Source organism: Cyprinodon tularosa, unplaced genomic scaffold (genome assembly GCF_016077235.1).
Source record: "Cyprinodon tularosa strain WSP-4 unplaced genomic scaffold, ASM1607723v1 ctg618, whole genome shotgun sequence".
Classification (NCBI taxonomy): Eukaryota; Metazoa; Chordata; class Actinopteri; order Cyprinodontiformes; family Cyprinodontidae; genus Cyprinodon; species Cyprinodon tularosa.
The window spans coordinates 353,093-407,500 of record NW_024039361.1 but is presented as its reverse complement, the minus strand read 5'-3'; the positions used below and the strand labels follow the sequence as shown (position 1 = coordinate 407,500).

At 51.3% G+C, this 54,408-nt stretch overlaps 3 protein-coding genes across 5 annotated transcripts; 2 read left to right on the top strand and 1 right to left on the bottom strand.

Annotated features, from left to right (window-relative positions):
- The first annotated feature begins 6,378 nt into the window (after window positions 1-6,378).
- Window positions 6,379-15,757, top strand: si:ch73-95l15.5. The gene is made up of 10 exons (XM_038307698.1): window positions 6,379-6,726; window positions 6,795-7,795; window positions 8,746-8,895; window positions 11,875-11,952; window positions 12,224-12,328; window positions 12,407-12,553; window positions 12,632-12,778; window positions 13,185-13,304; window positions 13,645-13,836; window positions 15,462-15,757. The coding sequence occupies exons 1-10, from the start codon at window positions 6,555-6,557 to the stop codon at window positions 15,552-15,554; spliced, it is 2,205 nt and encodes a 734-aa protein (XP_038163626.1). The 5' UTR covers window positions 6,379-6,554; the 3' UTR covers window positions 15,555-15,757.
- A 1,599-nt stretch (window positions 15,758-17,356) lies between these two features.
- LOC119798301 (protein Bouncer-like) lies at window positions 17,357-18,593 on the top strand. The gene is made up of 3 exons (XM_038307697.1): window positions 17,357-17,690; window positions 18,162-18,281; window positions 18,371-18,593. The coding sequence occupies exons 1-3, from the start codon at window positions 17,639-17,641 to the stop codon at window positions 18,568-18,570; spliced, it is 372 nt and encodes a 123-aa protein (XP_038163625.1). The 5' UTR covers window positions 17,357-17,638; the 3' UTR covers window positions 18,571-18,593.
- A 6,918-nt stretch (window positions 18,594-25,511) lies between these two features.
- Window positions 25,512-49,115, bottom strand: fli1rs (Fli-1 proto-oncogene, ETS transcription factor-related sequence). 3 transcript variants are annotated; one of them, XM_038307688.1, is made up of 10 exons: window positions 48,946-49,114; window positions 39,356-39,561; window positions 38,433-38,602; window positions 32,813-33,016; window positions 32,216-32,302; window positions 29,610-29,681; window positions 29,419-29,481; window positions 27,719-27,766; window positions 26,608-26,694; window positions 25,512-26,403 (listed from the first exon to the last, which is right to left on the bottom strand). In XM_038307688.1, the coding sequence occupies exons 1-10, from the start codon at window positions 48,961-48,963 to the stop codon at window positions 25,880-25,882; spliced, it is 1,479 nt and encodes a 492-aa protein (XP_038163616.1). In that variant the 5' UTR covers window positions 48,964-49,114; the 3' UTR covers window positions 25,512-25,879. The 3 variants fall into 3 exon arrangements, with proteins under 3 accessions (XP_038163616.1, XP_038163617.1, XP_038163618.1); XM_038307689.1 differs by lacking the exon at window positions 48,946-49,114 and adding an exon at window positions 48,519-48,777; XM_038307690.1 differs by lacking the exon at window positions 26,608-26,694 and having other exon boundaries at window positions 25,880-26,403; window positions 48,946-49,115.
- Between the last annotated feature and the right edge of the window lie 5,293 nt (window positions 49,116-54,408).

The following is a 54,408-nucleotide window of genomic DNA, read 5'->3' as shown; positions in this document are numbered from 1 at the left end:
GGGGGGGGAGGGGGGGGGGGGGGGGGGGGGGGGGGGGGGGGGGGGGGGGGGAGGGGGGGGGGGGGGGGGGGGGGGGGGGGGGGGAGGGGGGGGGGGGGGGGGGGGGGGGGGGGGGGGGGGGGGAGGGGGGGGGGGGGGGGGGGGGGGGGAGGGGGGGGGGGGGGGGGGGGGGGGGGGGGGGGGGGGGGGGGGGGGGGGAGGGGGGGGGGGGGGGGGGGGGGGGGGGGGGGGAGGGGGGGGGGGGGGGGGGGGGGGGGGGGGGGGGGGGGGGGGGGGGGGGGGAGGGGGGGGGGAGGGGGGGGGGGGGGGGGGAGGGGGGGGGGGGGGGGGGGGGGGGGGGAGGGGGGGGGGGGGGGGAGGGGGGGGGGGGGGGGGGAGGGGGGGGGGGGGGGGGGGGGGAGGGGGGGGGGGGGGGGGGGGGGGGGAGGGGGGGGGGGGGGGGGGGAGGGGGGGGGGGGGGGGGGGGGGGGGGGGGGGGGGGGGGGGGGGGGGGGGGGGGGGGGGGGGGGGGGGGGGGAGGGGGGGGGGGGGGGGGGGGGGGGGGGAGGGGGGGGGGGGGAGGGGGGGGGGGGGGGGGGGGGAGGGGGGGGGGGGGGGGGGGGGAGGGGGGGGGGGGGGGAGGGGGGGGGGGGGGGGGGGGGGAGGGGGGGGGGGGGGGGGGGGGGGGGGGGAGGGGGGGGGGGGGGGGGGGGGGGGGGGGGGGAGGGGGGGGGGGGGGGGGGGGGGGGGGGGGGGGGGGGGGGGGGAGGGGGGGGGGGGGGGGGGGGGGGGGGGGAGGGGGGGGGGGGGGGGGGGGAGGGGGGGGGGGGGGGGGGGGGGGGGGGGGGGGGGGGGGGGGGGGGAGGGGGGGGGGGGGGGGGGGGGGAGGGGGGGGGGGGGGGGGGGGGGGGGGGGGGGGGGGGGGGGGGGGGGGGGGGGGGGGGGGGGGGGGAGGGGGGGGGGGGAGGGGGAGGTGGAGGGGAGGGGGGGGAGCAGGAGGCGGAGAGCAGGAGGGGGGGAGGAGGAGGCGGAGAGGGAGGAGGCGGGGGAGCAGGAGGGGGGGAGGGGAGGTGGGGGGGAAGGAGGTGGGAGCAGGGGGGGGGAGGAGGAGGTGGAGAGGGAGGCGGGGAGGAGGAGGTGGAGAGCGGGGGCGGGGAGGGGAGGTGGAGAGCGGGGGCGGGGGGGAGGAGGCGGGAGGAGGGGTGGGGAGGAGGAGGTGGAGAGCAGGAGGTGGGGAGGAGGAGGTGGAGGCAGGAGGTGGGGAGGAGGAGGGGGGGAGGAGGAGGTGGGGCAGGAGGTGGAGCGGAGGGGGGACAGGAGGTGGGGGGAGGTGGGGGCAGGAGGGGGGAGCGGAGGGGGGGCAGGAGGTGGAGGTGGAGGTGGAGGAGGAGGTGGGGGAGGGGAGGTGGAGAGGAGGAGGTGGAGAGGGGAGGTGGAGAGCAGGGGTGGGGAGCAGGAGGGGGGGGGGGGGGGGGGAGGGGGGGGGGGGGGGGGGGGGGGGGGGGGGAGGGGGGGGGGGGGGGGGGGGGGGGGGGGGAGGGGGGGGGGGGGGGGGGGAGGGGGGGGGGGGGGGGGGGGGGGGGGGGGGGAGGGGGGGGGGGGGGGGGGGGGGGGGGGGAGGGGGGGGGGGGGGGGGGGGGGGGGGGGGGGGGGGGGGGAGGGGGGGGGGGGGGGGGGGGGGGGGGGGGGGGGGAGGGGGGGGGGGGGGGGGGGGGGGAGGGGGGGGGGGGGGGGGGGGGGGGGGGGGGGGGAGGGGGGGGGGGGGGGGGGGGGGGGGGGGGGAGGGGGGGGGGGGGGGGGGGGGGGGGGGGGGGGGGGGGGGGGGGGGAGGGGGGGGGGGGGGGGGGGGGGAGGGGGGGGGGGGGGGGGGGGGGGGGGGGGGGGGGGGGGGGGGGGGGGGGGGGGGGGGGAGGGGGGGGGGGGGGGGGGTGGAGAGCAGGAGGTGGAGAGATGGGGTGGGGAGGAGGAGGTGGGGGGAGGAGAGGAGAGGAGGGGTGGAAGGAGGGGGGGGGATGAGGAGGTGGGGAGCAGGGGGTGGGGGCAGGAGGTGGGGGGGGAGGGGGGGGGGGAAGGGGGGGGGAGAGGAGGGGGGAGGAGGAGGCGGGGGGAGGAGGGGGGAGAGGAGGAGGCGGGGAGGGGGAGGGGGGGAGGAGGCGGGGGGAGGGGGCGGGGGGAGGGGGAGGGGGAGCAGGAGGCGGGGGAGCAGGAGGGGGGGCAGGAGGCGGGGAGCAGGAGGGGGAGAGGAGGCGGAGGGGGGAGGGGGAGAGCAGGAGGTGGAGAGCAGGAGGTGGGGAGGAGGAGGTGGGGAGGAGGAGGGGGGAGAGCAGGAGGTGGGGGGAGGAAGGGGAGGAAAGGAGGCGGGGAGCAGGGGGGGGGAGAGATGGAGGTGGGGAGGAGGGGGGGGGACAGGAGGGGAGGATGGAGGTGGGGGGGGGGGGGGGGGGGGGGGGGGGGGGGGGGGGGGGGGGAGGGGGGGGGGGGGGGGGGGGGAGGGGGGGGGGGGGGAGGGGGGGGGGGGGGGGGGGAGGGGGGGGGGGGGGGGGGGGGGGGGGGGGGGGGGGGGGGAGGGGGGGGGGGGGGGGGGGGGGGGGGGGGGGGGGGGGGGAGGGGGGGGGGGGGGGGGGGGGGGGGGGAGGGGGGGGGGGGGGGGGGAGGGGGGGGGGGGGGGGGGGGGGGGGGGGGGGGAGGGGGGGGGGGGGGGGGGGGGGGGGGGGGGGGGGGAGGGGGGGGGGGGGGGGGGGGGGGGGGGAGGGGGGGGGGGGGGGGGAGGGGGGGGGGGGGGGGGGGGGGGGGGGGGGGGGGGGGGGGGGAGGGGGGGGGGGGGGGGGGGGGGGGGGGGGGGGGGGGGGGGGGGGGGGGGGGAGGGGGGGGGGGGGGGGGGGGGGGGGGGGGGGGGGGGGGGGGGGGGGGGGGGGGGGGGGGGGGGGGGGGGGGGGGGGGGGGGGGGGGGGGGGGGGGGGGGGAGGGGGGGGGGGGGGGGGGGGGGGGGGGGGGGGGGGGGGGGGGGGGGGGGGGGGGAGGGGGGGGGGGGGGGGGGGGGGGGGGGAGGGGGGGGGGGGGGGGGAGGGGGGGGGGGGGGGGGGGGGGGGGGGGGGGGGGGGGGGGGGGGGGGGGGGGGGGGGGGGGGGGGGAGGGGGGGGGGGGGGGGGGGGGGGGGGGGGGGGGGGGGGGGGGGGGGGGGAGGGGGGGGGGGGGGGGGGGGGGGGGGGGGGGGGGGGAGGGGGGGGGGGGGGGGGGGGGGGGAGGGGGGGGGGGGGGGGGGGGGAGGGGGGGGGGGGGGGGGGGGGGGGGGGGGGGGGGGGAGGGGGGGGGGGGGGGGGGGGGGGGGGGGGGGGGGGGGGGGGGGGGAGGGGGGGGGGGGGGGGGGGGGGGGGGGGGGGGGGGGGGGGGGGGGGGGGGGGGGGGGGAGGGGGGGGGGGGGGGGGGGGGGGGGGGGGGGGGGGGGGGGAGGGGGGGGGGGGGGGGGGGGGGGGAGGGGGGGGGGGGGGGGGGGGGGGGGGGGGGGGGGGGGAGGGGGGGGGGGGGGGGGGGGAGGGGGGGGGGGGGGGGAGGGGGGGGGGGGGGGGGGGGGGGGGGGGGGGGGGGGGGGGGGGAGGGGGGGGGGGGGGGGGGGGGGGGGGGGGGGGGGGGGGGGGAGGGGGGGGGGGGGGGGGGGGGGGGGGGGGGGGGGGAGGGGGGGGGGGGGGGGGAGGGGGGGGGGGGGGGGAGGGGGGGGGGGGGGGGGGGGGGGGGGGGGGGGAGGGGGGGGGGGGGGGGGGGGGGGGGGGGGGGGGGAGGGGGGGGGGGGGGGGGGGGGGGGAGGGGGGGGGGGGGGGGGGGGGGGGGGGGGGGGGGGGGGGGGGGGGGGGGGGGGGGGGGGGGGGGGGGGGGAGGGGGGGGGGGGGGGGGGGGGGGGGGGGGGGGGGGGGGGGGGGGGGGGGGGGGAGGGGGGGGGGGGGGGGGGGGGGGGGGGGGGGGGGGGAGGGGGGGGGGGGGGGGGGGGGGGGGGGGGGGGGGGGGGGGGGGGGGGGGGAGGGGGGGGGGGGGAGGGGGGGGGGGGGGGGGGGGGGGGGGGGGGGGGGGGGAGGGGGGGGGGGGGGGGGGGGGGGGGGGGGGGGGGAGGGGGGGGGGGGGGGGGGGGGGGGGGGGGGGGGAGGGGGGGGGAGGGGGGGGGGGGGGGGGGGGGGGGGGAGGGGGGGGGGGGGGGGGGGGGGGGGGGGGGGGGGGAGGGGGGGGGGGGGAGGGGGGGGGGGGGGAGGGGGGGGGGGGGGGAGGGGGGGGGGGGGGGGGGGGGGGGGGGGGGAGGGGGGGGGGGGGGGGGGGGGGGGGGGGGGGGGGGGGGGGGGGGGGGGGGGGGGGGGGGGGGGGGGGGGGGGGGGGGGGGGGGGGGGGGGGGGGGGGGGGAGGGGGGGGGGGGGGGGGGGGAGGGGGGGGGGGGGGGGGGGGGGGGGGGGGGGGGGGGGGGGGGAGGGGGGGGGGGGGGGGGGGGAGGGGGGGGGGGGGGGGGGGGGGGGGGGGGGGGGGGGGGGGGGGGGGGGGGGGAGGGGGGGGGGGGGGGGGGGGGGGGGGGGGGGGGGGGGGGGGGGGGGGGGGGGGGGAGGGGGGGGGGGGGGGGGGGGGGGGGGGGGGGGGGGGGGGGGGGGGGGGGGGGGGGAGGGGGGGGGGGGGGGGGGGGGGGGGGGGGGGGGGGGGGGGGGGAGGGGGGGGGGGGGGGGGGGGGGGGGGAGGGGGGGGGGGGGGGGGGGGGGGGGGGGGGGGGGGAGGGGGGGGGGGGGGGGGGGGGGGGGGGGGGGGGGGGGGGGGGGGGGGGGGGGGGGATGGAGGTGGGGAGGAGGAGGTGGAGAGCAGGAGGTGGGGAGGAGGAGGTGGGGAGGAGGAGGTGGAGAGCAGGAGGTGGAGAGCAGGAGGTGGGGAGCAGGAGGTGGAGAGCAGGAGGTGGGGAGCAGGAGGTGGAGAGCAGGAGGTGGGGAGCAGGAGGCGGGGAGGAGGAGGCGGAGAGGAGGAGGCGGAGAGCAGGAGGCGGGGAGGAGGAGGTGGAGAGCAGGAGGTGGAGAGCAGGAGGTGGGGAGCAGGAGGTGGAGAGCAGGAGGTGGAGAGCAGGAGGTGGGGAGCAGGAGGTGGGGAGCAGGAGGTGGAGAGATGGAGGTGGGGAGGAGGAGGTGGGGAGGAGGAGGTGGAGAGGAGGAGGTGGAGAGCAGGAGGTGGGGAGCAGGAGGCGGGGAGCAGGAGGTGGAGAGATGGAGGTGGGGAGGAGGAGGTGGAGAGATGGAGGTGGGGAGGAGGAGGTGGAGAGGAGGAGGTGGGGAGGAGGAGGTGGAGAGCAGGAGGTTGGGAGCAGGAGGTGGAGAGCAGGAGGTAGAGAGCAGGAGGCGGGGAGCAGGAGGTGGAGAGCAGGAGGCGGGGAGCAGGAGGCGGGGAGCAGGAGGCGGAGAGCAGGAGGCGGGGAGCAGGAGGCGGGGAGCAGGAGGCGGGGAGCAGGAGGTGGGGAGATGGAGGCGGGGAGCAGGAGGTGGAGAGCAGGAGGTGGGGAGGAGGAGGTGGGGAGGAGGAGGTGGAGAGCAGGAGGCGGGGAGCAGGAGGTGGGGAGGAGGAGGTGGAGAGCAGGAGGTGGAGAGCAGGAGGTGATGGCTCCATCACTGAGCAAACATGGTCCCAGATATTCCTGCTTAGCTGAGATGGAAACATTCTCTGAGGCGGGTTCCTCAGTCCTGGTCCTGGAGGTCCTGAGTCCTAAACCAGGAGAACCGGACTGGATGCTGAGGAGGCCTTTCAGACGTAGAACTAGAGACTCATCTAGAAGCTGATGGATACCAGATCTCCAGGGCTGGAATGGAGGAGCCCTGCTGCTCAGGTGCCTAGTCCTGGTCCTGGTCCTGGTCCTGGTCTGCGCCTGCGGTGGGGATTATGGCACTGATTGACTGATCTGGTAAACTCTGCCTGCATCCACAGAGAGGTCTCCTCCATCCAGAGAGGTCTCCTCCATCCAGAGAGAGGTCTCCTCCATCCAGAGAGGTCTCCTCCATCCAGAGAGAGGTCTCCTCCATCCAGAGAGGTCTCCTCCATCCACAGAGAGGTCTCCTCCATCCAGAGAGGTCTCCTCCATCCAGAGAGGTCTCCTCCATCCAGAGAGAGGTCTCCTCCATCCAGAGAGGTCTCCTCCATCCAGAGAGGTCTCCTCCATCCAGAGAGGTCTCCTCCATCCAGAGAGGTCTCCTCCATCCACAGAGAGGTCTCCTCCATCCAGAGAGGTCTCCTCCATCCACAGAGAGGTCTCCTCCATCCAGAGAGGTCTCCTCCATCCAGAGAGGTCTCCTCCATCCAGAGAGGTCTCCTCCATCCACAGAGAGGTCTCCTCCATCCAGAGAGGTCTCCTCCATCCAGAGAGGTCTCCTCCATCCAGAGAGGTCTCCTCCATCCAGAGAGAGGTCTCCTCCATCCAGAGAGGTCTCCTCCATCCAGAGAGGTCTCCTCCATCCAGAGAGGTCTCCTCCATCCAGAGAGAGGTCTCCTCCATCCAGAGAGGTCTCCTCCATCCAGAGAGAGGTCTCCTCCATCCAGAGAGGTCTCCTCCATCAGCCGGACCTCCACAGCTCATCATGTCCAGCAAAGGGAAGAAGCAACTTTGCCAAATATGTGGCGGGAATCTTCAGGGGAATCAGCGGCGATGGCTGTTTGCCTCCCAGAGCAGGAGGACCGGTCAGCCCGGGACCCCCACGGAGTCCGTTAGAAGTGGAAGCCTGTCCCTGTCCACCCGCAGCAGTCCTTGGGGTGAGTTCAGAGAACATCTGCAGACCTTCATGCTGCGTTCATGGAGTAAAGCTGTGGTTCCTTCACAGGCAGCACATCATCGCTGGGCTCCTCAACGTCTCTGTCCCAAATATCTGTGAGCTCCCCGTCCAAAGCGGTGGACATACTGGCCGTGCTGACCCACATACTGGGACATCCGGTCCCCAGGGACAGCAGAACAGGAGAGTTTGTCTGTGGAAAATGTGTTTCTGCTCTGGAGCGAGTGTTTAAGTTCGACTCGGTCATCGCCCGGGTCCGGGTCCTTTCCTCTGAGCGTCTTCAGAAGCTGACCCAGGAAAGGGACAAGATCAGACAGTGGGTCCGCCAGAACTACCGACAGAGACACCCACAGGACCCCCGGAACAAGAGCAGCACCAGCGAGGACGATGGCGAGGCGGAGAAGGAGGGCTACAGGGAGGTGCTGAAAGACAACATGGCTCTGTCAGAGTACGAGTGCTGGTCCGACAAGTGGGACACGTGTCCCTATTTCATCAGGACGGGGAAAAGATGCAGGAGGGGTAAAGGATGTGAGGGCTGCGATTCCTTACGGGTCTCCGATTCCGACTATGAGTCGGTGTGTGGGATTCCTCGCCACCTGCCTTTCCAGGCCGTCTCTCCACTGGAGCTGACCCGAGACAAATCCCAGAGCATGCCCCTCCACTGGCAGAGGGTCCCCAACTCCAGCCCCGCCTCCCTGACCGGCTCCAGCCTCTCGCTGAGGGCGCCTTCACACACAGAGTCCGTCCAGTCTCTGGACTCTGTGGACAGCCACGACCCGTTCGGCTCAGCGGGTGATACGGCCGTTAGCTTTGTGCTAACGGAGCTGAGACGAATGGAAGGGAAGCCGCTCTGCTCCCCCTCAGGCAGCAGGATCCCAGTTCTGGGCAGGAAGGACAGGAAGACCTCAGGAAGAGATGAAGGGCTGATGTCTCCCAGAGTCAGTCGAGTTCTGAACTTTGGGGACTTGGAGAACGGGGGAAGTGACCTGGATGAGGAGGATGCAGATGTCCTGACAGAGCTGAAGGGCGAGTTCCTCCCGCTTCATCGAGAGGTGAGCATCCGCCGAGGTTCTGTGGTTCCCAGATAACTGATCTCTGAAGGTTCTGTGGTTCCCAGATAACTGATCTCTGAAGGTTCTGTGGTTCCCAGATAACTGATCTCTGAAGGTTCTGTGGTTCCCAGATAACTGATCTCTGAAGGTTCTGTGGTTCCCAGATAACTGATCTCTGAAGGTTCTGTGGTTCCCAGATAACTGATCTCTGAAGGTTCTGTGGTTCCCAGATAACTGATCTCTGAAGGTTCTGTGGTTCCCAGATAACGGATCTCTGAAGGTTCTGTGGTTCCCAGATAACGGATCTCTGAAGGTTCTGTGGTTCCCAGATAACTGATCTCTGAAGGTTCTGTGGTTCCCAGATAACTGATCTCTGAAGGTTCCAACCATGTCCTGCTAAATGTCTTTAAACCCTGGAGGCGTCTCCAGACTCTCCTTTAGCTTCTTTCCATCTGCCTCCAGTGAAGGACCAGGTCAGGGTATTAAGCTCCAGTTTGAATGGCCTGCATGGTTCAGATGTTTATCAGCATTAAAACGCCTGATAATCAACCATCATTATAAATTATTTAAATTAATTGATTAAATTAACTGATAATATGATAAAAAAACTTTTTTTAATTGTTTTAACTTGAGCAATTAACTCTTTGAGCATTAACATTATTAAAATAAAATCATATCTTAATTCAGTCGTTATAAACTGCAGCTCCTCTTAGTAGCTCCTTAAAATCACATTTAAACTTGATGAATTGGAAACTAAAAGACTGACTGACTGAGTTTATTTTTCATCACAGTTAGGGCACCTCTGGGGACCACAGTTTGGGCACCTCTGGGGACACCGTTAGGGCACCTCTGGGGACCACAGTTTGGGCACCTCTGGGGACACCGTTAGGGCACCTCTGGGGGCCACAGTTAGGGCACCCTGGTTAAAGACGGTGGTTTGTTCGTTTCAGAATGGAACTGGCAGGCTTCAAAGTGCTGTGAGGCAGCTACGAACCCAACTGGAGCAGGCTACTACTCGGATCAGGACACTGGAGGCGGAGCTAAGAAGAGATGGACCAACCAGACCAGCTAAAGAGGAGGCATCAGAGGACCTGACCTTGGTGAGAAGTGACCTCTAACACAATGAACCTTCATACTACAAGGGAACCAGATGCCTGAGTTTATCCTTATTTGGGTTCCTAGATCTAGGATGCACTGGTTAGCATTGTCCGGCACAGTTAGCACAGGTTAGCACTGGTTAGCATTGTCCGGTACAGTTAGCACTGGTTAGCATTGTCCGGTACAGTTAGCACAGGTTAGCATTGTCCGGTATGTGGGGGTCTGAGCGGCTCCCACAGAGAAATAATCTTTGAAGGCAGGATGGTAATCTGGATGAACTGACTGCACAGACCATGTTTTCAGGAGGACTTTCTCACTTCAACATAGATTCTAACTACTTTCTACCCGCTGATCACAGCTAATATAGCAAAGCTGCTCTCTGGCATCGAACACAGGAGCAGCAGAAGCATCTGGACTCACTTTACTGGACGGCTGACCTTAGTGAGGATCAGAGATGAAGCAGCAGGAGCTTCTCTGATGGCGTTTGGTCTGAAGGAAGCATCAGACTTTATGATTGTTGGAATTAACCTATGAAACATAATATTATAGCTAAAAATGATTTAATGTCTTCATGATGAAATTTCCACCTCTAGTCAAGATGACATCATCAGGAAGTGAGTTTAGGACTTTAGTTTTATCCAGGACTAAAGTAGAGTTGGAACAAAGCATTCCACCTCTAAATGCAGGACATCAGAGTCTAAATTTCTACATTTTCCGGGGGATGATGCCCCCTGGTTCCTCCTACGGCGTGCAGAGCCTATAGATGTGAGGCGCCAAGATGGACGCCCTGTGGAATATTTCCAGCGTAAAGCCTGCCTCCACCCTTGGTAAAGCAAAGGTAGATATTTTGCTGTCTCATCGCTCTAGATCTATTTCTATCCTGATCATAGATCTTTTTCCACCCATGTTTGCGTCTCCAACATCAAAACCTTTTTATCCAACCAGTCAAACGGGTTTATGGCACGCCCACACGCCCAGGCGGCTCCGCCTGCAGCGGTTAGCTGTTTACTGCTGAGGGCGTGTCCAGCAGGTTGACATGCATGCAGCTCTGTGGAATCCAGCCCCACCGGTGGAGTTTGCCCCCAGCAGGGGCAGATCATCGTCAGGCCTCTCAGCTGTCAGAACCAGGATGAAGGCGGTGAAACGGAAAACACGCCGTAGCAGCTACAGCAGGTTCAGACCTGCTGTAAAGTTGGTTTATATGATTTTATTGCAGGAAGGTGGTTTAAAAGATGCTGGATGAATGAGTCACGCCTTCAGGTGTTAGCACAGCTAAACGATGAAGAGCTGGAAGTCTTCCTCTCCAGGGGATGATGGAGCAATAATCCAGAACCTGGAGCCTGGAACATCTACTGGATCAGACCCAGAACCTCAGCTGTTTCACACCAGCGCTGATCCACATTAGATTAAAGGTCCACTGAACCTCCTGGTTGATCACTGCTGGCCTGACCCGACCTTTGACCTTTCCAGGTCCAGCACACCCAGCAGGAGCAGCTAAAACACACCTGCTGCTTCATTTCTGATGATTCTACCAGTTTAGTTCTGAAGCTGAAGCATCTTTGCTGCTTTAGCTGCGCGGTGGTAAAGTGGGTTTGATGCGCGGTGGGCGGAGCTACCCTATCCTTTCTCTGCCTGGAACAATGGCGGCTATATTAGCTGTGATCAGCGGGTAGAAAGTAGTTAGAATCTATGTTGAAGTGAGAAAGTCCTCCTGAAAACATGGTCTGTGCAGTCAGTTCATCCAGATTACCATCCTGCCTTCAAAGATTATTTCTCTGTGGGAGCCGCTCAGACCCCCACATACCGGCGCTGCGCTGTCACTGGGAATCCCCAGCAGCAGCTGCCTCTGGCCCGCTCGCCTCTCCAGGGTTTTCCCCTCCTGTTGGTGGCGGCTGGAAGTAGATGTTAGCGTTTTTCAGGTCTGTGCTACAAACTGCAGGCAGCAGGATAATAAAAGCCTACATATTCTGCCGGCAGGTTTCTACATTTGAAGTTAATTTAGGCGTTAATAAACGGTTTCAGAGGAGTGATCATAGCGCTCTGCATCAGCAGTGCTGCGTCTGACTCCCTGCCAGCTCCCAGATCAGCTGCTCTCATTGGTTCATGTCCAGCAGCTAAAGGTCCATGTTTCCAGCAGCTGCTGCTGGTGAAGCGCCTCAGATGCTCAGCAGCGCCTCCTGCTGCTCTGATGCTGCAGGAGGCGCTGCTGCACCTTGATGCATCAACCATTGACTGAACATTAAAACTAGATGCTTCTGCTGCCTGCGGTCTGGATGAAGCATCAGAGACATTTTCAATGTTTTGCAGATTTTCAGTTAATTATAGAATGTAAGAATAAATTATTTCATACAAAAAAAGAAAGTTAAAATCAATCTTCTGGACTTTGTTTCCAAGTTTGAAGACGTTTCTCTTCCATCCAGGAAGATTTTTCAATCCAAATGTCAGAAACAGCGTTTAGTTCCAGGTTTTATCCAGCAGCCCAACAAAGCCTGGTTTTAGTTTAGAAAACATGCAAATAGAAACGGATGAACGGGTCCCCCCCTTTGGAATGGGGGTCATTTGGCTTCTTTTTCTAGCCTGCAATGCCCCATACCTGTCTATGTCTCTGAAAGGGGGGCATTAGAGGGAATTGTTGGCCTGCAATGCCCCATAGGTCCTGAGTTTCGATTGGCTGCTGGTTTTCTGTGGAACCTTCAGGACAGAAGCTGCTGAAGGAGAATCACCGGCTTTAGATTTATTTAGATATGAAGTCATCTTTTGTTTTTACATTTAAGTTTCACTAAAGAAAGACATGAAAGTCAAGTTTAGTTTCAAGACTTTTTATTTCTGTTGCTTCTGAAGGAGCTTTGAGGTTCAGGTGAGTCTCCTGCACGGTCCCCCCTCCCCCACCTGGTCCTGCAGAGGTTCTGTCTACGACCCGTTTTTCCCTTTTTCTTTCTTTCTTTATTAGTTTCTGTTAATCCCTTCTTTTCTTTCTGCAGCTGAACCAGGAGGACGGCGGCGACTCGGTGCTGCAGATCCTTGGCCACGCCCTTCACAGCCGGGAGCGTCTGATCCAGGTGAGGTGGATCCTGTGCTGCGGCGGTGCGGGCCGACATCATCAGCACTGTTAATAATTGACAGATGGGCCGTAAATAAAGCAGGAAACCGTTTAGTTTGGTCCACTTAACATCCTGTGAGGTTCTGCCACTGGGTCCGGTGGTCCTGATCCAGTAGAACCTCCCCTCCTGGTTCTGGCAGCTTTAGGTCCTTTAGGGTCCAGTTTCCATCTGAGACGTTTTATTTCCTGCTGACAGCAGATGTTGGACCTCACTGTTTCCTGCCTTCTAGGAGTTCTTGGTTCTGATCCGAGGAGCGAGTTTGCAGGAGGGAACGGCAGCTGAACTGGAGAAGAAGCTGGTAGAGACCCTGAAGGAAATCCTGTCTGACAGCAAGGTGGGTCTGAAGTGGTTCTGCTGCCATCAGCGGCTAGTTTGGACCTGCAGGGCTGAATGTGCAGGTTCTGCTCTGCAGGCGGCTCTGGAGGCTCTGAGGTCCGAGCTGACAGAACAGAAGCTCCTGGAGGAGGAGATGGAGGCGCTGAGAAGAGCTGGACGGGAGCGTGAGAAGGACCTGGACGCCCTGAGCGCCGTGCTGCAGTTCAACCAGGATCTCATCAACGTGAGAGCGGCTCCAGAACCAGACGGCTTCTCAGAACCTCACGTCCAGGCTGAGCAGAGGTTCTGCTTTGGTTTGCAGGAGCTGCGAGTGGCTCTGAGGGAGAAGGAGGATCTGCTGAAGGAGGCGCAGAAGGAACGGGAGCTTTGGAGGCAGAGGGACGGCGCCGTCGCTGCCGTCTTGAAGGAGAAGGAAGTTCTGATCCAGAACCTTCAGCAGGAGCTGGAAGTGAGTCCAAAACAGAACCGGCTGAGTTGATTCTAGCTTGGCCTGTCAGCTCTCTGAGGTTCAGCCAGGTCTGGACTTTGACTAGGCCACTGCAGCTTTTGGTTCTCTGCTGGGTTTGGATCATGGTTCTGCTGATGATCCAGTATTGAGTGGAGCTCATGGTCCAGCATCATCAGCAGGGCCTGGTTCTGTCCTGCAGATCCAGACCAAACCAGCCGCTGACGAGTCGCTAACCTGCAAAGCTTAACGTTTAAACCAGCAAAGCAGCGACGTGAAGCTCTGGGCCGCGATCAGTTTAACCCTTTCAGCGCCTGGTCCTGAAAGGGTTAAACCATGAGTGAATAAATCTAGAAGCTGATCTGCTGCTCTTTGGTTCTGAAACCTCTCCTGCTTTCTGATTGGTCAGTTGTCTCCAGGAAGTGAAGGCCAGCCTGCAGCTTTGAGAAGCACAGAAAACAGCGCCACCTTGTGTCAGCAGGTCACCCAGCTGACTGCAGCTCTGCAGGAGAGCCAGGAGCAGCTGCAGGTGAGGCAGGAGCAGATGGAGACTGGAGGTGGAAACAGGAAGTAACTCCAGAAAGAAAATGAATCCAAGATCTTAAAGGAGTTTGATGGAGATTAATGAGCTGAAGAAGAAAACTAATAAAACATTTTAAATTAACATTAAACTAGACTAGAAACTAGAAAATGAAACCTAGACACTCCTCTCCTCTCCTCCTCCTCCTCCTCCTCTCCTCGTCTCTCCTCTCCTCTCCTCTCTTCTCCTCTCCTCGTCTCTTCTCGTCTCTCCTCTCCTCTCCTCTCCTCGTCTCTTCTCGTCTCTCCTCTCCTCTCCTCCTCCTCCTCCTCCTCCTCCTCTCCTCCAGGCTCAGCAGCAGAGCCACGCCCAGACGCTCTCCTCTGTGACGGCTCAGCTCACAGACGCTCAGCAGCAGCTGAGGGAGAAGGAGAAGGAGAAGAAGGAGGCCCACAGAGAGCGGCGGTTCCACCAAGAGGATGGCGAGCGGCGGGAGAGGAGGCTGAGGGAGAGTCTGCAGAAGAGGGACCTCCTGATCCAGGTAGGTCCACTGACCTCCATCCAGACCAGAGGAACTGTCTATACGCTGGATCAGGTCCGGGTATCATTACCCACAATTCATAGCTCCTCTGACTGACTGGGTTTTATAGTCTGGTTTTCTGCTGCAGGCCGACATGCTGCTGATAAACAAACCTCAGCCTGCCCCGCCCTCTACTGGCTGAACTGTGAACTGCAGCAGATATTTCATCCCCAATGAAAAACAAAAACATGCATCTAAAATATTAGATTGAACCCTAGTTGATCTATAACACCTAGATCTAAATATTCCAGCCTGCAGCTGAGGGGTCCCTCTGCGATCAGTAGGTGGCGCCGTGGTGGAGGACACTGCTGCTGTCTGTGAGCAAGGAGGAGAACAGAAGGTTCCTGTTGAAGGAGCTGCTCCTTCAGAGATCAACCTGTTCCTCAGAGCAGTGGAGTCAGAGTGCCGTCTGACCTGGGCCACAGAGAACAGAACCTGGCTCTGACCAGCTGGTCCAGATGTGGGTCACCTGCTGGTTCTGAGGTCCACAGTCAATGCAGTGACCACCAGAACCTTCTGGAGGACTGTGAGTCCCTCTGCTGACCAGCTGCAGGGAGCTGCTGGTTCCATCTCCCAGCAGGACTCGGTACCGACCCGGTACCAAAAGCAGGTCCGGTAGCCATGGGCGGGTCTGGGTTTGATTGACCATCAGAACCAACAGATGACCCAAGAAAAAGAAGCTGGGCCTTATTGGACCTGAGCAGAACCGAGCCCAGACCCGGTTCAGAGAGCAGCGATTAATGAATGAATGAATGAATGAATGAATGAAGGAATGAATGAAGGAATGAACTAATTAATTAATGAATGAGGATTCATTTCAGACAATCTGACAAACAACAATGAATGAATCAACCAAAGAGGAATGAAGAAGTTAAACTTATTATTCACCCCCCCCCCCCCATTACATTTGAATTAACTTAAAGTAAAATAACCTTCCTGTTAAACTTGATTTTTATCCAATATTCAAACACACACAGAAAAATGTATATACATATATACACTATCATCTATATCTATATAGATATATCTATATAGATAGCCCTAGCCGCCGTTAGCCTCGGAGCTCTGCTGGTTGCTGTGGTCCTCAACTTCAGAATTAATAAATCAGTAAATGTTCCGTTTAGTGAATCTTAAAGTTTAATCTTCTCGCCTCAAATGATCTTAAACTTCCTTTTATTGAACAACAGAAACAGAACTTTGATCTTAATCCTCTGAGCTCTGTGAGCGCTAACCTGGAAGCTGCTGCTGCTGCAGTGCATGCTGGGACAGCTGTCAGTCTGGAGGACGGACAGGTCTGCTCTGATGCATGCTGGGTAAAGAGGGAGGGGCCAGAACAACATCCAGGGACTGTGTCTGTTCTAGTGAACTGAAACGGTGCTGCTGACGTTTCAGCAGGACACGAGAACGACCAAACACACAGATTAAAAAACAGCCTCTGATCAGCGTCAGGCTCTGTGGCTGATGATGAAGATGGTAGTGATGATGATGAAGATGATGATGATGATGATGATGGTGATGATGTTTTTATCTTTTCCAAACTGCTGATTTTTATTTTTCATGTTTCAAACTTTTTCTCTTCTTGGCAGCAAATCCTGGCGGATGCAGAGGATCGGGACGGCCTGTACCAGAACCTGCAGCACAAACCAGAACCCCTGACGGCCGTCAAACACACGCTGTGACGGAGCAGGAGGCGCGTTTGGACCCCATGGGTTCTGCTCCTCAGCTGTGGACCCGGTCGGGTCGTTGCAGAACTGGGTCTTTGGTTCTGGTTCCTCTAATCATCAGAATGTAGTTATAGTGATTGATTGGCTGGAAGGGATTTTATCTCAGGAAGGGGGGCGGGGTGTTGGGTGGGGGGGCAATTGGGTCTCAGTTAAAAAAACAAAAAACTTCACGTTTTAAAGGTTTTGATTTTTTTCTTCATTTTCAGTTTTTAAAGACTCTTTGTCTGGACTGGGATCCAACACTGGGAAACTGGGGCCTCATACTGGGAAACTGGGGCCCCGTACTGGGAAACTGGTAAACTGTTTTTAGCTGAAGAGAATAAAAGTCTCAGAATAAAGACTTTGATGGTTTCTGTTGGATGATTATTTTCTTCGGCCATCTTGGAGCTGCTGGAGTCCATCCATCATCTAAGGTCGGGGGGGGGTCTTTGGATCATAAAGATTTAAGTTTTATTTTATTTTCTGAATAAACTCTTTGGGATAAAAACTTGAATCAAAACTAAAATGAACAGAAACGGTGATTAAATGTGGAGTAAAAATATAACTGGACTTTGTGTTTATTGGGATGAAATTATTATAAATTAATAAACATAAAATATTAAACACTTTATGTTGTTTTCTTTCATTTTCCAAAAAAGGAAATAATTTAAAAATAATCTGGGATGTTCTGGAGTTTGTCTCTAATGGGCTGAATGTCTTATTTTAATAATAACTTAATAATTGAACTTTATTGATGAGGAATTCCTCTCTGCTTTTAACCCCTCCTCTTGGGGAGCAGAGGGCTGCCATGGTGCGGCGCCCACAGAGCAGCGAGGGGTTAATCAGAATCAGACATACTTTAATAATCCAGATGGAGATGACAGTAAAGGCTCCTCAGGGAAAAGGACATTCCTGTAGAACGGGTCTGTTTTTATCCTGCCAGGTTTATCCAGCAGCCCAACTAAGCCTGGTTTTAGTTAAACCTGCAAATAGAAACGGATGAACGGGTCCCCCCCTTTGGAATGGGGGTCATTTGGCTTCTTTGTTAGCCTGCAATGCCCCATACCTGTCTATGTCTCTGAATGGGGGGTCGTTAGAGGGAATTGTTGGCCTGGCTGAATGGGTGAGATGTTTTGGCCCCCCTGGATGGGGATGGGAAGAGAAACGTCTTCAAACTTGGGAACAAAGTCCAGTGGATTATTTTTAAAGTTTTTTTGGACTCTGACCCGGATGACTCTCCATCAACCACTGGATTGGTTCCAGTTTGAAGACGTTCAGCTTCCCATCCAATGGAAAGGTGTCCATCCATCCAGTTCTGCCCTCCAGTCCTCCCAGCATGGCCCGACGCGCCGCTCTGGTCCATCCAGCACCTGCTCCAGCAGACTCAGACCAGGCGGCCCCCGGAGCGCCGGTTTGACCCCAGGAAAGGAAAAGTTTGATCTTTTATATTTTTTTCTTTGGTTGCTTGAAATGTTTGGATGTTGCCTCTAAGGGAGACTTTCTGGTTGCTCTGGTTGCCTCCGTCTGCTAAAGCTGCGACTTTAAAGAATGACCCCAGAGGGTTCCTGAGGTCACGCTTTGGAGGTTTTCCTGTATTTCATCTATAAATAATATTTGACGCTCTGCAGAAATGAAAGCTGCTCACTGGAAGAATTTCTTTCTTTAACGAGGCTCAGAGAGAGAAAGGTTTCACTCAGAGCTTCCAAGTCACGAGTCTGCAGGTCACCTGACTGTCCTCCTGCTAAACTCAACGTCTTTCATTAAGGGATGAGTCCTGATTCAATAAATGTTCTCTGGGCTCCTCGGAGCGCAGAACATAGAAGTAGCATTTGGTTGAAATAAAGACGGTTAATTGAATATTCAGCAGGAAGCAGAGCTGCTGCAGCTGCTGATCTCAGAGCAGAACATCAGGAGATGAACCTTCAGATCCGTGCTGGACTCAGCTGATCGGTTCACTGCTGGTTCTCTGGGTTCGATACGCTGACAGCTGCTGGGACACGGAGAGGTGAGGATCCGGAGGAACAAGAACCCCCCCCCCGGTGATCCAGGAGCTACCAGCCATGAATAAACTTCTCTACCTTCTGCTCCTGATCTGCTGCCCTCCAGCTGTGGGTAAGAAGACACTAGAAGTTCCTCTGATTGATCTGCTGTTAGAGAGATTCTAACTGTCTGAAAAGGACAATATTATCATTATAGTTTGATATCAAACAGATTTAATCTCATTGTTCTTAGATTCCTGCAGCATGAAGATCATCCTGTTAAAAAGCTGAATCTGTCTCAGATGTTTCAGCTGCATTCTGGTTGTTCTGGTTCTGTAAAGTCTGTAAGAACGACGTCTACGGCTCAAAGCAGCTTAGCTGCAAAGAGAGGCGTCTGACTTTCATTCAAAGGAGCCAAAATCGGGTTTTTAATCCCAAACGGCTCCGACTGCTGATCAGCAGGTCAGCCGCCTAGAAAAGCTTCAGATTCAAACCGACAACCTGTGCCCAGGAACCTCCTGCACCAAACATGGCGTCTGTCATGGTGCGGGTTCTGACTGGTTTTACTGAACCCTCTGACTAAGATGCGCCTCCTGTCCTCCAGCCTCCCTCTTCTGCTACACCTGCGTGTTTCCGGCCGTCTCTCCTCTGGACTGCATCCGGTTCCCTCTGCGCTGCCCCCCCGGGCAGCTCTGCCTGTCCAGCAGGGCGGTGGGACAGAAAGGTGAGGGCGTGGCAGGGTGAGGAGGGGAGCGGGGGAGGCTGGCTGGGTGGGAGGACTAAGCTGCTGTCTCTGCCCCCCCCCCCCCTCAGGTGACTTCCAGGTGGTTCTGTATGAGAAGAGCTGCGTCCTGCCGTCCCTGTGTGGCGTCAGGGGGGAGAGGTTCGCTCTGGGCCTGAACTTTACCTTCACCAACCAATGCTGCCGCACTCACCTGTGCAACACAGCTGCCGCCCCCCCATCGCCCCCCCTCTGGACGGCCCTGCTGCTCCCCCTGCTGGCGCTGCGCTGAACACTCAACATCACTCAGTTTTTATCAAACATCGATTCAAACATCGATTCCTCATCAAACCGTTTTATAAAACATGCAAATAAATCTACAATAAAATAATCATATTGTGTCATAAAGGCTCATTAAAATAACAGTTTTCCATCATTAATATTATAAATGTATCCTATATAACCTGCATCTTCTACATCACTACAGTCACTGTTTATTATTATTATTATTAATCTACTTTTATTTGACTCCACAGAACGTCCCAATAAATCCACCATAAACATCTAAACATTCTACTGCCTGCCATAGATCCTTCCTCTGAAATATTATTGGTTTCATTGTTTGGCTGCAATACCTCAGAGATCCGCTGGGTGGCGCCCTCCCCTCCTCTGGTCCAGCAGGTGTCCCTACATGGACCGGGAGGTCCAGTTGGACCGTCTCTGTCCTCAGAAGGTCAGTTACCTGCTCAGGCGTGCTGGAAGCTGTTTCAAGCGAGGGGGGCTGATGGCTCGGTTGGAAAACACGTGACGTCATTATGTTGAGGGCTGTGGCTGACGTTTTTAACGTAATATTGTAGGCCTACATTTGTCGCCAAAAACTGCCATTTAAAATGCATCGGAACAAAGCATGAACATTTTAAACTTTATTTCTTCTCTTTTAATCATTCAAAACAAACAACAGCTCCCAATCAACAGGATCAGGAATACTTGAATGAAACATGGCCTAAATATAGCCTAAACTGAGCATTGAACGTCTTGAAAGTCCATTCGACTACGGATATGGGGAATGATTTCATATCTGAAACAAAAAACACACAAAAAAAAACAAACTAATTTCATATTTTGTCACTAAATAGCTTAATACAGACATAAAATTTAGTGATATGCAGCCTTATTCTAGCGTATAGGGGAATTAAAACCATTTCTTACCTCGAAATAGTCAGAAATACGTTTCTGCTGCCTATTGCTAGCCATGCCTGAACGAATGTGAGGTGGCGGAAGCTTCCGGGGGAGTAGCCTAGTTTTTTATGAAATATTAAAATAATGAATCATTAGTTTATATCTTATACACAGCCCATCATTTTAATCCCATATCAAACACAGTCTTTTAAAAAATAAATACATAAATAATTTCATGTTTTTAAGTACAATATTATGTTACCCCACAGCCCCCCACCATGGGGGGCTGATGCTATGACGAGGGAGGCTGCAGCCCCCGCAGCACCCCCCTTCCCGTGCCACTGTACCTGCTGCTCTCAGGGGCCTCTCAGACGGTCCGAACCTGGAACCGGACCTGGAACCGAATCTGGAACCGGACCTGGAACTGAACCTGGAACTGAACCTTGAACCTGGAACCAGACCTGGAACCGAACCTGGAACTGAACCTTGAACCTGGAACCAAACCTGGAATCGGACCTGGAACCGAACCTGGAGCCGAACCTGGAACCAGACCTGGAACCGGACCTGGAACTGGACCTGGAACCTGGAACCGGACCTGGAACCGAACCTGGAGCCGAACCTGGAACCAGACCTGGAACCGAACCTGGAACTGAACCTTGAACCTGGAACCAGACCTGGAACCGAACCTGGAACTGAACCTTGAACCTGGAACCAAACCTGGAATCGGACCTGGAACCGAACCTGGAGCCGAACCTGGAACCAGACCTGGAACCGGACCTGGAACTGGACCTGGAACCTGGAACCGGACCTGGAACCGAACCTGGAGCCGAACCTGGAACCAGACCTGGAACCGAACCTGGAACTGAACCTTGAACCTGGAACCAGACCTGGAACCGAACCTGGAACTGAACCTTGAACCTGGAACCAGACCTGGAATCGGACCTGGAACCGAACCTGGAGCCGAACCTGGAACCAGACCTGGAACCGGACCTGGAACTGGACCTGGAACCTGGAACCAAACCTGGAACTGGACCTGGAACTGGACCTGGAACCTGGAACCAAACCTGGAACCGGACCTGGAACCGAACCTGGAGCCGAACCTGGAACCAGACCTGGAACCGAACCTGGAACTGAACCTTGAACCTGGAACCAAACCTGGAACCGGACCTGGAACCGAACCTGGAGCCGAACCTGGAACCAGACCTGGAACCTGGAACTGAACCTGGAACCGAACCTGGGACCGAATCTGGAACTGGACCTGGAGTGGAACCTGGAACCGGACCTGGAACCGAACCTGGAACCAAACCTGGAAACGAACCTGGAATCGGACCTGGGACCGAACCTGGAACCTGGAAACAGATCTGGAACCTGGAACCAGACCTGGAACCGGACCTGGGACCTGGAACCAGGCCTGGAACCGGACCTGGAACCTGGAACCAGACCTTGAACCGGACCTGGAACCTGGAACCAGACCTGGAACCTGGAACTGAACCTGGAACCGAACCTGGGACCGAATCTGGAACTGGACCTGGAGTGGAACCTGGAACCGGACCTGGAACCGAACCTGGAACCAAACCTGGAAACGAACCTAGAGCCGAACCTGGAACGGAGCCTGGAAACAAACCTGGAACCAAACCTGGAACCGAACCTGGAACCAAACCTGGAATCGGACCTGGAACCGAACCTGGAGCCGAACCTGGAACCAGACCTGGAACCGGACCTGGAACTGGACCTGGAACCTGGAACCGGACCTGGAACCGAACCTGGAGCCGAACCTGGAACCAGACCTGGAACCGAACCTGGAACTGAACCTTGAACCTGGAACCAGACCTGGAACCGAACCTGGAACTGAACCTTGAACCTGGAACCAGACCTGGAATCGGACCTGGAACCGAACCTGGAGCCGAACCTGGAACCAGACCTGGAACCGGACCTGGAACTGGACCTGGAACCTGGAACCAAACCTGGAACTGGACCTGGAACTGGACCTGGAACCTGGAACCAAACCTGGAACCGGACCTGGAACCGAACCTGGAGCCGAACCTGGAACCAGACCTGGAACCGAACCTGGAACTGAACCTTGAACCTGGAACCAAACCTGGAACCGGACCTGGAACCGAACCTGGAGCCGAACCTGGAACCAGACCTGGAACCTGGAACTGAACCTGGAACCGAACCTGGGACCGAATCTGGAACTGGACCTGGAGTGGAACCTGGAACCGGACCTGGAACCGAACCTGGAACCAAACCTGGAAACGAACCTGGAATCGGACCTGGGACCGAACCTGGAACCTGGAAACAGATCTGGAACCTGGAACCAGACCTGGAACCGGACCTGGGACCTGGAACCAGGCCTGGAACCGGACCTGGAACCTGGAACCAGACCTTGAACCGGACCTGGAACCTGGAACCAGACCTGGAACCTGGAACTGAACCTGGAACCGAACCTGGGACCGAATCTGGAACTGGACCTGGAGTGGAACCTGGAACCGGACCTGGAACCGAACCTGGAACCAAACCTGGAAACGAACCTAGAGCCGAACCTGGAACGGAGCCTGGAAACAAACCTGGAACCAAACCTGGAACCGAACCTGGAATCGGACCTGGGATCGAACCTGGAACCTGGAAACAGATCTGGAACCTGGAACCAGACCTGGAACCGGACCTGGGACCTGGAACCAGGCCTGGAACCGGACCTGGGACCTGGAACCAGGCCTGGAACCGGACCTGGAACCTGGAACCAGACCTTGAACCGGACCTGGAACCTGGAACCAGACCTTGAACTGGACCTGGAACCTGGAACCAGACCTGGAACCGGACCTGGGACCTGGAACCAGACCTGGAACTGACCTCCTGATGCCGAGGGGCCAAACACAGAAGCACCCCCGCCTCCCAGTGTTTTTGGACTCGGACCTGCTGCTGGTCCAGAAGGCCAGAGGTACCGGACAGGAGGCGGGTCCAGAGGGTGGACCGGCTCTGCTGGGTGGTGTGGCCCCCCCTGCCGGCGGCGCGCCTAACGCGGTGTGGGGGGGTTTGGGAGGGCGTTAAGCTGCAGCTGCAGGTGAGAAGCAGGGATCCTGGAGGGGCGGCCATCTTAGGTCAGACCAGGCTGCTGTCAGAGATCATATGCTTGAATAGAGACTAATCCTACTTTTTGATTTTAGACGCTCTGAATCCAATGAACTGATTTCCAGATAAACTGAAAACCAGGATGTTTCCATGGTTACAAGGAACCAACTGATTGATCTAATTTCCTGTTTTAATGCATCATTTACATTTTTATCGTACGACAAAGAATGAGGCCGAGGCTAGAGATTATTTTATTTTTACCTTGAGAATAAAGTCATGAAATTATGAGAATTTATTTGTTTTTTATGAAAAAGCTCTTTCTTCCCTAAAATGAGGAATGTGGAGCATCAAGTTCTACTTTAGCATCGGTTTGAAGAATCAGGAAATCTTTTAGCAGCAGCATCAAACTGGGCAGGAGGGCAAAGTGGACTCTGGTTGCTGATTGGTGGAGCTGGTTGGCCGTCATCTGCTGGGCGGAGCTCCAAGCTTTCTTTCAGGTTGTGGAATGATGACATCATTCTCCTTATTTCTCTCAGTTACTGTCAACAAGAGGTGAAGTTTGTAGCTGGACCATAAATGCAGAGACTGAGATGATTTAATGCAGCCGAAGTTCAGGACCAAAACTAGAGGAACAGCAAACCAGAGCTAGCAGGAGGTGATGAAGACATGAAGATCCAGCAGAGACAATCTGCAGAGGATTAATACGCTGAGGAGGAGAGTAGCAGGAGAAAGACTGGATAATGATCTGACCTGAGAAAGAACTAGAACAAAACCATGGAAGGGAGGCGACACTAGGGGGCGATGGAGAGCAGCTGGGAAATATCACCTAAAGATAACTGGAAACAATGAATGACAAAAATAAAACTAGAGCAAAGACTAGACTAGACTGAACAGGAGACGACTGAAAAAACAGCAAAGAGGAACAGAAAGACTGAGAAGTAATTCAACAAAGATAGAACATAAATTCAATCCTAACTGAAAAACCAAAGATCAACTAAACAGGTGAGAAAACTCAAAGTCCAAGATGGGAAAATAACAGTTTCTGCTTTTCTGGTGTTTAAAATGAAAATGATCAACCTGAATTCAAAGACACCCCAAAATGACAGTGAAAAAATGTCCATTTAGCTGATTTCATTGCAGCAACTCAAATGGTATTCAGTCCTTTGTATGCCCCCCCACGTGCGTGTCTGCATGCCTGACAACGTCGGGGCATGCTCCTAATGAGACGACGGATGGCGTCCTGGGGTATCTCCTCCAAGATCTGGACCAGGACATCACTGGACAGTCTGAGGTGCAGCCTGGCGGCGTGGCATGGATGGAGACATAATGTCCCAGAGGTGTTCTATAGGGTTAAGGTCAGGCGAGCGGGGGGGGGGGGGGGGGGGGGGGGGGCAATCAATGGCATCTATTCCTTCACTCTCGCCACATGAGGCCGGGCATTGTCGTGCACCAGGAGGAACCCAGGACCCACTGCACCAGCATAGGGTCTGAATGGGTGCAAGGATTTCATCCTGATCCCTAATGGCGGTCAGGGTGGTGTTGTCTAGCCTTGTTTGGTCAGAGACATTCACACCAGTGGCCTGCTGGAGGTCATTCTGTAGGGCTCTGGCAGTGCTCCTCCTGCTCCTCCTTGAACAAAGGAGCAGATAGCGGTCCTGCTGATGGGTTGTAGACCTTCTACGGCCCTGTCCAGCTCTCCTAGAGTAACTGCCTGCCTCCTGGAATCTCCTCCATGCTCCTGAGATTGTGCTGGGAGATGCAGCAAACCTTCTGGCAATGGCACATATTGATGCTCCATCCTGGAGGAGTTGGACTGCCTGTCAACCTCTGTAGGGTCCAGATAGCGCCTCATGCTAACAGTAGTGACAGTGACCCTAGCCAAATGCTAAACTGATATCCACTATTTTTTATTCTCTCACCGCTTTTCTCTATAACCTGTTAAACCAATTAGCTAATTGTCATGTTATAATCTACTGATTACTGACTGAAATATTTGGTTTGTTAGAGGAACTGCATGTTGATATTGCTGAGCAATATCTCATAGTGCACCCTGACTGCAGTGTCACTGATCTACCACTAGGGGAGATCTGTGCTAAAATTTACACACTTTTCCACGCACATGTTCACCTTGATAGCATTAGATGCTAAAGACTGTTTAAAATGACCTGTTGACTGCAGAGCCGTGTAGCTCCGCCCCTCCGTCCACCTCACACTGATTTATCTCCTCGGCCTCGTTAGGGATGCACAATACGGTTAGCATGATATCACTGCCGGCCTAGGGGTGGATATTAAAATATCTGCATCTATTCGTTAGCAAAGGCTGCAGGAAAGTTAGTCTTTATTTAGGAAATATGGATGTTGTGGTTTTTCCTGTTGGAACAGAGTAGACTGACCCTGAGGTTCCGATCCGCTTTCAGCCACCCCCCCCCTCAGGTTACACTGGTTATTACCTGGACACCCTTATTAACATCTGTATCAGCCGCTGTTGGCTTTAATCATCAATAATCGGGCATCACACTTCTATAAATCACTGATCTACCGTAGCTGGTGAGACCAAAACCGGAGGAAACCAGCAGCTTCAGCAGGAACTGATGCATGAGTCTGAGTCTGATGTTAGAAAATTCATCCTGCTTCAGAGATGCTAGCATACCTGCTAATAGCAATGAAAGTGTCCATGAAAATGAGTAAAATATCGCGATCAGTTATCGGCCAAATCTCAGATATTATGCATCCTTCCAATAAAATCACTGCTGAAATGATTCAAACATTCCTTTCTGTTCCTGCAGGATCGAGTCTCTGATTGAAGACCAGCCGCTAACTCGCCTCTCTTCCAGAAAAACTCTTTTATTTTGCTGTTAGAAATGTTTTATCCTGATGAGATTTCAGATATTTTAGATAAAGACGTTTGAATGGACCGTTTGCTTCGGTCAGTCTGCGTGGATCAAACATGTTAAAGCTGCAAAGGAAAGAGGCGGAATCCCTTCGTTAGCTACAGATAATGCATACATGTTTTATTGCTTGATGAAAACGATTCTGTACAGATTGTTTTACAAAGAGTCATCTTTAAATGCGATAACTTGTTTTATGGTGAAGTGATACGAACAAGCATTAAACGGTTTATAACAGGTGCTATCAAACAAAACTACTTACAAACTGAATGAAACGCTAACTGAACGCAGGCGGCGTTCCTCTTACGGCTCACAGTCAGAGTCCCCCCCCCCTGCTGGTCGGGTTCTGAGCAGGAACCGGCTCTGTGAAGCCGTGGGAACGCCGTACGGTGGACCGTACCGCCGTACGGTGGACCGCACCGCCGCGGTCAGACGGGCTCGGCGCTTCGGTTCCTCTGTCCGTCATCAGTAATACGAGCTCAGGTGGGAGTGAGCGGCCGGATGTCGGGTCATGGCCGACCCGGGGTAGATGGGGCTGTTGGCTGAGTTCCAGTAAGGGGACGGGGGGCCGAAAAAGTTCCCGGGTGAGACGGGCACGGGGCCAGGATGGCCGCCCATGAAGTTCATTTTGGGCTGGTGGCTGTGGTACGGTTGGACGTAGGACATCTCGCTCTGGTACTTGACGATCCCGCTCTCCGCCCCGTGGTTCTGGTGCGCCTGCGAGATGCCCTGGAAGTCGAACTTGTAGGCGTAGCGCTTGCCGTGCACCTTGGTCATGATGTTCTTGTCGTAGTAGTAGCGCAGGGCGCGGCTCAACTTGTCGTAGTTCATGTTGGGCTTGCTCTTGCGCTCGCCCCACCGCTTGGCTACCTCGTCCGGGTCGGTCATCTTGAACTCCCCGTTGGTTCCCTCCCAGGTGATGATGCCGGCGTTGTTGCTGTCGGACAGGAGCTCCAGCAGGAACTGCCACAGCTGGATCTGACCGGAACCTGCGGGGGAACGCAGAGCGTTAGAGTCGGACCTTCCGTCCCTGAAGCCCAAAGCAGAAGCTGAACGTTCAGACGAGCAGGAACCTCAGAACCTCGCTCCAGCAGAACCCAGATCGTTCAGGTCAGAGGGGTTTTATTTTAGCAAATGTGACCTTTTCACTGTGAGGCTTGGAGGAGGAGATGAGCAATAGGGCAGAAACCTACCCACAGGCCTGTGAGCGCTGGGGTCAGGCAGCTTGTACGGATTTTGTTTGCCTGTTCGGTTCTTGGTTGAGCCGAGGACTTGGCCTTCTGCGAGGAAACAGAAGGGCAAACAATCACTTTGGTGAGATGGAAGCCAGATTTAAGGTCCGCTGAATATTCCCTGTGACCTGGAAGCGTCAAAGCAGCCGCCATTACAGCGGCTTCATCTCCAGCAGCTCAGGAAACGCTGGATGGGACTGAAGAACAAAGCAGCAGCTGGAGGAGCTGAGAAGAAGCCGTTCAGGACTGAGGTCAGAACCGGGGGGGGTTTACCATCAGGCAATACTAGGCTGTTGTCTAGGGCCCCAAGTTCCTAAAGGGCCCCATAAAACTATGGTTAATACATATTGTTCCTTATTTGTGCATTAATTATATTTTTGATTAAAATCCTGTCAGGATGTTTATAATAAGCGTGAAAAAGCCTCATATAGTTCATCTAGCAGCAGCTGTTTCAGTTGATCATCTGATGAGGAATTTATTTATTTCTATTTCTCAGAAGTGTTTGATTAGGAAACTTGTTGATGGTCCCTAAAGGTTCTTGTTCTCCATTGATCTGATGCTGCTGAATTCTTTCTATATTGTGGAATTTTGAAAGAACTTTGTAAAGAAGAACCAGCATCATTAGAGCCGCGCGGGATTCTGCAGAGAACCGTTAACGTCAGTGCAGCACTAAAAAAAAAAGTTTTGACTCGTCAAAATAAACTTTGAGATATCTTGATTATTATTCTGGATGTTTAACACTTTAAATGATGAATCGTTTGACGTCATTATTGCAAAATGCATTTTAACTCATTATTTTCCCCAGACTTGATACCAGTTCAGATATCTTGATTATCGATAAGAAGCTGGGTCTGTTCTATGTGCTGTCTTCTCCATTCAGAGGGCCCCCTGCCTGTCTTTGCCTGGGGCCCCAGATTTCCTAGATGCGCCCCTGGTCAGCAGTTTGGGAATATTCAGCCGGACCCCTGGTCTCAGTGACCATCAGGTTGAATCATTCTACCAAAGCAGACAGTGTAAAGGCCTCATTTGTCTCATGTTAGTGTTTCGGTGTTTCCTGGTTCCGCCTTCTTACCTGGATTGGCCAATCGGCTGCTGATGGGCCCCAACGTCTGATACGGGTCTGCAGAGGACAAAGCAAGGTGTGTCACGCCTTCTCCTTCAGGCCTAAGAAACGCTTCCAGTTTGAGCAGAATCAGGAGGTAAACCCAGACCTCATCCTGCCGGCCTGACTGCTCATGGCTGAGTGTCCTTCAGGGACATGTTCCTGACTCTTTGACTCTTTTATTAACCTCTAACTGATGCAGAAACCTGAAGGTCTGTCCAGACATTCGTCTGCAGGCCGTGGTTCCCTCTAGTCAGACTCTGGACGTCTTTAAGTGGCCTTCTTCTTCTGAGGCTTTCCAGACTTTTCCTTGTTATTATTAGAGGATTGCTGGTTTTAAATATACGTCTGCATGCAGATCAATGTTCGGATGTTTTCCTTCAGTAAAAAAAAAGCAGCAGGGGAAGGAAGGAGCTGATCTGCATGGGGGGGGTGTATGTTTGGCCTTCTGCTCTGTTTAAACACCGTCTAGCACCACCTGCTGGATAGTCAGGAATGAACTGTAAAGATGATCACCTGGTGAACCCCCACCTGGCTCCATCCATCACAGCTGCTCATTTCTTGAGAGGGACCTCGCTGCAGAATAGGGCGGGACTGACCTTTCCGTCTGACTCATACCTTATATGGAAATGGGACTATTGTAGTAGATAGGGTGCAAGGATAGATAAATACTCCATAATGATTCCTTATTGGTGCTTATTTTAGATTGTTTGTTACTAATGTAATTTTAAATAAAGATTTCAAAATAAAAAAGAGACATACCATGTGACATGACACGTTTTTGTCATCCTTTACTTTTTGATTTGTATTTTTAATGTTAAAAGTGTCCTTGGGTGTTTTGAAAGGCGTTGTACAATAAAATATGTTATTATTATAATTATTATAACACGGCTGGTGCAGGAAATAGTGTCACTGGCGCCCCCCTTTATTTCCGGAATGCAATAGTCCCATTTCCATATAAGGTATGAGACAGACGGAAAGGTCAGTCCCGCCCCATTCTGCAGGCTGCAGCGAGGTGTACTTGCACTTCTTCACAATAAGTGAGTTTTAGTAAATCTGAGCTTGGAGACGTTCAGACGTCTTTGGGTAAATTCCTGACATTAGCCTGTTTTATTCACTTTTTAGTAGAACTTAACTTTGCATGCAGGTGAAGATTCTCAGTCATCCAGGTCAGAGTCAAGTTAAAATCAATCCTCTGGACTTTGTTTCCCAGTCTGAAGACGTTTCTCTTCCATCCAGGAAGATTTTTCAATCCAAAATGTCAGAAATAGCGTTTAGTTCCAGGTTTTATCCAGCAGCCCAACAAAGCCTGGTTTTAGTTTAGAAAACATGCAAATAGAAACGGATGAACGGGTCCCCCCCCCCCTTTCTCCAGTCCATCACAGGTCTGTGGACCGTTGGAGGAAGCCGGAGTACCTGGAGAGAACCCATGCATGCTCAGGGAGAACATGCAGACTCCATGCAGAAAGACCAGAGGAATCGGACCTAGAACCTTCTTGCTGCAAGGCAGCAGTGCTACCCACTGCCCCCCCCATGCAGCCTGGGCTTTTTTTCTTTCTCAGCAGATTTTAAAACTCAGCAGAAAGTTTCCTGTTTAGAGACTGAGACCGACTGGAGGAGGAAGGATGAGATGAACGAAGGAAATGGGGAATATGGCTGAGACGACGCACCTTGAATGATCCGCGGCGTTGGATCCGTCACCCTGCTGTTGTGTTGGTGCTCGATTGGAGAACCTGCAAACCAGAAGATGAGGTTGAAACTGTTCAGTTCGTGGCTGTGAAACCAGCTCGTCTTTATGCAAACTGGGCTCTGATGATGCGTGACCATCAGTTCCACCTATGGTCAGCGCTTGCTGTGCTACCTTTAGGCACCGCAGCCGTCATGGTGTTGGTCGGCCAGCTGTTCCTGCGGCTGATCTCGTCAAAACTGTTTTCTGCAGAAACACAAAGTAGAAAACATGGGATGAAACGGGCGTGTTTGAAGCGGAGGAAGGAAGCAGGCAGAGACGGAGACGACAGGAGTTTGGAGGTCTGAAGATGACCCGGCTTTCTTCTTGGGTGAGCATCCCTTTGTTTGGGGCCCTCAACAGATGGAGTGGATTGTGTCCCAGGAGCGGGACCCTTACCCCCGTTTCCTCTGCAAGTGCAGCTGTTTCCTGTCTGAAACTGGCTGTTGAGTTTTGGACTCATCATACTTGTCTGTCAACAGAAGTTGGTGTCGTGCAAAGGAGCCTTTCAGCCTGTAGACACCAAGTTTCTGAAACTCAACACGTTATTCTCAAACCTCTAAATCAATCGAAAAGGTTCCTTACAGTTTTATTTTCTCAGCAGACGGTGTGACTCACAGGAAACGGTGGCAGTTATGAAATGCACAAAGATCTTTGCATGAATTTGAATCGTGCAAAGGTTGAAGTAACCTGTTTCCCCTGTGAGGAAGCAGTCTTAGAAAATTCCCTCCAGCAGGTAAACGGAGGTGAGGAACGCCGATCTCCTTCAGCTCCTCCCTCAGGAGAACCTCCGGCTTCATCAACACGCTTTAAACCAGGCTGTAAATGTGAGACAAACTTCTTTGGCCTCTGAGACACATTTAAAGGAGCCATGCGTTTACAGGATGTTACTCATTCTGCTCACAAACGTGTGAAACTCACCACTGCTGGCATTTAGAGAAGAAACATTTTCACCTGACAGGTTGGTTTTTTTTCAGGGGACCATTGGCCTCCATCTCTTCCTGCCCAGTAGGTCCAACCCTCTCAGTGACCTCATTCATCATGCATCACCCCCCCCCCCCCGCCCCCCCCCCCCACCATGGATCACCCCCCCACCTGCTCTCTTCCTCAGGATGATTCATTCCAGGAGATTCCAGGCTGCAGAACATTTGATCTCATTTCCTCATTATAATAATCTGCTGTTTAATTTGTGGAAGAATTTAATTTAATAAAAAATAATATATTTTATTTTTTTACAGCAGCTAGAAAAGTTGAAAACAAAGATAATATTTCTCTGTTCCGGTTGTTTCTGATGTGAAAGAAATGAATGAGATTTGCCTGCTAATGAGGACATTCCAGAGGATCAGAGCAGGTTAGCTGGTTCCTTTCATTTAGGAAACATCTAAGGACATCTGGACCTCCAGGTCATTTAAAAAGATGGAACATTGGGAATGAATCCGAAGCAACGCGGAAATCCTTTAAATCAGGAATTAATTCAACCGCATTGGACCAAACATCCAGAGAAGGAAGAAAATGATGGACAGGAAGTAGTTCCTCAGCTGGAAACGACTGAACAACATGGAGACAAACACACATCCATGAGGGACACCACCATCAGCTGGGCCACACCCATCCATCCATTGTTCAACACGCTTACTCCCAAGTGGAAGGAAGCTGGAGTACCCAGAGAGAACCCATGCATGCTCAGGGAGAACATGGAAACTCCATGCAGAAAGACATTGGACCGGGAATCAAACCCAGAACCTTCTTGCTGCAAGGCAGCAGTGCTACCCACTGCACCCTCCTATTAGTGACCAGAGCTGCACAGGGTTGAATTATATGAAACTGGTTAAAGGAAAAGTCGCTCATATTCAGAATTCAAACTTCTGAAAGTTCTTTAAATCTGAAATGATTCCATCCTGTTCAATAAATGATCAGTGTTTTTAATTCAGAGTAATTTTCATGTGAATGTGCTTTACTGGAGGCATCCATGTTTGTCAAAGAACACTACTGCCACCTACTGGTTAGTGACATTGTCACGGTGCGGTATCGGCTGTTGATCAAGTCCCAGTGCTGTATCTGGTGTTTGTCACAACGCGCTATTATCCAAGTCATCTTGAAAACATTCTTCTTCCAAATGTTGGCTACATATTACGGGTTTTTTCTCTGGCCAGAAGTTCGATGGCAAATCCTCCCTCTTCAAGTTGGCGATCCAACGACCAACCCGTCCGTGGAGGATCAGGAATCAGAAAGGTGGAATAACTCTTTTTTTTTCACTTTTACCCGATGTATTCCAGCATCCAGCTGCCATGCACGTGGGCATTGTCAGTTTCACTATAGCTCTGGTGAATTTCAATGGTGAAGTCCTCTGGAAACCTTCAATAATTGTTGTTGATTGCAGATGTGTCTAGTAGTTCCCATTGATTTAGCTTGTAAAGCGGGGAGAATGGCGCTAGGCTTAGCGCACCGTGACGTCACTGCTGGAAGATGGCAGGAGGGAGGGGCTACTATATGTGGGCAAAAATGGCCGCTCCCAGACTCAGTGATCAGGACGAAAATTATTGTTTTATCTTTTTACTGATTAACATTAAATTAATTAAATCAACGCGAACGTAATTAGTTCCAAGTAATAAATAATGATCCATTGATTATTGATAATTGATTATTCCTCCTAAATATTCCTGCTGACCAACTTTTCCTTCAGTGAGCGGCGTCTCTTCAGCCTCTTGGCTGCATCCGTGTGATAAAAGTGAAAACCTCACCTGCTTTAACTTGTAGTCGTGGCTGTGGGGGTTGAGGGGGAGGGGTGTTGTTGGTGGGCGTCGTGGAGTAGGAGAAGGTGGGGCTACCTGAGGCGAAACCAGACGGAAGAGATAAAGGTTAGACTCTGTGAACACAGGGAAGAACGTCATGGAGAAAGTCCTTCCAGCCTCTGAGTCCGCAGACATCAGGTCGCTGTAGCTTAGCAGACGGTTCTGCAGCCTCAGCATTAGCGTTAGCATGACTAGCAGTGATTTATTAAAGCTCAATCAGCTGCATTAACTGTGAGGCGTGAGAAACCAAATTCATCATGAATGTGCAAATTTAAAAAGCTGATATCTGTGTTGGCAAAGACCACAGAGTTGTTTCAGTGCCGCGCTTAAATAAAGCTGCTGCTGCTGCAGACATCTTCACACTTTGGTTTAATGTCAATTCAGTTTCTCTCACTTATTCAATCAAAGACTCTTAGATTAAATTTTGCATCGGGTTCAATAATTATGTTGCCAAATGAAATCCTGAATCCTACTCAAATAAAAACCAAACGATGCGCAGCAGCGTCCGGTGGAGGAGGAGCTGCCGCGGCGAGGAGGCGTCCTTACTCTGGCGGAGGTAATTCAGGTGAGACAGAAGGATGTCTGCGTTGTAGGCCGACGTCAGCCGCATCATGTCGTCTTTGCTCATCTTGCACAGGGCCTTTCCGTCCAGCGCCTGGAAGAGAGAGACGTCCACCTCTTCCAGGACGTACTCCTTAATGGCCCAGTCCAACCACTGCCTCACGTGGTCCTGGGTCCAGACCTCCGGATCTGGAATCAGAGACAGAAAAGCATAAACTGGAGGACTTCCTGTTTCAGACAACGGAACGCTCAGCTGGGATCATCTAAAACGTAAATATCTTACTGTAGGAGAATAACAAAACAAAGGAAAATAAAAGATGGCGTCACGAAGAGGAGCAACTATCTAAACACGATTAATCTTCAGGACATGAAAGTGAACAAACCAACGAGAAGCAGGATAACCGATCCTATAGGCGCCGCTGAAGGGATCTGTTAGGTCAGAGTCATTCAAAAAAAAACTTAGTTTCCAGGTTTAAAGACGTTTCTCTTCCATCCAGGAAGATTTTTCAATTCAAATGTCAGAAATAGCCTTTAGTTCCAGGTTTTGAATTTGGAAACAACGTCCAGGATTGTTTTTATGGTCATCCCTACAGGCCACGCCTCTTACGCCAAACCAAACAGGTTTACATACAGTCCCTGACATCGGGCGTTATGAGGATGTTACCATGACGACTAGGGGGGAAAAAGGGCCTCCTGCCACCAGTTAAACATGGTGATGGCAGTATGATGTTCTGGGGCTGCTGAAAGTGGCGCCGCTCTCTGACAGGAAGTCCTGGAGGACCACATCCCACCTGCAGCCTGAAGCTTCAGCTCATCTGGTCAGAAGTCCATCATTGAAGCAGGTTCAGATCAGAGGATGACGACGTTAGCAAACACTAAGAACTGCTGGCAGGGTCAGAGGTCAATGCTTTGCTACATGGGAACTGGTTAGTCTGGAGCTTCTCTTCCTTATTAAATCAAATCAATAAATGGGTCCCTCTGGATACCTGGGGCCAGGATCATATCTCTATCTATCCAGGGGCCCGTAGGGTGAGTCTGGGGCCCCCATACCTGCTGTTAAGCATATTTACCTTCTGAAGAAGCTTTCTTCATCCTTTATGTTCCACCATGCATCCAGACCAGGAGTTCATGGATTCTCTCTGATACTAAACACTGAGCTGCAGCTGCAGATATAAACCATCCTGATTAACACTGTGGAATCATCACAGGTTTTCCTTCCAATTCCATTCTATTCAGTGTATTTCTATAGCTCCAATTCACATCATGTCATCTCAGGTCACTTTCCAGTTCACCAGATCATCCAGTCAGATTGATTCAAAGTTTTCTATCTAAGGAAAACCAGCTGATTGCATCGACTCATTGACTCTTCAGCAATCCCTCACACTAAGCATGCTTGTAGTGACAGTGGAGAGGAAAAACTCCCTTTGAACAGGAAGAAACCTCCAGCAGAACCAGGCTCAGTAGCAAACACTGCAAAAACGATCTGAAAATAAGTAAACATTTCTTAAATGAAGGTTATTTACCATTAATTTGAGCAGGTAAATAAGATAAGTAGTTTTATTCTTAAAATAAGATACTTAGATAACATGAACTAGAAATAAGATGATGCAATAGTTTTTCCTTATTTCAAATGTAAATTGTGTGTCTAACTTACCTCCTCAATTCAAGACGTACTTATTTAAAGAAAAATTACTTATTTAGATTAATTTTTTTTGCAGTGAGATCAGAGGGAAACCTGCTGCTCTGGAAGTTTCTCTGATCTTTACTCTGGTTCTCTGTTGTCGTCTCATCCAGGGGTGAAAGCAGACTTCTGGACTTACTCTAGATCTTCTGTGTCTATTCCTGCTGTTTTATTTCTCTCTCTCTCTCTCCCTGTACTTCTCATCCCTTCTTTCTCTCTCACCTTCCTTTCTGCCTCCATTCTATATGATTTTACTCCTTAAATCATAAAATTTCATCTAGACGTATCAATCAGAACTTTATGGAATGGTCATTCTGTAGCTGTGGGACATCTATCCCACAGCTAGAGTTGCAAAAAAACAAAAAAAACAACAAAAAAAAAACACATCATTTGATTTAATTCAACATTAATTTGTTGCAAAAAAGAAGGAAAAACAGGAGAAATCAGTTTTTAAGGGTGTGAATTCATTCATAGAACCATAACTGCATGAGAGATAACTAACGCTGCTACTCATCATCATCATCATCATCACCATCATCATCATCAGCATCATCATCATCAGGAATGACGATGAATATTTCCAGTCTGATTGTGGTTTCCAGCAGCGAACAATGAGCTCGCCATGTGATCAGCCGTAAACCTCGCCACTCCCTGCCTGCTGATTGTTCTCACTAAACGCCTCCCTGATGCAGCATCCGGGTATTATGGAGCAGAAGAACGCGGCCTGTGACTCAACGCGGCAGCCGATCCTTTAAACACCTGAGGAGGAGGGGGGGGCGACTGAAGGGAAGGAGGGCGGGAATACTTTTAGGAAGTTGGTCAGAACCCAGACGCCAAAGAACGTCCAGAACCTCTGATGAAGCCTCCATGTTTATGGAGTAACATCTGATGTTAAAATGATCGAAAAAAGAATAAATAATCCGTTAATCTTTATAGATTAAAAACAAACTGAAGACTTTGAAAAGGTTCCCATTTCTCTGACTACTTTTCCACCTAAACTTTAATTCTTTGGTTTATTTATTGAGGACCTCACATTGATGACCTCACATTGATGACCTCACATTGATGACCTCACATGGACCAGGAAGTGAGGATCTCCACTTCAAAGCAAACCTGGAAGAGGACGTCCAGCCAGGCGGCGAGGCGGAGCCGCAGCGCTGCAGCATCACGCTCTAAATACATGCAAACAGGCGCTGCGACATCAGCTGACCTGCTGTGATGTCATCAGAAGCAGAAGTCTCCTGGTTGATTTCATCACTGACCAGGCGGCCTCGTGATAACCCACAACTGAAAGGCTCATTTCACAACCCAGCCTGATGACTGCTGGTTAGCGGAACCCATTCAGCAGCACCCGTCTGACGGCACGAAGTAGGTGACAAGATCTCAAAAAGCACCACATGCTTCTCTGATCTAAAGACCTTCAGGAGCCTCTGAGCTCCATCAGTCTGGGAAGATGTTCCAGAACAACGGCGAGGCTCTGGGAGAAGCATGAGCATCAGGAGGAGAACGCAGAGAACATTGGAGAACCAACCCAGGAGAGGCTGACCTACAGAAATCACTCCCAGAGGACATCACAGACTCATCCTGGAGGTCAGAGAGGAACATCTACAGCTCTGCTGGCCTCCCAGAGTTTCATCTGGACAGAGGTCAGGGGTCAACTCTGAGAACCCAAAACGTCCAGATGATCACCAGGACGTTCTGCTCCTTCATTCCGAGCATCAGCGGCGCTCCTGTCATGGTGGAGCTGCTTTGCTTCTGCAGGAGCTGGACGACAAGCAGGAGGTCATGAATCTACGACCTTCTCCTCCACATCCAGAGAAATTCTGTTTGAGGCCAAAAACTCAGACTTGGATCCTTCAGCAGGAAAATGACCCCAAAGATTCCAGAAAGATCAGGGATCCGTTTGACGAAGCAGGTTTACGGAAAACTCTCAGTTTTCTAAACCAGAAATCAGAGAAACTCTGAGTTCCACCAAGAGACTTTCCTCACCCTCTGTTGCCATAGTAACATCCTCCCAGAGCTAACCTGGTGAGCAGCAGGTTTTCCTCGCTCTGCTCAGTTTTATTTCCAGTTTTTTGTAGTTTTGTGAGAATAATAAAACTAAAACCATTTATTATAATTAGCTTTAAAAACAAACATCCAATTAAAGGATGATCGACTTTAATTCGCAGAGAATTAGATATTTAAAGGGAGCGGATTCTCAGAGCGCCGCTCCACCGTTTCACCTCCTAACCCATCCCAGACATCCAGACCTGATCCGTCTTCATTAGCAGGATTCTGGACTTCTTTACCAGAACTGGATTAAATCAGGGAGAGAACATTGATAACAGCATCATAGAAAACTACTGCATAGACAGACACTGAGTATTAACTGGAAGACAGGGTCAACATGAGGAGGAACCCATGAGATGATGAACAGGTCCCACCTGATAGAACAACGGTTTTATTCACCTGCTGACAGATGATTTCCTCTAAATAGATCCATTGATCCACTACCATTCAGGAAATAAACCCATAATGTCTATAGTGATAACTACAGCCTATGGCAAGCCGTTTGATATATATTAGTTTGACTGAATATGTAGTTCTGATATCATAAGTCTATTTTTTTTCCTCGTCAAAATGAAAACTTGAAAAACAAATTTACATTCTAGACATCTAGAATAAATATTCTGGATGTCTAGAAATTAATTTCAGATTTCCATATTCCTTTTGTCGCTGGTCAGTATTTGTATTATTTTATCGATGAAGAAATGTTTTCCAGATATAAATACATTTTCAGTCAAGCTGATAAATGTCAAAACAGCTCCTTAAAATGTGGAAACATTTCTAACTTTAGGGATCTAAAACAGAGATGTCATAAATGTTAAAACAGCTTGCCATAGGTAACTTCGTCTTCACCTAAACATTAACTCCATCAACGTTCTTCTCTATCTTCTCCTTTGCAGCTGTAGAGCTTTTTCTCTGTCTTTTAAACACATTCTCCTTTTTTCTAGCATTTCTGGATTTAAATCTCTAGGTCCAATGGGGTGAAATAGGCACTTCCTGTTGCCTGTTGTCATGGTGACTCGTTGACTTTTCATCCGTGTTGCTGTTAAACCTACTTAGAGCTGATTGAACTAATTCATAGCAGCTTTTATAAAACTAAAAAGTCAGAGTTCCCGACTTTAAGCTAAACTGACTCAGAGTTTAGGATTTGAGTCTGACTTTGTTAAACCTGCTCTGTGAAACTGGCCTCGCCTCTGAAGTTACCATTTAAACCAGTAAAACTAAAGGTTTCCCAGTTAAAGTTTTTTTTAGGTCTAGTTTATCCAGAGCGACATCAAAGTTATCAGATCTGAATTTGGTTTGATCCTGGACTCCATCAGGAAAACGCTGCAGCAGGATCTAATCCAGGACTAACACACCTGGAAACGTCTTTTCCTCCAGAGCGGTGAACGCTAGCGCCCCCTGCAGGGAAGCCTCCAGCCATGCAGTGTGAGCTGGACTGGATTCTGATCGTTTATTTCAGGTCAGAGTGTGTGTCTGACTGAGGGTGGATCCGTCTGAATGTGGCAGAAATAAATCAGCAGGAAGGAGAGTTTGAGTTTCCTGTGGATCAGAGAACTGATCCTAAGGAAGCATCAGATTAAGATTATTCAGATATTTTCTATTCAGAGGTGAAAAGGGAAGCTGGGGAGATTAGAGCACCAGTGACCACAGCTGCTGACCACAGAGCTCTCTGAGCCAGACGGACCTTCTACAGGTGTTAGCTGGAGCTCCTGGCATCACGCTGCGGCAGTTTGAAGGAGAGGAAAGCTGCTGCTTTGGGGGATCGTCTGGGATTCAGCGCTCCGTGTTGCATAAGAGGAGCTGACTGCCAGCTGCCAGGAAACAGCCACTGACGGAGGACGGCGCCTCATGTGACACTCATGCTGGCCTCACCTGCTGGGACGATGACCCTCTTCTCCTCGCTGGGGTTGGTGCTGGGTGGGGTGGCGGTCTGGGGGCTGACCCGGGGCTCCGGGTAGGAGGCCTGGTAGGGCAGGGGGGCCCCGTCGTTGCTCACGTGTCGGGAACGTTTGGAGACGCTGCAGTCCACTGGAGACCCCCGGCTGAAACAAACAGAGGGACACTGAGCACCCGGACAGCTGAGGGGGGGTCACTGTGTATAACAGAGGGACACTGAGCACCCTGACAGCGGAGGGGGGGTCACTGTGTCAAACAGAGGGACACTGAGCACCCTGACAGCGGAGGGGGGGTTACTGTGTCAAACAGAGGGACACTAAGCACCCGGACAGCGTAGGGGGGGGTCACTGTGTCAAACAGAGGGACACTGAGCACCCGGATAGGGGAGGGGGGGTCCCTGTGTCTCTAATCTCTGACAGCAGAGAGGATTTTGCAACATTACAGCGTTTCCTGTTGCAGTTTTATCTGTTGGTGACGGGAGATAAAACGAGTCTCTATCTGAATAAAAGTTTTCCACTGAGAAGCAGCTGCATGTTCTCCTCCATGACCCCCTCTGTGTTTGGAGCCCAGTCTCCGCTGGTTTCTCAGGTGTTTGGACAGAGACCTTTCCATCAGATCCTCTGCTCAGGTACAGCAGACGTCTCATTTTAACAGGATCAACCATTTGATCAAAACAGGTTTTCAGAGATCTGAAGTTTGCTGTTTGAATAATAAATGAATGAAGTCGTTAACAAACAGGCGGTAAACAGGTTGTCTAATGAAGGAGGGTCTGTGGACGTTAGAACTTCCTCCCTAACATCTACTGCTTCAGCTCGGGGTAAAAAAAGGACAAAGAAACAATCGGAGCGGCAGGTCTGGGAACCCCACCCCAATCTGAGAACCCCCACCCCCAGACTCACCTGCTTCCGTTGACTTGGTCGGCTCTCTTTCCAGGATTTTGTGCCGCTGACCCCCCCCAGTCCGACTCGGTGTGCTCGGGACTCGGCTTGGAGGCCTGGCTGAAACCTCCAGGAGACGTCATCTCAGTCTTCATGTGCATGGTGGGCGCTGCTGGGAAGGCCGGCTCGAATATGGGCTGGTCTTCACTCACCACAGAAAGAGCTTCCTGTCCAACACGGAGAAGACAGACGGTTAGGTCCACAGAGACCACAAGGTCCAAGGAGACCTGGACATTCCACAGAGACCTGCAGGTTCAAGGAGACCTGCACGTCCACAGAGACCTTCCTAAGTAGCCGATATCGGAGCCGATATCCGATGCCGGTATCTGATTGGTGCATCTCTCCATACTTTAGTAACTTTAAAATAATTTAATTTAATAAAACCTTTTCTTGCTGAAATTTGTTGAATAAAAACAGTTTCACATTTTCCATTTCTGACATTTAAATAAAAAGTTTCTGCTAAAGATTAAAAACAGGAGTTAGTGAATCAGCTGCGACCTGGACACTGCAGCGAGCGTTCTCATTGGTTGCTGTGACGGAAAGGAACTTCCTGTTGAGAGGCGGACCAATGAGAGCCTGTGTTTTATTGAATAAAGGCGGGGCACCAGCGGCCCGTCTGTTACTGAGGGAATCGACCCCCTGAAGGGTGCAGTGAACCGGATCCTCTCAGCTGTCAGAAGCCAAGCGGACGTCTTCACGGCGTGGAATGTTTCAGGTCATCCAACGTCCAACCAGCAGGTTCTACCTGCAGAACATCTGAACGTGAATCTGACCGTTTTATTCCACATGTTGGTCCTTTTTTCAGTCTTTAGATGCGAATCTGTTTTCATCCTCTGAGTTTATCCAGAAACGTTTGGAGGCGTCAGAGAGTCACTGCTGCAGGACATTAGCAGAGTCCCAGTTTCTGAGACTCCAGCTGGAATCCTCACCAACCTGACCTCAGAGTCCAAGATGGCGGTTCATGTGGATCCAGGCTGGTTCTAAAGGATCACATCCTGTTTGGTTTTAGCGCTAATAGCATTTAGCTTTGTCTTCCAGTCCAACCATTTGCTGATTCCATATTTGACAGATTTAGTTGGACGTTCGCTCAGACTGAGCCTCCTGACGCTGATGGTGGGACGCGGCGTCTGCAGCCTGCACTGCGCTGGAACCCCAGCAGCACACGGACATGGGGGTGTAGAGGTGGATCCCGTTACGTCCCTGAGCAGGACCCGCTCCTCCTTTGGTTGGTTTATTCAAGCTAACACGGAACTCCTCATTTCTTCTGCATGAAGTTTCACTTCCATTCCAAGATGGACGTCATTTGACCTCCATTTATTTGATGGGTCGCCGAAACGTCAGCGGGCATTACTGGGTTCTGGGTTTGGGTCGGGGATAAAGCAGCCAATCAGGGTCCTCTATAGAACCCGCAGCGTTCTGCAGGATTCACTGAGGAAACCAAACATTTGCAGATTTATTTTAACATCTTTCTGCTGTTAACCGTCTGTAAAAACAAACGAAAGCTGTTTTTCTTTTCATGGCCTTAAACTGAACCGGTTGGTTTGATTTTCACACCCTGAACCAACCAGGATGAACCTGAAACCAGAAGCGGGTCTGTTGGACTCGGGGAGGAACCGCACCCCCGACACCATGGAGCTCTCTGTTCCTGCTGGAGAAACAGTCGCATCACAAACCTGAATGTTGAAGAATTCATTTGCAGAAACGGATTATTTATCTTATAACTCAGAAATGTTTAGTTTCACAAAGTCTAATTCTGTGACAAAACGTTTAAACGTTTATCTGAATGATTGGTGAATTAATTAAGCATAAATTTAAAAAGAACAATTTCACGGTAATAAGAAAATATTTGTGCAGTTTTAGGCTCTAATGGCGGCTGATGGATGCGGCGTCATAATTAATCGTTACTCAATCATATGATTAATACAGTTTATTAGTTTTATTATTTTACTCACAGGATATAAAAGGCCAATCCAGCTCACAGTAAAGAAATTATAACAAATTATTAAAAACTGTTTGCAAATAAAAACTTTAGATTCTAAAATGTTTTCAGTTTTTTGATGAACTATTTATATTAAACTGAAATCTAAAGTCTAAAAAATAAATCCTGATAATTTTTGATCTGAGGTTTATGATTTTAAAACACTGCTGAAAGTTTGAGTTCTGGTTAAAAACTGTTTTCTGTGGATCTAATGGGTCCGGTCCGTCCACACCGGTTCTGAACCGGTTCTGAACCGCTTCAGAACCGGTTCAGAACCAGTTCAGAACCGGTTCAGAAGCGGTTCAGAAGCGGTTCTGAACCGCTTCTGAACCGCTTCAGAAGCAGTTCAGAACCCGTTCAGAACCAGTTCAGAACGGGTTCTGAAGCAGTTCTGAAGCGGTTCTGAACTGGTTCTGAAGCGGTTCTAAACTGGTTCTGAACTGGTTCTGAACCGCTTCTGAACTGGTTCTGAAGCGCTTCAGAACCGGTTCTGAAATGGTTCTGAACCGGTTCTGAAGCGGTTCTGAACCGCTTCAGAACCGGTTCAGAACCAGTTCAGAACCGGTTCAGAACGGGTTCTGAAGCAGTTCTGAAGCGGTTCTGAACTGGTTCTGAAGCGGTTCTGAACTGGTTCTGAACTGGTTCTGAACCGCTTCTGAACTGGTTCTGAAGCGCTTCAGAACCGGTTCTGAAATGGTTCTGAACCGGTTCTGAACTGGTTCTGAAGCGCTTCAGACCCGGTTCTGAAAGGGTTCTGAACCGGTTCTGAAGCGATTCTGAACTGGTTCTGAAGCGGTTTTGAAGCGGTTCAGAACCAGATCTGAACTGGTTTTGAAGTGGTTTTGAAGTGGTTCTGAAGCGGTTCCTCCCATTTTACAGGTTCTGTTTTCTGAAAAGAACCGACGGCTTTCAGAACTTTGTGAATCTGTTGGTTCTGTGACAGGAGGACCGGGATGAACCTAATCTGGATGGAATGGACTCCCCACAGCAGGTCCAGGATCAGACCCAGCCTGGGTTCTCCTGGTGACCTGGACTCTCTCCAGGTACTCCTGCTTCCTCCCAGGTTCAGGAGTGAGAGCGTGCGTGGCGGTCTCTGTGGAGCCTGTCCATGTGGGCGGGGCGCCGCGGACCGCCGGCCCTCCATCAACCATTAATCAGCCTTTATTGCAGCTTGAATCTAAAACTGCTAGCAGTGGATGACGTGCAGCCGCGGTGTTAGCGTAGCTCTCTTTGCTTTGCAGAGAAAATGCAGGTTAGAAGCTGAACTTTGCTGCATGTTGAGGTTAAACTGGTGGAGCTGCTAAAGAAAAACTGCAAAGTGAGAATCTGAGTGTTCAGAAATAGCGTGAAGGCAGCCTGGAGGTGTGCTTATCTCACATGACATCAGTAACCTTAACCACAGTTTGATTCAGTCGTTAGGATGGGGGTTGCTGTGGGGGAGGGGTGCTAGCTGGAGCCTTCCTGTGTTCCTCTGAACGCCGCGGCCTAAGATGGCACTTCCAGCCGCGCTCTGAATCCACCGGCCTGTTGTTCTGGTCTGCTCCTTTAAATGAAGTGCGTGCGTGAGCGCCCCAAACAAGCGGGGGGGGGGGGCAACGCGTGTTTGTTTAGAGGAGCGGAGCATTGTCTTCGGGCCTCGTACGTCAGCGCCGTGCTTTTTCAGTGGCCTACAGGAAACAGGGCCGCCATGTGCACAGGAACCTTTTGGCACAGGCCGAGGGAGAGGAAATGGTGGAGCTTGGGGGGGCAGGGAGGGGCGGAGTGCGAATATGGGTCATTTTAGAGCTGGAAAACAACCCTGTAGAGGGAGGGGGGGTCAGCGGACAGAGCAGACGTGCTTGAAGTGCCGCCGTGGCATTGTTCTCTCTTTGTGTTGATCTGTTTCAGCTCTAATGCTTCTGCTCCTGTCACACCTTAACCATTTAGACCAGCGTACGCCTGACAGACCAAACATCTGGCAAACATCAGCCAAAAACTCTGGCATGGATACGTTATGGGTCTGTTTAGTATAAGTTATGAGAATGGCGGCAACCGTCGAAATACGGCGAATGCCAGCGTCCGCCATCCGTGGTCCATCAGTTCCAGGTCAGTTATCTGATGGTCGACATCCGTTCAGTGTCAGTTCCTCATCAGTCGTGGCGTCTAGCTGATCCTAAACCTCTGACTAACTTATCCAGAGCTTCTCTCCAACATATCAGCGTATCTGCCGTGTTCCAGACGAGCGCTGAACGTGTTTCTAACTTCTAGCTACTGTATAATGGCGTATTGGCAGCGTTTTGGTATAAAGGGGGTTCACAGGAGGAAACCGTCAGTTCTCCTCCAGACTTCATCCCCATCATAGGGTGAGCCAGAAGGTGAGTGATGGATCCTCCCTGCGTTCACGCCCACCAACAACTTTTGGCGGGCGGTAAACAGCAGCTAGGTTAATACCGCCATCAAAGATCTTTTTCTGCAGGCCGGGCTCATCGCTGCCCCCCTCAGGTCACTGTGCATCACTTCCTGGGCATCACGCTGCCGAAGCTGCAGAAGTTAGGCTGTCGTTGGACAGAAGTTCTGGACTCGTTATGAATCCTCTATTCGCCCAAAATAGAAACAATCCATGGAAAGTTCAGGAGGTTCTGAGACGTCAGATAAATCAGTAAGGTTTGATTTATAGCATGTTGCTCTGCTGTTGCTGCTCTGTTGTTGTTGCCCTGTTGCTGCTCTGTTGCTGCTCTGTTGCTGCTCTGCTGTTGTTGCCCTGTTGCTGCTCTGTTGCTGCTCTGCTGTTGTTGCCCTGTTGCTGCTCTGTTGCTGCTCTGCTGTTGTTGCCCTGTTGCTGCTCTGTTGCTGCTCTGCTGTTGCTGCTCTGTTGCTGCTCTGCTGTTGTTGCCCTGTTGCTGCTCTGTTGCTGCTCTGCTGTTGTTGCCCTGTTGTTGCCCTGTTGCTGCTCTGTTGCTGCTCTGCTGTTGTTGCCCTGTTGCTGCTCTGTTGCTGCTGTTCTGTTGTTGCTCTGTTGCTGCTCTGTTGCTGCTCTGCTGTTGCTGCTCTGTTGTTGTTGCCCTGTTGCTGCTCTGTTGCTGCTCTGTTGCTGCTCTGCTGTTGTTGCCCTGTTGCTGCTCTGTTGCTGCTCTGCTGCTGCCCTGATGCTGCTATGTTGCTGCTGTTCTGTTGTTGCTCTGTTGCTGCTATGTTGCTGCTCTGCTGTTGTTGCCCTGTTGCTGCTCTGTTGCTGCTCTGCTGTTGCTGCTCTGCTGCTGCCCTGATGCTGCTATGTTGCTGCTGTTCTGTTGCTGCTCTGTTGCTGCTCTGCTGTTGCTGCTCTGCTGTTGCCCTGTTGCTGCTCTGTTGCTGCCCTGCTGCTGCTCTGCTGCTGCTGTTCTGTTGCTGCTCTGTTGCTGCTCTGCTGCTGCTCTGTTGCTGCTATGTTGCTGCTCTGCTGTTGCTGCTCTGTTGCTGCTATGTTGCTGCTCTGCTGTTGCTGCTCTGTTGCTGCTATGTTGCTGTTCTGTTGCTGCTATGTTGCTGCTCTGCTGTTGCTGCTCTGCTGTTGCTGCTCTGCTGTTGCTGCTCTGTTGCTGCTATGTTGCTGCTCTGATGCTGCTATGTTGCTGCTCTGCTGCTGCTCTGTTGCTGCTGTTCTGTTGTTGCTCTGTTGCTGCTCTGCTGTTGCTCTGCTGTTGCTGCTCTGCTGTTGCTGCTCTGCTGTTGCTGCTCTGCTGTTGCTCTGCTGTTGCTGCTCTGCTGTTGCTGCTCTGTTGCTGCTATGTTGCTGCTCTGATGCTGCTATGTTGCTGCTCTGCTGCTGCTCTGCTGTTGCTGCTCTGCTGTTGCTGCTCTGCTGCTGCTCTGCGGTTGCTGCTCTGCTGTTGCTGCTCTGTTGCTGCTATGTTGCTGCTCTGATGCTGCTATGTTGCTGCTCTGCTGCTGCTCTGCTGTTGCTGCTCTGCTGTTGCTGCTCTGCTGCTGCTCTGCGGTTGCTGCTCTGCTGCTGCTCTGTTGCTGCTGTTCTGTTGTTGCTCTGTTGCTGCTCTGCTGTTGCTCTGCTGTTGCTGCTCTGCTGTTGCTCTGCTGTTGCTGCTCTGCTGTTGCTCTGCTGTTGCTGCTCTGCTGTTGCGGCTCTGCTGTTGCTGCTCTGCTGTTGCTCTGCTGTTGCTGCTCTGCTGTTGCTGCTCTGTTGCTGCTATGTTGCTGCTCTGCTGCTGCTCTGCGGTTGCTGCTCTGCTGTTGCTCTGCTGTTGCTGCTCTGCTGTTGCTGCTCTGCTGCTGCTCTGCGGTTGCTGCTCTGCTGTTGCTCTGCTGTTGCTGCAGGGCAGCAAAGTATCTGCATCTTCAACCAAACATGCTGCTCCAATCAGCTGCTCGCTGTGGAGGCAGAGCTCCATCACGTCTCTATTGGTGACTGATGTTGGGCAGCAGATAGATTGACCCATCTGAGCTGAGGATCCCTGCAGCTCCTCCAGAGTCCTCTGCTCCTCCTCTCAGTGCTCTCCCTGTCCAGCCCAGAGGGCCTCTCTGTTCTAAAACCTGACCTGCTGCAGACTCCGGCCTGCTGGGCGTCTCTGTTTTCATGAGGACATTTTTTCTCCAATGTCCCTCAGAGATGCAGGACAAACTTTGAACCTTTGAACTTTTGGTTTGGCCGTCTGTGTAGAAACCTGATAACCTGATTCATTAGAACCCCCCCCCCCCCCCCCCCTCAGGTGGAGCAGGTTGTCCTCTACCTGAATGAGCCCCCCCTCCTGTGGCTCCAGGTGAGACTCTGATCCATGCGGCCTGTTTTCTGAACTCTGGATTTCTAACAAGCACCAAGTTTGTTGGGCTGCTTGCGGTTTGTTTTTCTTTCTGCTGATGCATGAGGCTTTCTCTCTGCAGAACCGCGTTACTCTGTGCAGAAGTGAAACTCCGGCCTGAAGGCGGGATTAAAACTGACTTCTGACACCAAACTCCCACCAGAATAGTGAAAAGTTGAGCCTTTTCTTTGACTCCCGCTGGTATTGTGCAGTCCTGGTGTTGCACGTTGAGGTGGGTCATAAGGCTGTGCAACGTTGATCTGCTGCGCGCTGCGTCTCTCTGCACACTGATACAAATATACCAAACTGTGGCCTGACCGCCGATGCCACAACTGACTTCCTGTTCAATGTTTCAGCCTGTTGCTCAGTGACACAAAACAACTTTTTAAAAAACATGACCCTGTTGAAGCAGATGCTGATGTCCTAAAAATGATGCGCGCCTGCAGCTGAACGCTCTTCACCTGCTGCTGCACAAACAGCCAGTCCTGTGGAAACTTTCCAAACATGGCTGACTGCAGCTCTGCAGGTTGCATCACTGTGAAGGTGATGGCAGGCTGCTCCCTCATGCAGATGGCTGCCTCCTTTCACAGAATAACGGCACAGATAAGCAGATCATGTCAGCAGCTCTTCCTGCTCATCAGGGATTAATGAGCAACAAACCAGCAGTTTGAAAATCACAAACCATCAGTTATTACAACCATTTATCTTCTGACTGAGAGGAAATGTTAGAATAATTAAAAATAACCTTCGAACTAAAAGCTGGAATAAAAAGTTTCTGATTCATTGAGATGATTTAACAGAAGAAAAACACAACAAACCAGATTAACTCTAATTTCTCTCATTAAATCTGATATTTTCATCTTTATTCCTTATTTTTCACTTTGAAACTATTTTTTTAGCGTTTAAAGATCAACTAAATGTGATTTTCCTCCTTTCACCAATTTATTAAACCAATAAAAACGCTTTCAATAAAAAAAAAGGTTTATTTTTTCAGTAAAGTAACATAAACTAATATTTATTCAATAATCAGACAAAAAACGGATCATTTAAAAAACGAACTTTGTTTTCAGGCTGTTGAATAAAGAGCTAAAATAAAAGGTTTTAAAATAAGAAGCGAGTGAAATGTGTTTGTAGAAGTTGTGAGTAAAGGAAGGACTTCCTGAGCCTGGAGCTCAGTCTGTGGTTCAAACCGCAGCGGATCCATCAGTTTGTGACACATTTTAGGTCAACATGTCTTTTCTTTTCTCCTCTGAAGCGCAGCGACGTTTAACTGAAATAAATCAAGCTAAAAATAAAATGTCCTTTAAAATCCGTTTTAATGAGAAGCTCGTTTGAGGAATTTGGTTTTTCTGGTTTTCCTCGTTTTTGTAGAAACTTAAAGTTTCTATTGTTTTTATTAATTTTATTTATCCGAGCTTCTCATTATTTTATTTAAAAGCAGATTTAAAATGTTTGACCTGTTAGATTATTTTATAAACATGAAATAATTGGGAGTGAACCAGAAGCAGAGGATTGTGTAAAGGCGCAAAAAGCAGAAGTAAAAGCTGCACGAGCTGAGTGTGCAAAAGGCCTGAGCGGCTTTCTGCGGCCTTTTCTCTGCGGGATCTTCTCTGCGGGGTTTTCTCTGCGGGGCCTCAACAGGCCCGCTCCGTCCAGCCGCTCCCTCTGCGCGGCCTTTGTTGCCTTTCTGATTTTTTGTGTGGCTCTTCTGGGTCCAGAGAGCGGAAATGTGTGCGGAAAGTCTGAGGTTTGAGACAGGAAGCCTGCAGAGTTCAGATAACGACACCTGACAAGCGCTCCAGTTTGCAGCCATAAATTCTTCTTAAAATAACCCGCAAACAATCCGCAGCGCAGGAGAAAAATCATCTGGAAAATAATGATTAACCTTCATGAGCCGCTCATCCAGAACAGAAATGATCAGCAGCAAGAAAACTAGAAACCATTAAAATTATAGTTCCTCAATCCGAGGAACTTATTTTTATTAAAAAAGAATAAATTCATCTTCTGGTTTTACACAAAAATAGAAACACGTTTAAAATATTCTTCGTTAACCAAATAAAGTCATCTAAATTATTAAAAACCGTAAAATAATAAATTTAATTTAAAAATAATGACTTAAAAAAACAACGTTTTTTTTTCAAAACAGAAAATAAAATTAATAATTTCTCTTCCTGCTTTGAACATTTTCGATGAATGGATAATTTTCAGATGGATTTATAATTTCTTCTTCTTTTATTGAATCGGTTTTAATGTGAAATTAGGTGAAAAAAGTCGATTTTCTGCATCAACCAGCGGCTGCAGGCCTCTGAGTTTAAAACGCAAAGAAGCAACAAACCCGCCGCGACAGAAGAAGAACAGGTGGACTCAGAAATACCAGTTCTTAGTGGGAACGGCTCCTGGTCTCCAGTTGGATCCATGACGCCTTCAGGGACACCTGCTCTGCGCGCATCCATCAGCTCCAGCATCTCCACAATGTTCAACAATAAAAGCATCCAATCTGAGAGATTTCACGCTCCGTGGCTGCGTGGACTGCGCCGATCACAGCTCTCAGGACAAAGAGAGAAAAAAACGCGCAAAGTTGAGCAGATTCCGCTTTTTTTCCGCGCGCCACCAATTAGTGCTTTTATCTGAGTGTAAAGATGTAGCGGTTAGTTGTGTTATTATAGAGCCGACATACAACCACGAACGGGAAGGAAGAGGAAATTTTGTAGCAGAAGGAAAGAGCCTCTCTCACTGCGCACTGAGCTGTGGGTGGCCGCCGCCTCCAGCGGCCCCAGCGGCGGCCCTCAGGGGCCCCTCACCTTGATGGAGCAGTCCATGTCGGCAGCAGCGGCAGCAGCCTCCAGCTCTCTGGCATTTAGTCGGTTTGGGGAGAAACTTGGAGCCGGTTCAGTCTCTCTTCACTCCGCGCAGCCTTGCATCGCCTCTGTGGCGCAAACCATTGCAGTCAGTTTGTGCTGCGCTCTCTAACCGGATGAGGTTTTTTCTTCTCGCTCTCTCTCTCACCCTCTAAATTGGGAAGTGAAGTCACTCTGAAGCCGCTTCTCATGAAACCAACACCTCCTGCAAACAAAGAGCAACACAGGCAGCCTCTAAACGCTCAGAATGAGCCGCAAAACTGGAGAGTTTCAGCTTTCTGGGAAACAATATTTCACCTGAAGAAGCTGCTTCAATATTCAACAAAGGACAAAGTTTCCTTAGCTGAGGATTTAAAACATAGTTTTCGCCTAAAACTGGTTTTAATTCATGGTTTAACCTGCCTGACCAACCAGAAAGCATTTAGCAAAGCATTTGGTTTCAATACTTGATCCAGAAAATGAGAGAAAAATAAGATGGAGGTTGATGCAGAGGAAGGATCAGTTCCTGGAAACAGGAAAAACTTTTTCTTACTGATTTAAGATGAATTATTGCGTTTCTTTTTGCTCAGATTGAATATATTTATTAATAAAGCCCAGCAGGACAGATCTAGCTCAACATTTAAAGCTGTAAGAGTTTCTGCAGAAAGTCGCTGATGAACAAAAGTTTCATTTATTCACATCAATAATTATGACCGAAAAACAAGTTAATGGATGCAGAGATATTTAGACCCACAGAGAGAATGATCAGAGGACAAAGTTACATTACTGAGAAGATCATGGTGTTCTATTCTATTCTATTCTATTCTATTCTATTCTATTCTATTCTATTCTATTCTATTCTATTCTATTCTATTCCATTCCATTCCATTCCATTCCATTCCATTCCATTCCATTCCTTTCTATTCTATTCTATTCTATTCTATTCTATTCTATTCTATTCTATTCTATTCTATTCTATTCCATTCCATTCCATTCCATTCCATTCCATTCCATTCCATTCCATTCCATTCCATTCCATTCCATTCCATTCCATTCCTATTCTATTCTATTCTATTCTATTCTATTCTATTCTATTCTATTCTATTCTATTCTATTCTATTCTATTCCATTCCATTCCATTCCATTCCATTCCATTCCATTCCATTCCATTCCATTCCATTCCATTCCTATTCTATTCTATTCTATTCTATTCTATTCTATTCTATTCTATTCTATTCTATTCTATTCTATTCTATTCTATTCTTTTCTATTCCATTCCATTCCATTCCATTCCATTCCATTCCTTTCTATTCTATTCTATTCTATTCTATTCTATTCTATTCTATTCTATTCTATTCTATTCTATTCTATTCTATTCTATTCTATTCCATTCCATTCTATTCTATTCTATTCTATTCTATTCTATTCTATTCTATTCTATTCTATTCTTTTCTATTCCATTCTATTCTATTCTATTCTATTCAGTAAATCTGATTTTTAGTTCTTTGATTATGCTTAATTTTTTTATATTGTTCAGAACTTTGGCGAAATGCAGGGAAAACCTTTTTTGACTCTTTATTGAAATGATAAAAATCAGCCAATGAGAAGAGAGGATGAGGCGGGATGTGAATCAAGCTGCAGTTTGTTTATTCTAAATAAAACATTAAAGCTGAGGAGAATTTAAACCACTAGAGTTCCTTTATAGGATCAAACACAATAGGATATAAAAAATATATCCATTTTCCTTTAAATTAAGTCTTTCTGATTTAAGAGGTTTAGATCATTTTGTTAAAATAAAAACAATTGTTAAATCTAATGTGTCTTATATCAGTTATGAATAAACTTCCAGAAGAGTTTAAACTATTAAACTTTGTTTTAAACAAAGTCAATCAGAAAAATATAACTGATGATCAAAACATGAGAAAAGAAAAATATGAGAAGAAAATCAAAGTTTTGTCCTGATAAGTTTGATTTGCTTATGAAAGAATAAAGTGAAGCTTTATTATTTCTGAGTGTAAATTGGAAAGAGATCATTTAAGCTCCTTTATTTGGTAAAATCTAAAATATTTTTACCGATATCTGTGCTCGGCATTCATCATTTCATCATTTCATCTCTGGATAAAAACTCCTAAAGTCTTTGAGTTTTTGTCATTGAAGGAAAAACATCTTCTGGAGATAAAGTTCTGCATAAAGAGTGAAAATAAAGAAAACATCTTAAACTGGGACCTGATGTCAGAATGTTGTTTCCACTTAAACCACCAGTTTGTTGTTTTTTTTATATATATATTTGATTGAATTTTCTCTTTTTGACACAAACCAAATCTTGTAACATTATTTATAGACACATTCAGTCATGCTTTCACCATCAAACCTGCATTTGTTTACTTCCAAAAATATATGAAACCCTTCAGATGAAGGCAGAGAAAAATAACGAAGCAATAAATGAATCCGTGTTCATCTATAATCTCTGGACTGGAAATTCGTTCGCTCAGATGATGTCCTTCAGACAGGAAATGGATTTGGAAAGAAGGAGAAGAATGCAGCTAACAGCTTAAAACAGCACCCCCCCCCCCCCGAACATGGACCAGCATCTCCTGAACGAGCAGAACAAACACCATCCAAACTGCTTTATATGAAATAAACAGTAAAATAAAAGATTAATACAACCAAATGAAAACATGATAGAAGGTGGAAATAAAACAAATAACAGTTTATTTCCAGCAGCAACGACTTCCCAGTCCCAGTTCAGATGTTTGATCAATGAACAGGAAGTGATTCCAGGAAAGGAGGAGGATCCTGAACATCATCATGACTCCGTGGAAGCAGAGAAGGTCTTCATCAGGGTGGAGCGGAGCTCCAACCATTTCTATCCTGGATAAAATGACTTTTCAGCTCCATTCTCAGAGATTAGCGTTAGCAACATTTAGGCCTTTAGCCATCCGGTTTGAGGGCTTCATCAGAGCTGAGAAGGTTAATAAATAGTCATTTTATTCTGACTAATCCAGCGTCTCGCTGTAAGGAAAAACATTCAGGCTGAAGGTTTTTATCCACAAGAACAAAATCTTACCCATCAACCATTTGGCTAAAATACTTTTTCCCTTTAAATAAGTCAAAAGTGGATTTTAATATTCCTAATTCAGTCAATCAACTCATCTCCAAAACTGTCTTATCTCTCCTGGAGACGATTAATCTAGATTTAAATAGATGTTCTCCTTTAATCCCTATTCAATTCTATTCAGTTTATTTCTATAGCTCCAATTCCCATCATGTCATCTCAGGTCACTTTCCAGTTCACCAGATCATCCAGTCAGATTGATTCAAAGTTTTCTATCTAAGGAAAACCAGCTGATTGCATCGACTCATTGACTCTTCAGCAATCCCTCACACTAAGCATGCTTGTAGCGACAGTGGAGAGGAAAAACTCCCTTTGAACAGGAAGAAACCTCCAGCAGAACCAGGCTCAGTGTGAGCGGCCATCTGCTGAGGCCCACTGGGGTTCAAGGAGACAGAAGCAGAGAGACCTATCAGGTCTTTCTCCTTTTATGGTCACTTCATCAATCAGGAAGTTCCTTCCTCTGGACCAATGGAAACCCAGAAGGTCGGTCTAATGAGTCCCTGAAGGTTCTGCTGGTTTAGCCTCGGCCAGTTTAATTTATGTTTACTGGTCCTTTAATATTTCTAAAGTTTAATCCTGGATACCAAAGACAGCAGAAGATGAACGACGGCAAAGATGGATCTCCATCCTGAGAAGGACGTCCCATTTCATCTCCAACCCGTTGGTGATTAACTCCATCAGTATTTGGATGGAAAGGCCCTCATGGGGCCCTCATGGGGCCCTCATGGGGCCCAGGATCTTCCCTCCATCGTAAACAATCACCTATTTCTGCCATCTTGTTACGTTTTGGCTTTTTTAGACTTGCTTTGAAAAAGAAATAATAACATTTTAGGACCTTTGCAATCAAGCAGCTGGTTTTTGGAGGTAATGTGATCTGCAGGTCCCACTTATTCCGCTTCATTCAGAATCAGATTCCTAAATTTCCCAGTCGTTCCTCGGAATGTCTGGTTGAATAGTCCAGAAATAAACTCCTGATTCTGCCAACTTCACCAGCCTGCAGGAAAGTCTGGATCTCCGGAAGGAAAGCAGGAAGAACTGTGCACTGGATGAAGACGGCGTTCATTTCCTGCTTCTTTCATGTTTTCAGACTCTTCTCCTTGTCTCTTTGTTTGGGTTCAGCTTCTTTTCTTCTCTGATTTTCCTGTCTGGAATATTTGGGTCCCTTTAAGGCTCGCTGTCCGTAAGCGATGTGTCAGAGCAGGAAACGGATCAGGAACCAGCAGGAGGAAAGTTTGGTTTAGTTTCTGCATGAAAACTGGGAGGATCTGCAGCAGAAGGACAAACAGGAGACGTCTTAGAGGACGGTGGTCTCCATGATCTGCTCCTCACATCAATAGAGGGTTCCTCCACCAGGTCTACGTTAAGTTCCTGTGGTCTGCAGCAGGTTTCTGCTGATGGATTCCAGGGTTAAAGATCAGGTCTGCTCTGGTTTGAACCACAGGATCCAGAGAGAGATCCGCCTGAAGAAGCTCTGAGTCCTGGAGGTCCTAACTGCTCTGCAGCAGGAGGTCAGACAGAGGAACCTTTAACAGATCAGACGCTGAGACACTTTCTGCTCCTGGCTTTACTCTGGATCTGTTTCCATGGAAACGGCTCTGCCTCCATCTGCAGCTGAAGGCCTTCCAGCAGCATCTGGGACTCCAACAGATCCGCTTACTTTCATTTTATTCTGAGGAACACAGAAATATGAGCAATATTCAGTTAAAACCATCATTCCCAGTTTGGACAGCAGTTCGAACCATTAAACCTCAGAGAGGTGAACCAGAAGATCAACTCTTCCTTCCATCAAATATTTACATATATTTTAATACGGCTGCAGTTTTATTCTTTATTTCAATGATCAGTTATTAAATATAAAATCACAAACAATCATTTCCATAAAACTCAGACATGCTGTGTTTATATTTATTATATAAACCACTGATCACCCCCCCCATTTAATTTAACCATTAATCATCATAATTTAATCATTTCATGATGAATAAAGACTGTTAAACATGCAATACTTTATGCTTTATTAAATAATGGAGAAAATCTTTTCCACTGATTAATTTTCCTCCATTAATGTGATAAAAGTGATTTTGATGATTGTTGTTTTTTTTAATAATTGTTGGTTTATTCTGTGAAGAAATGAATGTTTGTTCCTGGATGTTTTAGTTGACCTGTGATGTCATCATATCCTTTGTTATTATTTTACTTTCAGATTAAATCCTGGATTGAAGCTAATTTATTACTTTATCGTTTCTATGCAGGAGGTTAGAAAAGAAGGAGGAGAAAAAAAAGAAAAACATTTTAGGAAACTTCTGTCTGGA

What these genes read in the sequence shown, in the direction of transcription:
- si:ch73-95l15.5 (XM_038307698.1), top strand. Translation starts at nt 6,555, where the DNA reads ATGTCCAGCAAAGGGAAGAAGCAACTTTGCCAAATATGTGGCGGGAAT. An exon ending in CATCAGAGGACCTGACCTTG is followed by an intron (nt 8,896 to 11,874) that starts GTGAGAAGTGAC and finishes TTCTTTCTGCAG; the next exon opens with CTGAACCAGGAGGACGGCGG. An exon ending in TCAACCAGGATCTCATCAAC is followed by an intron (nt 12,554 to 12,631) that starts GTGAGAGCGGCT and finishes TTTGGTTTGCAG; the next exon opens with GAGCTGCGAGTGGCTCTGAG.
- LOC119798301 (XM_038307697.1), top strand. Translation starts at nt 17,639, where the DNA reads ATGAATAAACTTCTCTACCTTCTGCTCCTGATCTGCTGCCCTCCAGCT. An exon ending in CTGCTGCCCTCCAGCTGTGG is followed by an intron (nt 17,691 to 18,161) that starts GTAAGAAGACAC and finishes CCTGTCCTCCAG; the next exon opens with CCTCCCTCTTCTGCTACACC. An exon ending in CAGGGCGGTGGGACAGAAAG is followed by an intron (nt 18,282 to 18,370) that starts GTGAGGGCGTGG and finishes CCCCCCCCTCAG; the next exon opens with GTGACTTCCAGGTGGTTCTG.
- fli1rs (XM_038307688.1), bottom strand. An exon ending in CCTGAATTACCTCCGCCAGA is followed by an intron (nt 32,303 to 32,812) that starts GTAAGGACGCCT and finishes GTTTCGCCTCAG; the next exon opens with GTAGCCCCACCTTCTCCTAC. An exon ending in GACGGCTGCGGTGCCTAAAG is followed by an intron (nt 29,482 to 29,609) that starts GTAGCACAGCAA and finishes TCTGGTTTGCAG; the next exon opens with GTTCTCCAATCGAGCACCAA.